Source organism: Lactuca serriola, chromosome 4, assembly GCF_051521515.1.
Source record: "Lactuca serriola cultivar US96UC23 chromosome 4, Lser_US96UC23_V15, whole genome shotgun sequence".
In the NCBI taxonomy this organism is placed as follows: domain Eukaryota; kingdom Viridiplantae; phylum Streptophyta; class Magnoliopsida; order Asterales; family Asteraceae; genus Lactuca; species Lactuca serriola.
Window position 1 is genome coordinate 387465253 of NC_136411.1, and position 72089 is coordinate 387537341.

General features: G+C 39.5%; 1 protein-coding gene across 1 annotated transcript; it reads left to right on the plus strand.

Annotated features, from left to right (window-relative positions):
* Positions 1 to 30261: 30261 nt before the first annotated feature.
* LOC145100798 (transcription factor PRE5-like) lies at positions 30262 to 31235 on the plus strand. The gene is made up of 2 exons (XM_079037928.1): positions 30262 to 30631; positions 30979 to 31235. The coding sequence occupies exons 1-2, from the start codon at positions 30500 to 30502 to the stop codon at positions 31129 to 31131; spliced, it is 285 nt and encodes a 94-aa protein (XP_078894054.1). The 5' UTR covers positions 30262 to 30499; the 3' UTR covers positions 31132 to 31235.
* The last annotated feature ends 40854 nt before the right edge of the window (positions 31236 to 72089 follow it).

Consider the following 72089-nt stretch of genomic DNA (forward strand, 5'->3'; position numbering starts at 1 on the left):
AAGTGATAGTTATTCTCAAACAAATGTCTCGGATCGATGATCATACCTCCTTGTGTCTCAATGCATCGGCTACCACATTGGCCTTCTCGGGGTGGTACAAAATCTCACAATTGGAGTCTTATACCACATCCAACCACCTCTGTAGTTGCATACTTAAATTTGGTTGATCCATCAAATATTCAAACTGTTGTGATTAGTGGAGATAGTACATCGGTCTCCGTACAAATAGTTCATCCAAATCTTGAGGGAAAACACCACAGCCCCCAATTCCAAATCATGTGTGGGCTAATTCGCCTCATGAGGCTTTAGCTGCCTCGAGAAGTAAGTAATCACATGACCTCTCTATATAAGAGCAACTCCCAATCCCGAAATAGAAGCATTGTACTAAACCACAAAATCATCTAAACCCTTGGGTAGCATGAGAATCTGGAACTCGCACAACTTCTGCCTCAGCATCACGAAGGTCAATTGTTGATCCAATCCCCACCAAAAGGTCACATTCTTCTTGGTTAGACCGGTCAGAGGCACCAAAATTTAGGAGAAATATTGAATAAATCACCGATAATACCCTACAAGACCCAAGAAACTCTAAATCTTAGATGTGTTTTTCAGGACGTCCCAACGCATCACAACCTCTATCTTGGCCGGGTCTACCAAGATTCCTTCTTGGATAATAATGTGCCACAAAACTGCACCTCGTGCAACCAAAACTTGCATTTGGAAAATTTGGCTTAAAGTCTCTCCCTCATCAAAGTCTGCAAGAGCTCTCGTAAATGTTGCCCGTGCTGCTCCTTTGTCTTGGAGTAGACCAAAATATCATCAATAAAAACAATTACCGAACGATCCAACATCCGACTGTAGACCGGATTCATGAGATTAATGAATGCCGTTAGGGTATTGGTGAGCCTGAAAGGCATCACCACAAACTTGTAATGATGATAACTAATTCTAAAAGCTGTCTTCTGAGCATCATCATCCCTGACTCTCATCTGATGTTATCCTTACCAAAGATCAATCTTGGAAAACCAAGATGCACCCTAAACTTGGTCAAATAGATTGTCGATCCTTGGAAGTGGGTAACAGATCTTTACCGCTAGCTTGTTTAGTTCCCAATAGTCGATACACATCTTGTGCGAACCATCCTTCTTTTTCCCAAACAGGATCAATGCTCCCCGTGGAGAACTGCTCATACGGATAAAACCCTGGTCTAGCAGCTGCTACAACTACGTAAAAAACTCCTACATCTCAGGCGGTGCTAGGCGATATGGTTCCTTGGCTATCGGAGCCGGACCAGACATTAGATCAATCCGTAACTCAACCTGCCTCTCAGAAGGCACTCCCGACAACTCCTCGGGAAAGACATTCGAAAAATCCTATATAATGGGTACCATGCTCAACTCTGATGTAGCCTTAAAGCGTGTATCTGAAACATAAGCCAGAAACCTAGAACAACACTGCTACAAAAACCTCCTATCCCTCCTAGCTGAACAGAGAGTTGGTCCATGCGAAACTTTCTCACTAGAAATAACCAGTTCTCCCGCCACTTGGGGTTTGAACACTCACCAACTGCCGCTCACAATCAATCACAACCCCATTGCGCCCCAACCAATCCATCCCAATGATCACCTTCAATTACCTCAAAGGAATGTTAACAAATCAATAGGAAACCTCTCACCAAACATGTCCAAGATACACCCTCAGAAGACACTCGAAGCATTCATGGTACGTTCATCCGAAATCTCCACCTCTAGATAGGAACCCAGAGTTCCCGGAGCGTGCCGAAACTTCTTGTTGAGTGCAAGAGACAAGAAGTCTCGGGTAGCCCCCAAATCAAACAAGATATGAGCAGACAAACCATTGACCAAAAAGGTCCCTATACAAGATCATAATTGAAACAAGCATAAATCAAGGAAATAATAAAAGATAAGTCTAGAACACATACCAGTCACAACATCCGGCACTTCATGCGCCTTGTCGGTGGTCAACTGGAAATCCCTACTCTTCACCACAGGGCCCTCCGCCCTGCCATGCCGACCGTCGGTAATCATCAAAGCGGCTGGCTGGCGCCACCACTACTCCTTTAGAAAATCTTGGGGAATTGGCCTTTTTAAGCCCGGTCTGATTGTAATGGAAACAAATCAGGCCCTTCTTGGGGCAATCTCTACTCATGTGGCCCGACTGGCAACAACTGTAACATACCGAGCCTGCTGCTCGACAAGCTCCATTGTGCGACTTGTCGTACTTGGCATAATGACTCCGACCCTGTTGGCCTCTGATATGGGTATCAAAGGTTTTGGTTCTTTTGGCTGGACCTACAGCCAACTGAACCTGCTCTGGCTACCGCTTCTCCCAAAGCTCCAACTCAATATCCCGCTTGTGAGCCTTCTCACTCATGTCATTTAGGGTTTTACACGCCAAGAAACTCATGAACTCCCAAATATCATCCCTCAACATAGCATGATATCTCATCTTCCTCATCTCCTCATCCACAACATACACAGAACCAATAGCGACCACTCCCTAAATTTGGCGGTAATCTCCGCCATAGTCTCCGAAGTCTGGTGAAGGTCCTGAAACTGTAACGCCCGCAAATCCGGGCTAATCAAATTAGAGGCAATAGGAGTCAAAAACGCCTTTTCGACAAAAGATTATTTATAATAAATAATCTTAACCAAGTTGTAGTATATGTCACGAGGTTTCCGTACATATAAAGAACGCTGAAATCTGAGTTATAACGAAAAAGTTATGGCCCATCGAAGTTTTATGGCAAAACCGGCACGACACCGGGAAGCGTAAATAGTGAATTTACGATAGAGCGAGATTTAGCCTTAGCAATCTAAACAAAAGTCGTAGAATATGTTAAACTAAGAACATCGATAAAAAGAACGCCCAAATCTGACTTCGTATGAAGAAGTTATGGTTTTTCGAAGTTTCGGACTAGCAGTGTACAACCCGAAATTCGAATATTTGATCGAGCGGTTTTTAGCCGACACGACCTGAACGAGAATCGAAGATCTCGTTAAGAGTAGCGTAACGAGAAAAAGATGGGCGAAAACGGATGTCGGATGAAGAAGTTATGAGGATTTAACGGACCAATCATGTCCCGGCCCGTTAATAATATAAAATTTAAAATCGAGCCAAAATTAGTCGACGAAGTCTAAACGAAAGTTGTAGAGTACGTTCCCACCTTCGCGTGGATATAAAGAACGTCAAAAACGGAGTTCGTATGAGAAAGTTACGAATTTTTAAAGTTGGAAAGTAAACTTGCGAAACTGATGCATGAAAGGATGACGTGGCCGAACTCCCAGCCGTCGGATGAAATCGCTTCGGATGGTGACACCTGGTGCGAGGGTTACGCCCAGCGTAGCGAGGATACGCCTAGCGTCCGAAGAACGCCCCGCGTCCGAGGCCAAGTACGCCCCGCGTACTTCGGTTCTTATCCGTCCGATGGAGTGCAAGACAGTTGGTCCGAGGCTGGCAATCTTATCCGAGGAGTACGCCCAGCGTACCCTCGGTACGCCCAGCGTAATTCCGAGCTTCGGTCCCTATAAATACCATGCGAATTCTTCCGGATTTTTCACACATTTTCACTTCTCTCTCTAAACTACTTTCTCTCTCTAACCCTTTTGGAGTCCCCTAAGCCCTAGTTAAACCCCTAGCACCCTAGGGAAGCCCCGAGGCTCCCGGAATCCCGAGAAAAAGGAGTTTTTCGGTTTCGAAACGCTGCTCCAATTAAGTCCCGGTTTTCGATAAAATTCGCTGTAAGTGTGCTACGCTTACACAATTTTTTATATAGCTTTCAAATAATTATAGGAATGTTATTAGGTCCTTAAAATAATTATTTGGGCTATTATTATCAGTTATATTGAGCGTTATTAACGCTTAATAATAGTCAGACTAATTAATTTGTTGCGGTTATCGTTAAACTAAACCCTAGTGGTATCGGTACTAGGTTTTATCGAAGGAATATCGTTTCGAGTGTATCGAAGCGCTGTCCGAGTGCTGAGTCACCACCTACTCAGGTGAGTGCATAGTCCCTTTCATCTTACACATAGATATGAAGTATTTTATATAAACTACGTGCTATGTGTGCATATTATCTGAATACTTGCTGTCTATGTTGGATGAACGTTTTATACATGTTTTAAAGGATTTAAACTGTATACGTATTTTATATATACGAATATGTTGGGTATGAGATGGGTAGATGAATGATGAGAGATAGAAGATGACGTGAGTATACATTGGCAGCTACAGACTTAGTGCCTATGGGACAAACACCGGTAGCTATGGAATTAGTACCTTTTAGACGTTGGTAGCTATGGATTTAGTACCTGTAGGAATTGGTAGCTATGGACTTAGTACCTGTTGAACATTGGTAGCTATGGACTTAGTACCTATTAGATAAAGACTGGTAGCTATGGATTTAGTACCCGATGAATAGACTATAGCAGCTATGGAATTAGTGCTTTATGAACGAACATTGGCAGCTATGGATTTAGTGCCAGTCCCATAACCCTAGAAGTAAGGGACTTCGGAATAAACGAATGCAGGATAAATGACTCTTAGGTTAAATCCTTAAAGAGTAAAGAAGATAATGGGGAGGGGTAATTGGGTTGATTGTTTGATTGAACATAATAATTATATTATTGTGGGTTGAAAACCCTATGTACTCACCAGGTTTCCCAACCTAACCCACTCAGTTTATGTATATCACAGGTGACAAAGTGAAGTGACATTACACTGAGAGATTTAAAAGAGATGTAGATCACTAGTGTAAATCATTGTAAGCTCTATTTATGCTTATGTTTCGGTATTAACGATGACATCCCAAACGTTTTAAAATGAAATAAATACGTTTCCTCGAAAATGTTTTAATAACGTATTTACCATGTTTTTCTGGGAACAAATTCCGCAACCTTTTTATTAAATGAAGTACTCTGATTTTTTTAAAGCATAAACAAAATCGGTCCTTTCTGACCGTGATTTTGGGGATGTCACAGTTGGTATCAGAGCATTAGTTTAAGCGAACTAGGAATATGGATTTATTTCTAGACTTAAACTTAGAATGCTAAGCGATGATTGTGAGGTGTGAGCACTAGCTTATTTTAGGAATGATGCCTAAAATGCTTTTATGTGCTAAATACTTGTGCCTGATATGCTGTTAGTTGTTCGGATCTATGGTCTGTTGCCGACCGGATCTGGAAACCTTATGTGTTTAGGATTCTAAACGTACAAATACGATATTAGAACTAGCATGTAAACGTTTTGGAGTGATAAGGATGATTTAAACTTCAATCCTAAGTAAAGGTCTAGATTCACCTCATTAGGTGTATAGATCAAGATGGTAAGAACACGTAGCGGAAACGTGAATGCAAATGGGAACCGAGATCAGCCCCCAGTGGTTCAGCAAATACCTGTTGTAGAAGAAGTTGCGCCTGAGCCAGTCACCATGGCTGGAGTTCAAGCCATGATTCGGGCTATGTTGGCTGAACAAAGGGAAGAAATGAGACGGATGTTGAATAGGGACGAACCTACCGTACATGTTGAACCGACGGAGCCAGTTCCCGAGCAATCCGAGGAAGGGAACTACAGCCGCCAAGTGAGTCAAGTAGGGACTCAAGGTGAGCAAAGGGATGGCCCAGAAGGGAGAAACAACAAGGATGGGCGGATGTACAAGAATTTCTTGGGTGCGAAACCGCCAAGTCTCTCAGGAAGCCCGAAGCCGGTTGAGATTATGGATTGGATCTCTGAGATGGAGATGGTGTTTGAGAGCTGCAGCTGTAATGAGAAACAGAAGACTGTCTTTGTAGTAAGACAGCTGAAAACTGGAGTCTTGAGCTGGTGGAAGCTATTGGCAGATACGATGCCACGAGGAGAAGCCTTAAGGATGTCGTGGGAAGAGTTTTTGGAACAGTTGAAAATGAAGTACTGCTCGGAGGTAGATCTGATAGACCTAAACAACGAGTTTCAGAACCTGAAGAAAGGGAAGATGAGTGTTGATGAGTATGCCACCGCATTTACCGAGAGGATGAAGCTATTTCCCTACTTGGTGCCTACTGAACTCTCCAAGATTGATAGGTTTGCTAACGGACTGCCCACTTACTTTGGCCCAATGGTCAAGATGGCAACTACCTTGAAAGCAGCTGTTAGGGCAGCTAAGAACGTAAAGGCCCAGATAAGAGAAAAAGGTCTAGAAAAAGATAAGGCAGGAGAGAAGCGGAAGTTTGAAGGATCTTCGAGGTCGAACAAGGAAAGAAAATTCTCAAAGCTTGGAGGAGGAGATGGAGGTGAAGCAAGATGGTGTGATAGATGCAAGAAGAAGCATGGTGGGAAGTGCAATGAAGAAGTGACTTGTTACAAGTGTGGGAGGACTGGTCACTATTCCAAAGACTGCACACATGATGATAAAGTATGCAACGAATGTGGAGGCAAGGGGCATATGTCCAGAAACTGCCCAAAGAAAAATAAAGCAGTAAGACCAGAAACGCCACCAAGGCCAAGGGCATTTCACATGATCCTCGACGAAGCAGAAAACCGTGCGAGGAATCAAGGATGAGGACTTCATATCAGAAGATCAAGTTATGTAGTAGCCATAGTATTTTATGATGTAGCCTAGTAGAGACATAGTCTAGGGTGAACTTGAACACCTATGTAATCGTTTCAAGAATTAATATAAAACCTTCGTTTTGTTATCTGATGTGTCGAATGATTGTGTGATTTGCTGCATGGTGACTTGGGAAACTGCGAGACAATACTTGGGACGAGTATGAGTAGGTGTGAATGGTAGTAGAGGCCTATACTACCGGAAGCACATGACTCACACTTGGATCAGGGAAAGTCACAAGGTTACCAAGAAGCTAGTAATTGATTTCGTTTTATTCAAGTGTGTTGTTACCATCGTTTCGGTAATGACTAAGAAGATTGTTGATATTCCGACCCTAGTGGCCATATCGAATCGAGTCCGACTACGATGAGTATGTTGTGTGGTTCAGAGAACCAAGTTTGATGTAGCGTCCGACTTAAACCAAACGATTGAAATCAAAGCGATCAATAGAAATATCGCGCTCGTTGTTAAAGAAGTTGGTAGCTAGAAATTCCTAATGTTAAAGTGTGATTATATCACATTAGAACATGAAGGAAGGCATAGTCTGTTTTAGAATTTAACTCTAAGAGACCTAAGTCTAAGTGTTGCAACATACGATGATAGGTCATTAGAATATGACACATCGATCCATAGGAGTAATAAAAGAAGTCATCTCAAGTTCGTATCCAGTAAGGATCGAGATTTTGACTTGAAGATCATAATTTGGAGTCTAGCCTGAGGAAGAGAGCAGGTGCACGATCGAGTACTACATACAGTCAATAAGTCTTCAAGATAGACTTGAAGGAATGTAGAAGTTATAATTATTACCTAGGATGAAGAGATGACGTATAGAGTCATTATACGACCATGTTTCGTTGATGATTCTGGGACGTAATCATCCTAAGGGGGAGATAATTGTAACGCCCGCAAATCCGGGCTAATCAAATTAGTGGCAATAGGAGTCAAAAACGCCTTTTCGACAAAAGATTATTTATAATAAATAATCTTAACCAAGTTGTAGTATATGTCACGAGGTTTCCGTACATATAAAGAACGCCGAAATGTGAGTTATAACGAATAAGTTATGGCCCATCGAAGTTGTACGGCAAAACCGGCACGACACCGGGAAGCGTAAATAGTGAATTTACGATAGAGCGAGATTTAGCCTTAGCAATCTAAACAAAAGTCGTAGAATATGTTAAACTAAGAACATCGATAAAAAGAACGCCCAAATCTGACTTCGTATGAAGAAGTTATGATTTTTCGAAGTTTCGGACTAGCAATGTACAGCCCGAAATTCAAATATTTGATCGAGCGGTTTTTAGCCGACACGACCTGAACGAGAATCGAAGATCTCGTTAAGAGTAGCGTAACGAGAAAAAGATGGGCGAAAACGGATGTCGGATGAAGAAGTTATGAGGATTTAACGGACCAATCATGTCCCGGCCCGTTAATAATAAAAAATTTAAAATCGAGCCAAAATTAGCCGACGAAGTCTAAACGAAAGTTGTAGAGTACGTTCCCACCTTCGCGTGGATATAAAGAACGTCAAAAACGGAGTTCGTATGAGAAAGTTACGAATTTTTAAAGTTGGAAAGTAAACTTGCGAAACTGATGCATGAAAGGATGACGTGGCCGAACTCCCAGCCGTCGGATGAAATCGCTTCGGATGGTGACACCTGGTGCGAGGGTTACGCCCAGCGTAGCGAGGATACGCCTAGCGTCCGAAGAACGCCCCGTGTCCGAGGCCAAGTACGCCCCGCGTACTTCGGTTCTTATCCGTCCGATGGAGTGCAAGACAGTTGGTCCGAAGCTGGCAATCTTATCCGAGGAGTACGCCCAGCGTACCCTCAGTACGCCCAACGTAATTCCGAGCTTCGGTCCCTATAAATACCATGCGAATTCTTCCGGATTTTTCACACATTTTCACTTCTCTCTCTAAACTACTTTCTCTCTCTAACCCTTTTGGAGTCCCCTAAGCCCTAGTTAAACCCCTAGCACCCTAGGGAAGCCCCGAGGCTCCCGGAGTCCCGAGAAAAAGGAGTTTTTCGGTTTCGAAACGCTGCTCCAATTAAGTCCCGGTTTTCGATAAAATTCGCTGTAAGTGTGCTACGCTTACGCAATTTTTTATATAGCTTTCAAATAATTATAGGAATGTTATTAGGTCCTTAAAATAATTATTTGGGCTATTATTATGAGTTATATTGAGCGTTATTAACGCTTAATAATAGTCAGACTAATTAATTTGTCGCGGTTATCGTTAAACTAAACCCTAGTGGTATCGGTACTAGGTTTTATCGAAGGAATATCGTTTCGAGTGTATCGAAGCGCTGTCCGAGTGCTGAGTCACCACCTACTCAGGTGAGTGCATAGTCCCTTTCATCTTACACATAGATATGAAGTATTTTATATAAACTACGTGCTATGTGTGCATATTATCTGAATACTTGCTGTCTATGTTGGATGAACGTTTTATACATGTTTTAAAGGATTTAAACTGTATACGTATTTTATATATACGAATATGTTGGGTATGAGATGGGTAGATGAATGATGAGAGATAGAAGATGACGTGAGTATACATTGGCAGCTACAGACTTAGTGCCTATGGGACAAACACCGGTAGCTATGGAATTAGTACCTTTTAGACGTTGGTAGCTATGGACTTAGTACCTATTAGATAAAGACTGGTAGCTATGGATTTAGTACCCGATGAATAGACTATAGCAGCTATGGAATTAGTGCTTTATGAACGAACATTGGCAGCTATGGATTTAGTGCCAGTCCCATAACCCTGGAAGTAAGGGACTTCGGAATAAACGAATGCAGGATAAATGACTCTTAGGTTAAATCCTTAAAGAGTAAAGAAGATAATGGGGAGGGGTAATTGGGTTGATTGTTTGATTGAACATAATAATTATATTATTGTGGGTTGAAAACCCTATGTACTCACCAGGTTTCCCAACCTGACCCACTCAGTTTATGTATATCACAGGTGACAAAGTGAAGTGACATTACACTGAGAGATTTAAAAGAGATGTAGATCACTAGTGTAAATCATTGTAAGTTCTGTTTATGCTTATGTTTCGGTATTAACGATGACATCCCAAACGTTTTAAAATGAAATAAATACGTTTCCTCGAAAATGTTTTAATAACGTATTTACCATGTTTTTCTGGGAACAAATTCCGCAACCTTTTTATTAAATGAAGTACTCTGATTTTTATAAAGCATAAACAAAATCGGTCCTTTCTGGCCGTGATTTTGGGGATGTCACAGAAACTCCCTCGACAGTTGTTGTGCCTCTCTGCCTAGTGCAAACTTCCTCTGGAATCTCTAAACAAAGTCCTCCTATGTCATCTCTACTACTCCTGCTCTCCCCACGGCTCAGGTAACCTCCTCCCACCAGTCCCACGCACTGTCCCTCAGCAAGCAGGATGTGAATTCTATCTTTTCCCCTCAGGGAAAAAGCTTGCTCGTTGAGCATTCTCCATGTCAGCGATCCAACATCGACTAGGTATGGGGTCCTTAACCCCAATGAACTCAAGCACTCCACATGCCTTGAATTCCCGAAAAGAGGGAGCTCCAGCCTTGAACTAACTCATGACAATCTCCGCTCAAAATAAGATGAGACGCTCCTCCATGATCTCCATAATCCCCTCGTTGACCATAATGAAAATCACCTGGCTAGCGTCAAGGATGCCACAAGTATCCTCGGGTTTAATAGGCTCATGCAATCTCTCATCAATTGGTTTAGTGCATGAACGTGAACCTCCGCGAGTAGTCACTACCATCCTCAAACTGAAAATACAACATAAAAACAATCAATCAAGATATTTGAAGGGACTCCTGGACACTAGCCTCCTTAGAGATTCCAGACCAGCCCTTGCCTCAGGTACAAGTCCTACGTTTCCAATAGTATGGGCCCAATACTACCTTCCACATATACATGTACCATCCCCAAGGCCAATCTGATTCCCCTAAGTTACCCCAATACAACCATAATAACCTATGCTACACAACATACACATTATATACTCTTATAGATAACCCTCAACTTCTACACTTGCAGTACTAAGTACCACAATCAACACCACTGGTTGCCCTATGCATGAAAGTTGTACACAAAATAGAATCACATAGACTGTCGAATGAAGATTCTACCCTAAATCCACAGCAACACATGAAATAGAAAATGATGCCAAACCAATCTTTCTAGGGCTATGTATTCCTAAGCATATAAAACTTTGAAAGCATAAAAATAGCAAATAACAAAGCCGATATCAATTCCAAGTAATATATAGCATCCATTCTATTGAGCTACTAGGCATCACCCATTCATGCAATTCTATCATATGATTCCTGAAGATATCCTCAACCCTAGTCTAACATGCAATTCACATATTAGGCATACTCATCATAACACATAGGTATGGTAACTTTAAGAAACACTTACTTGAGCTCGGCTGATTGCACGCATCACATTTCCTGCTTTCTTTAAAGAATCTTTTTGAATGTTTTCAGTTCTTTTTATTTTAAAAATATTATCATTTCCTCAGTTTGTGTTCTGACACACCCGGAGGTGTGCCCAAATCCCTCAAACCAAATCTCTGATACCAACCTGTAACAACCCAAAAACCACGATCAAAATTTTCATTTTTAATCAATCACAAAAGTTACAATTGTCACATTGTTCCAAAACCATTCAATAATAATTATTTTCAAATCATCAGAGTATAATGGCATAACACGGAAAAGTAATTAGGGGTGAATGATGCGCCATCAATCTGGGCCTTTCCCTATAGTACCGGAAGTACCTGAAACCACAAATATAAACCATACACAAAAGCTTAGTGAGTTTCCCAATCGTATCACATACTAAAAGAACACATGTAAGTGACATGGGTACCCCCATGGTCTTTTCCACACAATGTCGGGGACCAAATCCTGGTCTTATATATGAGTGCCATATACTACCTCCATGGTCTTTCCTTGCGATGCCAAGGGCCAAATCCCTGTCTTACACTCAAGTATCATGGGCTACCTCCATGGTCTTCCATTCCATTATCATAAAAGTCCACAACATTCTACAAAATAAGAAATGGTCCGATATTGGTGCCTTCGACACATGACCCTGGTGCGAAGACTCACCTCAACTACTAAAATCCCAAACCAACACTTAGGTTGTTATGCTGGATAAACTGCCATGCTAACTAAAAAATAAGGTCCCAAAACAATTGGCTCAAAATCCATACTAAGGCTTACAACATAAGAATAATGTCCAAAGTCGGATGGGCTAAACTAGAACTAAAGCCCAATAAAATCCTAGGCCCCAACCAAGGATCAACTAAGGCCCATAATGCGTCCAACAACTAGAGTCGCCCATCAAAAAAACTTTCAAGGCCCAAACCCATCAAACAAGCCCATCAATTTGCCCTAAAGAAAAAATTCAACTGATCTAGGCCTTATGCACAGTGTACAAGGTTGAAGCGAGAATCGCAACTAACAGAGACAGTACGTGTGACGTATAGGAAGTACGCACGACATACGCAACCCACATGCAAGACATGAAAAAAGTGACATAATCACTTAAGACTAAACGATTAAAACTCATATCTGGAACTTTTATGACCATTAAGGCCATAAAGTTGCAAACTTTATGCCTTTGGGTGGACACAAAGAGCCCAAACTCTAAAACCTAGCTTATCACATCCAAACCTAGATTCTAGCACATGAATGGGGACACAACAAGGTTCAAGCTTGTACCTTTATGATATAAAACGACTAGAAACATTTGAAAATACAATATGGAGGCTTAGGAGTAGCACATACTCACCAAGATTAAACTTTAGGGACAAAAAGGAGGAAACTTGACTCAAAATGGAACTTAAAGAAACACAACCAAAGTTGGAGCTTTATATCTTCTAGTGGTGCAAAATGAAGAGGAGATGCTAGATCCAAACTGTTGAGGGCAAAACTTCCTTCTTGAGCAATCTTCTTCACAACCAAAAGCACACACTATCACACAAAAAGCTCCAAAAATGTCAAAATGCACTAGGGTTTGCTAAGAGGGTCGAGAAAGGGAATGGGGGCTTGTAACACCGTGAAAATTTACAACCAATTTCAACTTTTCAAAAACAACGCATATTCATGAAGTTATTACAAAAAGGTTTTCAGTTCCTTTACTATCAGAGTATCCCAGAAACATCAACATAAAACTGAGGAGCTGTACGATCACGCCTTCGCCTTGCTAAGGTCTCCTGAAGTGCCTGGAACAATACACTGAAACTGTAAGTCCGAAAGCTTAGTGTGTTACCCCCAAAATACCAACCACAATACCACACACATATCATATCACATCATAAACAGAACAGCCATGCATATCGAGTCTACAGTGTGACTGGTCCGCCTGCGCCAGGCCTTCAGTCCACCCGGTTCACTCTCTCCGAGTCTACAGTATGACTGGTCTGCCCGCACCAGGCCTTCAGTCCACCTGGTCCACTCTCTGAGTAGACAGTATGACTGGTCCGCCAGCACCGGGCCTTCAGTCCACCAGGTCCACTCTCTGAGTCTACAGTATGACTGGTCCGCCCGCACCGGGCTTTCAGTCTGTCTAGTCCACTCTCCAAGCTTCGGCACGTTTGGTCCGCCCTCTTGGGGCCTTCAGCCTATCCGGACCGCTCGCCGGGCCTTCGGTTTAACCGGTCCGCCTGGGGTATGTTGGCCTACAGCACAAAGCCGAACCCGCCTCAACCCAACCCCAGTCCAACAACCATGTGCACATAAACATATAATCATATAACATCTCACTACTAATCAAACCGATCCAACATATCACATAACATACCAACATCCTAACCAGGATAGCGACCTAACCGGTCACTAGCATAGCATCATCCTATATACCAGGATACCGACCTTAACCAGGTCTCTACCATATACCATCCTAACTACCAAGATGCAGACATAGCAATGCAATAACATAACAACAACTACCAAGATTTCCTTCCGATAAAGGGTCGGCCTTGGCGCCTTAGACCCTATTGATATAGTGAGGATAACTCACCTGCAACTGCCGACTTGAAGAAATAAGATCACGCTGCTCCGACCACCAGCACGAACTCCACCACTGAACATTACCAATTAACCAAATTCAATAAACACCAATAATTACCAAAATACCCTTGGAAGTCAAACTGGTCAACCCTTGGTCCAAGTCAAAGTCCTCAGTCAAAGTAAACCTTCCTGGTTGGTTGACCCTACTCACCGAGTAGACCCGTTGACTCGTCGAGTTCCTATGCTCAGAAACTCCCATGCCACGACTCAACTCGCCGAGTCGCCCCAAGACTCGTCGAGTCCAACAAGCTCTGAGTTCCTTCTTGCTCAACTTACCGAGTCATCCCTCGACTCACCGATTCACAGCTCATCCAGAAAAGGTTAGGATACCACGACCAGACTCGCCGAGTCCAAGCACAGACTCGCCGAGTTGTTCTTCCAACTCGCCGAGTCCATGCACATATTTGTACAACTCATCGAGCACACCCATGTGACTCGCCGAGTCTCTTCAGTTCTCATTCCATATATAGGCTTTTCAAGCTATGTAGGGACTCTAATCCATAGATCCACTCTTCTACAGCCTAACCCTCACATAAAGTTGCAAACTTTACGTGAAAGCAAGAAGATATAAGCCCAAAACACTTCTAGGGCTAGGGTTAAAGACAAAGGGCTTCACCAATAACTCTTAGATAGGACCTTTATGACCTGTTGGGCCATCACAAGTCTAGATCTGAAAAATCCTGTATAATGGGTACCATGCTCAACTCTGACGTAGCCTTAATGCGTGTATCTGAAACATAAGCCAGAAACCTAGAACAACACTGCTACAAAAACCTCCTATCCCTCCTAGCTGAACAGAGAGTTGGTCCATGCGAAGCTTTCTCACTAGAAATAACCAGTTCTCCCGCCACTTGGGGTTTGAACTCTCACCAACTGCCGCTCACAATCAATCACAACCCCATTAGGCCCCAACCAATCCATCCCAATGATCACCTTCAATTACCTCAAAGGAATGTTACCAAATCAATAGGAAACCTCTCAGCAAACATGTCCAAGATACACCCTCAGAAGACACTCGAAGCATTCATGGTACGTTCATCCGAAATCTCCACCTCTAGATAGGAACCTAGAGTTCCCGGAGCGTGCCGAAACTTCTTGTTGAGTGCAAGAGACAAGAAGTCTCGAGTAGCCCCCAAATCAAACAAGATATGAGCAGACAAACCATTGACCAAAAAGGTCCCTATACAAGATCATAATTGAAACAAGCATAAATCAAGGAAATAATAAAAGATAAGTCTAGAAGACATACCAGTCACAACATCCGACACTTCATGCGCCTTATCGGTGGTCAACTGGAAATCCCTACTCTTCACCACAGGGCCCTCCGCCCTGCCATGCCGGCCGTCGGTAATCATCAAAGCGGCTGGCTGGCGCCACCACTACTCCTTTAGAAAATCTTGGGGAATTGGCCTTTTTAAGCCCGGTCTGATTGTAATGGAAACAAATCAGGCCCTTCTTGGGGCAATCTCTACTCATGTGGCCCGACTGGCAACAACTGTAACATACCGACCCTGCTGCTCGACAAGCTCCATTGTGCGACTTGTCGTACTTGGCATAATGACTCCGACCCTGTTGGCCTCTGATATGGGTATCAAAGGTTTTGGTCCTTTTGGCTGGACCTACAACCAACTGAACCTGCTCTGGCTACCGCTTCTCCCAATGCTCCAACTCAATATCCCGCTTGTGAGCCTTCTCACTCATGTCATTTAGGGTTTTACACGCCAAGAAACTCATGAACTCCCAAATATCATCCCTCAACATAGCATGATATCTCATCTTCCTCATCTCCTCATCCACAACATACTCAGAACCAATAGCGACCACTCCCTAAATTTGGCGGTAATCTCCGCCATAGTCTCCGAAGTCTGGTGAAGGTCCTGAAACTCCCTCGACAGTTGTTGTGCCTCTATGCCTAGTGCAAACTTCCTCTGGAATCTCTAAACAAAGTCCTCCTATGTCATCTCTATTACTCATGCTCTCCCCACGGCTCAGGTAACCTCTTCCCACCAGTCCCACGCACTGTCCCTCAGCAAGCAGGATGTGAATTCTATCTTTTCCCCTCAGGGAAAAAGCTTGCTCGTTGAGCATTCTCCATGTCAGTGATCCAACATCGACTAGGTATGGGGTCCTTAACCCCAGTGAACTCAAGCACTCCACATGCCTTGAATTCCCGAAAAGAGGGAGCTCCAGCCTTGAACTGACTCGTGACAATCTCCGCTCAAAATAAGATGAGACGCTCTTCCATGATCTCCATAATCCCCTCGTTGACCATAATGAAAATCACCTGGCTAGCGTCATGGATGCCACAAATATCCTCGGTTGTAATAGGCTCATGCAATCTCTCATCAATTGGTTCAGTGCATGAACGTGAACCTCCGCAAGTAGTCACTACCATCCTCAAACTGAAAATACAACATAAAAACAATCAATCAAGATATTTGAAGGGAATCGTTGACACTAGCCTCCTTAGAGATTCCAAACCAGCCCTTGCCTCAGGTACAAGTCCTACGTTTCCAATAGTATGGGCCCAATACTACGTTCCACATATACATGTACCATCCCCAAGGCCAATCTGATTCCCCTAAGTTACCCCAATACAACCATAATAACCTATGCTACACAAAATACACATTATATACTCTTATAGATAACCCTCAACTTCTACACTTGCAGTACTAAGTGCCACAATCAACACCACTGGTTGATCTATGCATGAAAGTTGTACACAAAATAGAATCACATAGACTGTCGAATGAAGATTCTACCCTAAATCCACAGCAACACATGAAATAGAAAATGATGCCAAACCAATCATTCTAGGGCTATGTATTCCTAAGCATATAAAACTTTGAAAGCATAAAAATAGCAAATAACAAAGCCGATATCAATTCCAAGTAATATATAGCATCCATTCTATTGAGCTACTAGGCATCACCCATTCATGCAATTCTATCATATGATTCCTGAAGATATCCTCAACCCTAGTCTAACATGCAATTCACATATTAGGCATACTAATCATAACACATAGGTATGGTAACTTTAAGAAACACTTACTTGAGCTCGGCTGATTGCACGCATCACATTTCCTGCTTTCTTTAAAGAATCTTTTTGAATGTTTTCAGTTCTTTTTATTTTAAAAATATTATCATTTCCTCAGTTTGTGTTCTGACACACCCGGAGGTGTGCCCAAATCCCTCAAACCAAATCTCTGATACCAACCTGTAACAACCCAAAAACCACGATCAAAATTTTCATTTTTAATCAATCACAAAAGTTACAATTGTCACATTGTTCCAAAACCATTCAATAATAATTATTTTCAAATCATCAGAGTATAATGGCATAACACGGAAAAGTAATTAGGGGTGAATGATGCGCCATCAATCCGGGCCTTTCCCTATAGTACCGGAAGTACCTGAAACCACAAATATAAACCATACACAAAAGCTTAGTGAGTTTCCCAATCGTATCACATACTAAAAGAACACATGTAAGTGACACGGGTACCCCCATGGTCTTTTCCACACAATGTCGGGGACCAAATCCTGGTCTTATATATGAGTGCCATATACTACCTCCATGGTCATTCCTTGCGATGCCGAGGGCCAAATCCCTGTCTTACACTCAAGTATCATGGGCTACCTCCATGGTCTTCCATTCCATTATCATAAAAGTCCACAACATTCTACAAAATAAGAAATGGTCCGATATTGGTGCCTTCGACACATGAACCTGGTGCGAAGAGTCACCTCAACTACTAAAATCCCAAACCAACACTTAGGCTGTTATGCTGGATAAACTGCCATGCTAACTAAAAAATAAGGTCCCAAAATAATTGGCTCAAAGTCCATACTAAGGCTTACAACATAAGAATAATGTCCAAAGTTGGATGGGCTAAACTAGAACTAAAGCCCAATAAAATCCTAGGCCCCAACCAAGGATCAACTAAGGCCCATAATGCGTCCAACAACTAGAGTCGACCATCAGAAAAACTTTCAAGGCCCAAACCCATCAAACAAGCCCATCAATTTGCCCCAAAGAAAAAATTCAACTGATCTAGGCCTTATGCACAGTGTACAAGGTTGAAGCGAGAATCGCAACTAACAGAGACAGTACATGTGACGTATAGGAAGTACGCACGACATACGCAACCCACATGCAAGACATGAAAAAAGTGACTTAATCACTTAAGACTAAACGCTTAAAACTCATATCTGGAACTTTTATGACCATTAAGGCCATAAAGTTGCAAACTTTATGCCTTTGGGTGGACACAAAGAGCCCAAACTCTAAAACCTAGCTTATCACATCCAAACCTAGATTCTAGCACATAAATGGGGACACAACAAGGTTCAAGCTTGTACCTTTATGATATAAAACGACTAGAAACATTTGAAAATACAATATGGAGGCTTAGGAGTAGCACATACTCACCAAGATTAAACTTTAGGGACAAAAAGGAGGAAACTTGACTTAAAATGGAACTTAAAGAAACACAACCAAAGTTGGAGCTTTATATCTTCTAGTGGTGCAAAATGAAGAGGAGATGCTAGGTCCAAACTGTTGAGGGCAAAACGTCCTTCTTGAGCAATCTTCTTCACAACCAAAAGCACACACTATCACAAAAAAAGCTCCAAAAATGTCAAAATGCACTAGGGTTTGCTAAGAGGGTCGAGAAAGGGAATGGGGGCTTGTAACACCGTGAAAATTTACAACCAATTTCAACTTTTCAAAAACAACGCATATTCATTAAGTTATTACAAAAAGGTTTTCAGTTCATTTACTATCAGAGTATCCCAGAAACATCAACATAAAACTGAGGAGCTGTACGATCACGCCTTCGCCTTGCTAAGGTCTCCTGAAGTGCCTGGAACAATACACTGAAACTGTAAGTCCGAAAGCTTAGTGAGTTACCCACAAAATACCAACCACAATACCACACACATATCATATCACATCATAAACAGAACAGCCATGCATATCGAGTCTACAGTGTGACTAGTCCGCCTGCGCCAGGCCTTCAGTCCACCCGGTTCACTCTCTCCGAGTCTACAGTATGACTGGTCTGCCCGCACCAGGCCTTCAGTCCACCTGGTCCACTCTCTGAGTAGACAGTATGACTGGTCCGCCAGCACCGGGCCTTCAGTCCACCAGGTCCACTCTCTGAGTCTACAGTATGACTGGTCCGCCCGCACCGGGCTTTCAGTCTGTCTAGTCCACTCTCCAAGCTTCGGCACGTTTGGTCCGCCCTCTTGGGGCCTTCAGCCTATCCGGACCGCTCGCCGAGCCTTCGGTTTAACCGGTCCGCCTGGTGTATGTTGGCCTATAGCACAAAGCCGAACCCGCCTCAACCCAACCCCAGTCCAACAACTATGTGCACATAAACATATAATCATATAACATCTCACTACTAATCAAACCGATCCAACATATCACATAACATAGGAACATCCTAACCAGGATAGCGACCTAACCGGTCACTAGCATAGCATCATCCTATATACCAGGATACCGACCTTAACCAGGTCTCTACCATATACCATCCTAACTATCAAGATGCAGACATAGCAATGCAATAACATAACAACAACTACCCGGATTTCCATCCGATAAAGGGTCGGCCTTGGCGCCTTAGACCCTATTGATATAGTGAGGATAACTCACCTGCAACTGCCGACTTGAAGAAATAAGATCACGATGCTCCGACCACCAGCACGAACTCCACCACTGAACATTACCAATTAACCAAATTCAATAAACACCAATAATTACCAAAATACCCTTGGAAGTCAAACTGGTCAACCCTTGGTCCAAGTCAAAGTCCTCAGTCAAAGTAAACCTTCCTGGTTGACCCTACTCACCGAGTCAACCCGTTGACTCGTTGAGTTCCTATGCTCAGAAACTGCCATCCCACGACTCAACTCGCCGAGTCGCCCCAAGACTCGTCGAGTCCAACAAGCTCTGAGTTCCTTCCTGCTCAACTTACCGAGTCATCCCTCGACTCACCGATTCACAGCTCATCCAAAAAAGGTTAGGATACCATGACCAGACTCGCCGAGTCCAAGCACAGACTCGCCGAGTTGTTCTTCCAACTCGCGGAGTCCATGCACATATTCGTACAACTCATCGAGCACACCCATGTGACTCGTCGAGTCTCTTCAGTTCTCATTCCATACAGAGGCTTTTCAAGCTATGTAGGGACTCTAATCCATAGATCCACTCTTCCAAAGCCTAACCCTCACATAAAGTTGCAAACTTTACGTGAAAGCAAGAAGATATAAGCCCAAAACACTTCTAGGGCTAGGGTTAAAGACAAAGGGCTTCACCAATAACTCTTAGATAGGACCTTTATGACCTGTTGGGCCATCACAAGTCTAGATCTGAAAAATCCTGTATAATAGGTACCATGCTCAACTCTGACGTAGCCTTAGTGCGTGTATCTGAAACATAAGCCAGAAACCTAGAACAACACTGCTACAAAAACCTCCTATCCCTCCTAGCTGAACAGAGAGTTGGTCCATGCGAAGCTTTCTCACTAGAAATAACCAGTTCTCCCGCCACTTGGGGTTTGAACTCTCACCAACTGCCGCTCACAATCAATCACAACCCCATTAGGCCCCAACCAATCCATCCCAATGATCACCTTCAATTACCTCAAAGGAATGTTACCAAATCAATAGGAAACCTCTCACCAAACATGTCCAAGATACACCCTCAGAAGACACTCGAAGCATTCATGGTACGTTCATCCAAAATCTCCACCTCTAGATAGGAACCTAGAGTTCCCGGAGCGTGCCGAAACTTCTTGTTGAGTGCAAGAGACAAGAAGTCTCGGGTAGCCCCCAAATCAAACAAGATATGAGCAGACAAACCATTGACCAAAAAGGTCCCTATACAAGATCATAATTGAAACAAGCATAAATCAAGGAAATAATAAAAGATAAGTCTAGAAAAGATACCAGTCACAACATCTGGCACTTCATGCGCCTTATCGGTGGTCAACTGGAAATCCCTACTCTTCACCACAGGGCCCTCCGCCCTGCCATGCCGGCCGTCGGTAATCATCAAAGCGGCTGGCTGGCGCCACCACTACTCCTTTAGAAAATCTTGGGGAATTGGCCTTTTTAAGCCCGATCTGATTGTAATGGAAACAAATCAGGCCCTTCTTGGGGCAATCTCTACTCATGTGGCCCGACTGGCAACAACTGTAACATACCGAGCCTGCTTCTCGACAAGCTCCATTGTGCGACTTGTCGTACTTGGCATAATGACTCCGACCCTGTTGGCCTCTGATATGGGTATCAAAGGTTTTGGTCCTTTTGGCTGGACCTACAACCAACTGAACTTGCTCTGGCTACCGCTTCTGCCAAAGCTCCAACTCAATATCCCGCTTGTGAGCCTTCTCACTCATGTCATTTAGGGTTTTACACGCCAAGAAACTCATGAACTCCCAAATATCATCCCTCAACATAGCATGATATCTCATCTTCCTCATCTCCTCATCCACAACATACTTAGAACCAATAGCGACCACTCCCTAAATTTGGCGGTAATCTCCGCGATAGTCTCCGAAGTCTGGTGAAGGTCCTGAAACTCCCTCGACAGTTGTTGTGCCTCTATGCCTAGTGCAAACTTCCTCTGGAATCTCTAAACAAAGTCCTCCTATGTCATCTCTACTACTCCTGCTCTCCCCACGGCTCAGGTAACCTCCTCCCACCAGTCCCACGCCCTGTCCCTCAGCAAGCAGGATGTGAATTCTATCTTTTCCCCTCAGGGAAAAAGCTTGCTCGTTGAGCATACTCCATGTCAGCGATCCAACATCGACTAGGTATGGGGTCCTTAACCCCAATGAACTCAAGCACTCCACATGCCTTGAATTCCCGAAAAGAGGGAGCTCCAGCCTTGAACTGACTCGTGACAATCTCCGCTCAAAATAAGATGAGACGCTCCTCCATGATCTCCATAATCCCCTCATTGACCATAATGAAAATCACCTGGCTAGCGTCAAGGATGCCACAAGTATCCTCGGTTGTAATAGGCTCATGCAATCTCTCATCAATTGGTTCAGTGCATGAACGTGAACCTCCGCGAGTAGTCACTACCATCCTCAAACTGAAAATACAACATAAAAACAATCAATCAAGATATTTGAAGGGACTCCTTGACACTAGCCTCCTTAGAGATTCCAGACCAGCCCTTGCCTCAGGTACAAGTCCTACGTTTCCAATAGTATGGGCCCAATACTACCTTCCACATATACATGTACCATCCCCAAGGCCAATCTGATTCCCCTAAGTTACCCCAATACAACCATAATAACCTATGCTACACAACATACACATTATATACTCTTATAGATAACCCTCAACTTCTACACTTGCAGTACTAAGTACCACAATCAACACCACTGGTTGCCCTATACATGAAAGTTGTACACAAAATAGAATCACATAGACTGTCGAATGAAGATTCTACCCTAAATCCACAACAACACATGAAATAGAAAATGATGCCAAACCAATCATTCTAGGGCTATGTATTCCTAAGCATATAAAACTTTGAAAGAATAAAAATAGCAAATAACAAAGCCGATATCAATTCCAAGTAATATATAGCATCCATTCTATTGAGCTACTAGGCATCACCCATTCATGCAATTCTATCATATGATTCCTGAAGATATCCTCAACCCTAGTCTAACATGCAATTCACATATTAGGCATACTAATCATAACACATAGGTATGGTAACTTTAAGAAACACTTACTTGAGCTCGGCTGATTGCACGCATCACATTTCCTGCTTTCTTTAAAGAATCTTTTTCAATGTTTTCAGTTCTTTTTATTTTAAAAATATTATCATTTCCTCAGTTTGTGTTCTGACACACCCGGAGGTGTGCCCAAATCCCTCAAACCAAATCTCTGATACCAACCTGTAACAACCCAAAAACCACGATCAAAATTTTCATTTTTAATCGATCACAAAAGTTACAATTGTCACATTGTTCCAAAACCATTCAATAATAATTATTTTCAAATCATCAGAGTATAATGGCATAACACGGAAAAGTAATTAGGGGTGAATGATGCGCCATCAATCCGGGCCTTTCCCTATAGTACCGGAAGTACCTGAAACCACAAATATAAACCATACACAAAAGCTTAGTGAGTTTCCCAATCGTATCACATACTAAAAGAACACATGTAAGTGACATGGGTACCCCCATGGTCTTTTCCACACAATGTCGGGGACCAAATCCTGGTCTTATATATGAGTGCCATATACTACCTCCATGGTCTTTCCTTGCGATGCCGAGGGCCAAATCCCTGTCTTACACTCAAGTATCATGGGCTACCTCCATGGTCTTCCATTCCATTATCATAAAAGTCGACAACATTCTACAAAATAAGAATTGGTCCGATATTGGTGCCTTCGACACATGACCCTGCTGCGAAGACTCACCTCAACTACTAAAATCCCAAACCAACACTTAGGTTGTTATGCTGGATAAACTACCATGCTAACTAAAAAATAAGGTCCCAAAACAATTGGCTCAAAATCCATACTAAGGCTTACAACATAAGAATAATGTCCAAAGTCGGATGGGCTAAACTAGAACTAAAGCCCAATAAAATCCTAGGCCCTAACCAAGGATCAACTAAGGCCCATAATGCGTCCAACAACTAGAGTCGCCCATCAAAAAAACTTTCAAGGCCCAAACCCATCAAACAAGCCCATCAATTTGCCCCAAAGAAAAAATTCAACTGATCTAGGCCTTATACACAGTGTACAAGGTTGAAGCGAGAATCGCAACTAACAGAGACAGTACGTGTGACGTATAGGAAGTACGCACGACATACGCAACCCACATGCAAGACATGAAAAAAGTGACATAATCACTTAAGACTAAACGATTAAAACTCATATCTGGAACTTTTATGACCATTAAGGCCATAAAGTTGCAAACTTTATGCCTTTGGGTGGACACAAAGAGCCCAAACTCTAAAACCTAGCTTATCACATCCAAACCTAGATTCTAGCACATGAATGGGGACACAACAAGGTTCAAGCTTGTACCTTTATGATATAAAACGACTAGAAACATTTGAAAATACAATATGGAGGCTTAGGAGTAGCACATACTCACCAAGATTAAACTTTAGGGACAAAAAGGAGGAAACTTGACTCAAAATGGAACTTAAAGAAACACAACCAAAGTTGGAGCTTTATATCTTCTAGTGGTGCAAAATGAAGAGGAGATGCTAGATCCAAACTGTTGAGGGCAAAACTTCCTTCTTGAGCAATCTTCTTCACAACCAAAAGCACACACTATCACACAAAAAGCTCCAAAAATGTCAAAATGCACTAGGGTTTGCTAAGAGGGTCGAGAAAGGGAATGGGGGCTTGTAACACCGTGAAAATTTACAACCAATTTCAACTTTTCAAAAACAACGCAGATTCATGAAGTTATTACAAAAAGCTTTTCAGTTCCTTTACTATCAGAGTATCCCAGAAACATCAACATAAAACTGAGGAGCTGTACGATCACGCCTTCGCCTTGCTAAGGTCTCCTGAAGTGCCTGGAACAATACACTGAAACTGTAAGTCCGAAAGCTTAGTGTGTTACCCCCAAAATACCAACCACAATACCACACACATATCATATCACATCATAAACAGAACAGCCATGCATATCGAGTCTACAGTGTGACTGGTCCGCCTGCGCCAGGCCTTCAGTCCACCCGGTTCACTCTCTCCGAGTCTACAGTATGACTGGTCTGCCCGCACCGGGCCTTCAGTCCACCTGGTCCATTCTCTGAGTAGACAGTATGACTGGTCCGCCAGCACCGGGCCTTCAGTCCACCAGGTCCACTCTCTGAGTCTACAGTATGACTGGTCCGCCCGCACCGGGCTTTCAGTCTGTCTAGTCCACTCTCCAAGCTTCGGCACGTTTGGTCCGCCCTCTTGGGGCCTTCAGCCTATCCGGACCGCTCGCCGGGCCTTCGGTTTAACCGGTCCGCCTGGGGTATGTTGGCCTACAGCACAAAGCCGAACCCGCCTCAACCCAACCCCAGTCCAACAACCATGTGCACATAAACATATAATCATATAACATCTCACTACTAATCAAACCGATCCAACATATCACATAACATAGCAACATCCTAACCAGGATAGCGACCTAACCGGTCACTAGCATAGCATCATCCTATATACCAGGATACCGACCTTAACCAGGTCTCTACCATATACCATCCTAACTACCAAGATGCAGACATAGCAATGCAATAACATAACAACAACTACCAAGATTTCCTTCCGATAAAGGGTCGGCCTTGGCGCCTTAGACCCTATTGATATAGTGAGGATAACTCACCTGCAACTGCTGACTTGAAGAAATAAGATCACGCTGCTCCGACCACCAGCACGAACTCCACCACTGAACATTACCAATTAACCAAATTCAATAAACACCAATAATTACCAAAATACCCTTGGAAGTCAAACTGGTCAACCCTTGGTCCAAGTCAAAGTCCTCAGTCAAAGTAAACCTTCCTGGTTGACCCTACTCGCCGAGTCAACCCGTTGACTCGTCGAGTTCCTATGCTCAGAGTCGCCCCAAGACTCGTCGAGTCCAACAAGCTCTGAGTCCCTTCCTGCTCAACTCACCGAGTCATCCCTCGACTCACCGATTCACAGCTCATCCAGAAAAGGTTAGGATACCACGACCAGACTCGCCGAGTCCAAGCACAGACTCGCTGAGTTGTTCTTCCAACTCACCGAGTCCATGCACATATTCATACAACTCGTCGAGCACACCCATGTGACTCACCGAGTCTCTTCGGTTCTCATTCCATACAGAGGCTTTTCAAGCCATGTAGGGACTCTAATCCATAGATCCACTCTTCTACAGCCTAACCCTCACATAAAGTTGCAAACTTTACGTGAAAGCAAGAAGATATAAGCCCAAAACACTTCTAGGGCTAGGGTTAAAGACAAAGGGCTTCACCACTAACTCTTAGATAGGAACTTTATGACCTTTTGGGCCATCACAAGTCTAGATCTGAAGTAGCAACTTCAGATCTAAGCCTCAAACTCGAGATAGCTCCCAAACAAGCTAATGAATCCCAAATCAACCACCATTCATGAGTCAATAATGAAATAGCTTAAGGAGGAGGTTCCTTACCCCTGAAATATGCCCAAACAGAAGTAGATTCCAGATCTACCCAAGCCCCTTGATGATGGCCTCCAAATCCCCAAGCTTCTTACACCAAATTTCTCTTCCAAGCTCTAATTCTTCATCAATGGAGTCACACACACGAGATGAGGGTTTCTGGATCTCAAATGGGTAGCAAAGAGGCTGAAGGTGGCTTATAATGTGCTTTATATAGGGCACAATCATCGGATTAGGGTTTTCTCCCTTCAGCACCAACTCGCAGAGTCCAGCTGCCGTCTCGCCGAATTAATCACTTAACACATGACCAGAACCGCGACTCGACTCGCCGAGTCTATCCATTGACTCGCCGAGTCGACCTTGCTTATTTACACTAAGAACCCTGAACTTGCACTTCTGAACTCGGGGTGTTACAAGGCTGAGGTGGGGGGGGGGGGGTCTTTGAGGTTTAAATAGTACAAAAACCCTATTATGTCTGAGCCACGTACACCCTGCATACATGCATACAGGAGTACGCACAGCGTACTCACACGGAGGCCATTACGCTAAGCGTAGAAGGGTGTATGCCCCGCGTACACAACTCATACCAAAATTTCAAGATTTTAACTTCATAGGCCTAATGAGCAACCAAAACAAACTCAAGGGTTCAAAAGCAAAGTTGATAAATCTTAGATGTTACAAAAAAAAAAAAAGAAAGAAAAATTAAGAACTTAAGGAATTATCATGGTTTTGAGGATCAAAGTGATCACTAATCCATATAGGAAGTAGAGAGAGATTTTTTTTAATAAGCATAGCAGTCACACAAACTTTCTAATTAGGGCTAAAGAGGTACAATGACAAGTTGAATTAAAAATTACTTGTGTGTCAAACCCAAAACATCATTAGTAGTTCCACAAGTCCGAAAACTTAGACATGCTCATGGAGCACCGCAGACTTGCACATCGAACACAACATATATTGGTGCATCGAGCACAACTAATATTATGTCGAGCGTCATTGCTAACTTTCATTAATAGAAACGAGGGTAAAAGGAATATCAATCTCCACAAATCAAATCAACATTCAATTCTAACAATATGTTATCGATATATGAGATTTTTTTTGGAAACGACAAATATATTAAAATAGGTTACCCTCCCCTAGCAAGGAACTAGAAGAGGGACCAGAAAAAAAAAACAGGATACAAGTGAGTACAAAAATTACAATCCAGAAAATGGAGAGATCAACCACTCCTCCCAACTACAAATACCATTATTACCCCTATGCTTTAACCAAGAAAAGACCATAGACTTAATGCATTCTGTTCCATTATGAACTAAAGTACCCTCCATTTGAAATAATATTTTGTTCCTAAATCTCCATAAGTTCCAAAGCAAGCCATAACAAATGACAACAAACCTTTTCCTTTTCACTTGACTGTTCCCCCAGGTGCTAGCGAAATGAATCAGATCGCTGATGGTTTTTAATGAGGCTTGTTCAGTCGTTACACCACAACAACTCTAAATGCAGTTCATTATCCGGGTAGCGAACGGATAATCAATCAGCACGTGGTCCGCACATTCTAGCCTTCTAATTCATGAACTACATAATGTTGAGTTCACCATAATACCCCTCCGCTCCAAGGCTACAGCTGATGGGATTCGACTTTGCGCAACTCTCCATATAAAACATAACATCTTAATCGGTACCGCTTTACTCCATACAATCACAAGAGCAACGGGGATAGTAACTTGCAGCTTATTGATAAGTTGCCTAATAGAACAAACGGATCACATGCCATCCGACGAGAGTTTACATCTCCAATGATCCATTCCCAATTCTAATCGAATGTCAGAAGCTTCACTACTGAGAGCATTTACATCAGATTCAAGCCCCCGATCAGTAGGTCTAGACTTCCACGTCCAAGTTTGATTCAAGCCACCAATTCTGTCAGATAAAGTGCACCTTTTCTTTGCTTCCAATTCGAATAAGGCAACGTATTTTGTTTTTAAACTACCAGAGCCTAACCAATTATCATACCAAAATAGAGTTTTGTTCCCTGAAGCAATTTTGACATTAAAAATATCATGGACCTCCAGTCCATGATCACACCAAACCTTTTTGGTGCCAGCAATATTGTTCCAAACTCCGATGTACCTTTGTCTGGATAAATACTCGAACGGTTTATTCGATAAGTTATGGATACCATATATTACCCTAGCCCACGGAGAATGAGTTTCGTTATTCAGCCTCCACCACCATTTCACAAGTAGACAAATGTTTAAGGCTTGTATGGAGCCAACTCCCAGCCCCCCGCCTTCTTTGGCTGCAAGCACTTTTTCCCAGCTTACCCAGTGAATTTTCTTTCTTTCATCATAACCGCCCCATAGAAATGTATGCCTTATCTTTTCCAATTGTTCTAATACACCCAATGGAGCTCTGAATAAGGATAAATAGTAGGTAGGGAGATTGCCAAGGATTGACTTTATTAAGGTAAGCCTACCACCAAACGATAAGGTTTTAGCCGTCCATAAGGAGAGTTTAGAATGAAATTTCTTGATTATAGGCTTCCAATATTTTATTAGATTCATATTGGCGCCGACCGGAACTCCGAGATAATCAAATTGATGATCCCCCGATACACACCCAAGTAGGTTATCCCAATTCGCTGTTTCAGACGGGTTAATACCAATACCAAATACCTTCGACTTATGAAAATTTACTTTGAGTCCCGAAGAGATATGAAAACACCTTAGAATACGTGCAAGATTCTTGAGGTTTGTCCTTGACCACTCCCCAATGAACAATGCGTCATCCACGTAAAATAGGTGAGATAGAATAGGCCCATTACCCGGGATTTGAACACCATTAAAGAGCCCCTTATCACAAGCGGATTTGAGAGCCACACCCAATCCTTCCATAGCGATAATGAACAGATATGGGGAGAGTGGATCACCTTGGTGAACTGCCCTAGATATAGGGAATTTTCTTGTTGGAGACCCGTTAATGATTACCGACGCCCTCGAAGAATTCAGGCAGCCACGAATCCACATCCTCCATTTGTTTCCAAAGCCCATATGTTCAAGAATTGAATCAAGATATTGCCAATTCACTGAGTCGAATGCCTTATCAAAGTCGACTTTAAAGAGAAGGATCTTTTTATGGGCTATCTTTGCCCATGAACACACCTCGTTAATCATGAGGGGACCATCAAGTATGCATCGACCATCCACATAAGCAGACTGTATGTCACCTATTAGTTCCCCAATAACCGACTTCATCCGATTGGAGAGTAACTTGCTTATTATCTTGCTCAAACAACCAATTAGACTAATAGGACGGAAGTCATTCAGGGAAAGAGGGTCTTTGATTTTAGGGGCAAGAGTGATGAATGAAGAGTTGCAACCCCAGGCAAGCTAGCCAAACTCTTCGAAATGCATCACAAACTTCATCACATCATTCTTGATCATGTCCCAGAACTTTTTAAAGAACTTGATGGTGAAACCATCAGGTCCAGGAGCTTTTTCACTTCCACAATCCCAAACGGCGACTTTAACCTCTTCTAGAGTAAAAGAGGACTCGATTCTAATGGCATCCATCATTGAAATTGTTCTAAACATCGGGTTAATAAGTTTGGGTCTATACACATGAGCATCCGAGAATTTATCTTGAAAAAATCTGAACACTTCATCCTTGATCTCCTCAACCCCTGTCATCCAACGCCCATTAATCATGAGACTATGAATAAGACTTCTTCTATTTTTACTGTTAATGTACCTGTGAAAGAACTTACTGTTTTCATCACCATCAATGGTCCATTTGATGCGAGCTTTCTGTTTTAGGTCAAGTACCTTAAAACGTTCCCACTCTGTTATCTTTTTGATCCCATCGTTCCAAATGCCCATTTCCTCTTAAGAGAGAGGTCTGGATTCCGCAAGTTTTTCTATATCTTTAACCTTAGTTAAAGTGTTATTCACCTCTTGCCTTTCTTTTTGATCCACTTCCTCCCTCCACTGCTTAATTATCTCTTTTAAGAATCTGAATTTGGCAGGCAAGTATGTGTCAGGAGTCCCATACCCCGTAAATCGATTCCATGTGTCAGTTACAACTTGTTCAAAGCCATCTCTAAGGAGCCACAAATTAAAGAACTTAAATGCGATCGGCCCAAAATCAGACGTACTAGATGTTAGGGTGATGGGACAATGATCCAATAGCTCACGAGGATGAGCAGTAAAGAACTGAGAGGAAATAAACAGAGAACTAACAAATCTGGGCTCCCACTAGTTGTAATGTAAACAGACGGCTCGACAAATAAATAGAGAACTAGTTATTTAAATAATGAATTAATTAATAAGTTTATATGAAGAAGGGATCATTTAAATAATGGACAGCTTACTTTTTCGAAAGCAATTGTCTTCTTCATATTCAACATCGTTGGGCATGCTTCACACACATCATATCGTACTCTTTCTCTTTCTTAGTGTAAATTGTTGCATCACTGACCTTCTGTCGAAAAATACTGCGTTATTGACGTGAAACTGATACTATTTTGCCTAAACATTGTATTTATACATCATTGCCACCTCTCTCAAAACACCTCTTTTTCTTTCTCACCTACTTGTCTTTCAAATACAAATTTTATGGTAATGTCGAGCAGAAGGTCAAGGCAATCGTCAACCGGAGCTTCCAAGATCACCGATGATGAGATCATGCAACTTCTCTCAAAGTTGCAGCAACTTCTTCCCGAGATAACAAATCGGCGTTCCAACAAGGTAAGCGTTCTCACTTAATTGATGAATTGGTTGTTCATAACGCCAATGGCCGATTAGAAAACTGATTGTCTATAAATTATGTTTAGGGTTTCTCCTATAGTTATGTTACAAAAACAACTCGAAACGACTGTGGATACTGTATCTTTGACTGTTCCTAGAATTATTTTAATTTATACAACTGTGCATGTGAAAGTCGATCCAAATCAGAAGTCTTTTCTCGAGTCACATGATCTACAGAATATGACTATACCACAGTACATTCACGTACTCTTCTAACCAAAGTTCAAAGTTTGTTGGCGTGTGTAGTGTGTGTATTTTCAGTAAATATATGGCATTTAAAAATACAGGCGTCGGCTTCGAAGGTGCTACAAGAGACTTGCAGCTATGTGAGAAGCTTGCATAGGGAAGTTGACGATCTTAGCGACCGATTGTCGCAGCTATTGTCCACCATTGAAGCCGGCAGCCCCGAAGCTTCAATTATCGAAAGTTTAATGATTTGATTTGAATGGACTTTTTTCTAATTAGATGAAATAATATTGTATTTCAGTTAATTAATAATCTGATTGATTTCTGGGGGTCGAAATACCCTTGTGGGGATTATTTATGTATACCGTTTGGAATTATATATGTATACCGTTTGTACTTACAAATTATAGACTTTTATATATAGGTTTTATATAATCAGTTTGAATTTTGTAATTTTATCTTTTCGTTCATTTTAAATCAGGCAAGATGTTATTTAGTCAACTTAAAAGCATGAGAACTCATATTAAAAAAATGAAACTTTTTATCTTCCATTCTTTTAAAACAATTTCAGTAAAATATACTATTAAATGTTTTTTTTCGTTAATAGAAATTATTTTTTGCTATTGTAGAAAGATAGTAATAAAATATTTATGATAGACAGGTAGAGGTGCCATTCTTTCATAACTAATATTTCTAAAAAAGTGGATATGCCCTACAAGAATGGAAGTTTTATGTACAACCAAATATCTAATATATATTTAATTTATAATGCTTAAATTTAATAAATAAATTAAGGGCCCCTCTTGTGTTGCTGTGAGTTTATCCTAAAAATTAATTTAAATGAATAAAAGGAGATGGGACATGAGGATTTCACTGCACAATAAATTTTCAATCCAAGTTCACCATATGCTGTTTTATTTATTTATTTGACGGCATATATATGTAGTTGGTAATTCAATTTCTAATTAAGTTAACTTACTACCGATTTTTCGATTCTCAGAATTAGTTGTCTCTCTCTTGGTCAATAAATAACGGTATTTAGAGCAAGATATGAGTTTGGTTGGATTGCATTTGAATAAAACTCTGCTTTTTTTTTTTTTTTTTTTTTTTTTTTTTTTTTTTTCTCTTCAACATCAAAGCTTTATTAAAAAATGGTTAATGACATTAAAATGCCCTATAAATTAAATTGAGTTCAGACTAAATTTTAATTCTAACTTATTTTTAGAAAAAAAAAACTTTGTATTTTATTTTTTACGATTTGATTGTTTTAACATATATATTTATCTATAATTTTTTTAGGTTGTTAAAATTTTACAATTTTTTGGAACAACCAAAGGTTCTTATTTTTTTTAAAAGAAAATCTCAGTTTTCTCTGTGAAAAAGACCCATATATTTGACAACTTTTTTGTTTTCAACAGTGTTTTTTAATTTTGTTGTTTTGAATTGTAATTCTAATGTTTTTCGTGTTAATACTATTTATATATACTATTTTTATACCTTTCAACTTTCAAATCAGAGAAAATATTTGATTATTTTTTCACTAACAAAAATAAAGATGGAATGTCATATTCTTTTTGGCAAATGTTTAAAGAAGGCTGTAGCAGGTGAACAACACTCTTTGTTTTCAAAACAAATCAAATATTTCTTTCAAATATTATTGTGAAAAACTATAAAAGCATAATAAGTATAAACAGCAAGAAAAACATGGAATTTACGAGTCAAAACAAAAAAATGATTTAAAAGCAAATGTTTGTCAAATATGAGGGTTTTTTTTTTGAAAAAAACTAAGGGTTTTTCACTAGAAAATGTTTAAAACTGAAAGATTATAGGTAATGTAACACTCGTTTTCAGGATGGATCGTTGGAGGGTTTTGAATGATCAAAGGTAAGGGTTAGGGAAACATAGGTGTGTCACGACATGGTGAATGAAGCACCACGATGTGGCATGCCAAATGCATGAAACACGTGTCTGTATCGCCGCCACGACATTGGAGCGGCTGCAACCCAAGCCCATGATTTTTTGGGTTTCTTCCATATTTAAGCCCTAAACTCAAGGGTTAGGGCATCATCTTTAGCCTTCTACCCCTAAACATCAAACCCTAGCCTCCAAGCATCAAGCATCCTTGAGAGCCTATTTTTCTTGATTTGGAGGTTATTCATTGGATTTTGGTGGAGCTTAAGGAAGATGGAAGTTCACATTTATACAATGAAGCAAGGAGTTGGTTTAGATACATCGATCTCTTCTGATTAATGAGCTATTTGTGATATAAAGTTCATATATTGGTATTTCTTCTTCTAGATTCATGTCTAGGGTCATTTTAGGTGGTTTTAGGTTCCTTCCATAGATGTTCTTGGAGTTTGAACAACTCCAGAGCATGTTATGATCCTTTTGTGGTCTTTAAGCTTCTAGTAATTTAGAAAACAATCATCGTTAGAGTTACTGTAACGTCTCGAAAATTCACAGTAAAATTTTCATTTTTAAAACAATAAACCATACAAACGAGTTGTTCCAAAATCGATCAAAATGAATATATTATTTAAACATTTGAGTATATTGAATATTGAGAATGTAGAAAACTCTGGTGGATGTGGTGCAGTCGCGCCCGACGCTTCCCTTCTGTACCGGAAGTACCTGAAACCATAAAACGTAAAATTTTATGCACAAAGCTTAATGAGTTTCCCAAAATACCTCATACCAAACATACATAACAGTAAAAAGATAATTGGGACTATTCCACCTTTTTCGGTATCTTACAACCGGTACTAGGTCTAATTCACCATCTTCTGTATCTTCAACCAGTATCGGGTCTATTTCACCCCCTTCGGTATCTTTGAACCGGTATTGGGTCTATTTCATCCCGTTCAATATTTTTTAACTAGTACTGGGTCTATTTCACCCCTTTCGGTATCTTTCAACCGGTACTGAGTCTATTTCACTCCCTTCGGTATCTTTCAACCGGTACTAGGTCTCTTTCCCCTTATATTTAAGCATATGGTCATATCAGCAAAAGTTACAAAGACAACAAACACGTACAGACATAACAGTAAGTCTCACAAAAACAACTATGATCCTACAAACATAATTCATTGGGTCGACATTGGTGCCTTCGACCCACAAGTAACATATAGGAAAACTCACCACCCAATCTGAAAGATCGCTGAACAAGACATTGCTCCGACTATCAGCTCTACCGGTCACCTATTCATTGGAACATGACCAAACTTAACTTATAATCAATACACCCAAAATACCCCTAGGTCAAACTTAGTAAAAAACAGGCCGATGTCAAAAAGTCTAAAAAGTCAACTAAGTTAACTTAGCGGAGTACGCTCAGCGTACTCAACTTGTACACTTAGCGTACTCAAGCCTTGACCAGAAACGGAGTGTTGACCTCGTACGGCATGCATACCATATGGTACACCCGGCGTACGTTGAACCATTATTTCCTTCCATTAAGAGCTTAATCACTAAAGCTCTTCCATCCAAAGCCCATATCTAGTCCTCAAATGATGTCCTTAACCATAAAGTTTCCAAATTTATGGTCTTGCATAGTTATTAAGTGCTCAATACCAAAAACCCTACCTTCTTAACTCTTAAAGACATCCTAACTCATGAATGGAAGGAAAATAAGGTCCAAGATTACATTTTTATGATTCCTAATAACTCTATAATGGATAAAGTTTCGAACTTTATCCATTAGAATGGTCCAAATAACCAAGATCTAGTCTTTAAGTCTCCAAGGGACCAAAAGTCCATTTTTTCAACTTAGTCCATTAAGTCTAAGTCTCCAACCTTCAAATCTAAATTTATATGAAGTTTAGAAGGATAATGTTTGCAATTTTATCCATAACAAGGTCACAAACTTTCAAGATCAAAACTTTATGCACTAAAGTGACCACAAGCTCATAACTCCTAAACAAGCTAAATCTAACAAATGCATCATTAAGATTCAAGCTCTATACCTAAAGAAGAAAGATCAAGGTGAAGAAAGTATGGATCTAAAAGCTCCAATGCAACCAATACTTCTCAAATGAGCTCCTTCTTCTCTAAGATTCACCAAGCACAATCCAAAGCACTTAAAAACACCTTCATTTTAATCACAATGCTCAAACTAGGGTTAGGGTTTCAATGGAAGATGTTGGAAAGGTGGAGGCTGAGAGTGGAATGGGTTTGGGGAAGTCAAAAAGCTTAAATAAGGCTCAAACCACGAAAATAGGGGTTGGGCACTGATCGTATACACCCAACGTACTCTTGGTACGCCCATCGTACTCAAGAATACCCTAGTACGCCTAACGTACTTCCCTATATGCCCAACATACGCGGTTTAACCCAAAACCATCCTCACTTCAAACGTTCAGAACTTCTTCATTTCAACTCCGATTTCGACGATCTTCATATCTACGAAAGGGTATTGAGGAGCTTTACCCTATCTAATTACTTTTAACTTAAAACACATCGAACTAAACCCATTAATTCATAAAAGAATTCTGAAATACCACTTTTCCTATTATACTCGTAGGCTACAAAGCACAAACCAAACTATTGGATCACATAATTTACATTGCACACATCCAAATGGGTCTAAACCTCTCCTTCTCAAAGGCCCGAAGCCTTATGATAATTCATCTTTGGGTCACATCCCCGAACTATGGAACAACTCGAATCTGGGTGTTACTATTGGATTAGGTGTCTAAGCCCATAATTATAACCAGTATGTACTTGACCCGATAATAGCATGGTCCTTTTGGGTTGCCTTCACTAGAGAAATTTGATAGGATGGACTTTTGATAAAAAGGTTTTTCTGATTTATTAATATATTATAAGTATAATATATTAATTGAGAAATAATATTATTTAATAAGTATTGACCAAGAATTAATTTGTAATTAATTTAGTGATCAAAAGAGACTAATTAAATATATGAGGATTGATTAAGTAAATCAATGATTCTTATAGTGTGGGCCAATGATCCATGGTTGATTAGGATGGGCTAACCAATATGATAGTCCATACAGGTTTAACCCATGGAGCCTAAAAAATATGAAGGGTCATTGTGCATTAGGGTTTGCATGGATGAAACCCTAGCCTTTGTTACACTATAAAAGCAACCCCTAGCTCTAAAATAGGTTGCCCGTTCATTCTAAGAGAGTGATAACCAATTTTGAACTAACTACCCTACTTTCTCAAGCCTCCTTCTGCATTTGTTGTTTGTGACACATTATAGGCATCACACTTGAGGTGCTAAAGCTAGTTCTTTTCCTTTTCAGATGTCTATCCCAAACAGTGCTTCAGGCTCTAACCCTTCTAGCTCATTTTCCCTCATGAACTTGGTTGGGAGAACTATCTTCGATGGGTCAAAATTTAACGATTGGATTAGAAACATTTGTATGGCCCTTCGCTACGAGGACAAAGAATATGTCCTTGATAAAGAGTTGAAGGAGATTGTTGAACAAACTGCTACTCCCGAGAAAATCGAGGAATACAGGGTTCATGAGAGGGATGCAACAAAGGTGTCGTGCATTATGAATGCTACCATGATTGATGAGCTTCAAAAGTCCTATGAGGACTTCTGGCCCTATGAAATGCACCAAGATTTGATGGAAAGGTACCATTACAGTGCTTGGTAAGAAAGGTATGAGATCATTGCCTCCATGATCACAACCAAAATGAAGGATGGAGAGTCTATCACGACCTACTTGCAAAAGATGCAGATATATGTGGACCGCTTGCTGAAGTTGAATATGAACTTCGATGAAGAGTTGGCTATTGACATCATCCTACATTCGTTGCGTCCTTGTTATGATCAGTTTAGAATGACTTATCATATGAACAAAGAGGAATTCACTCTGAGCAAGCGTCAAGGCCTACTATGAATTGCATAAAGCAATTTGAAAGGCAAGGTTGTTGTACCTACTCCTACTATTGTTTCCCCTGTTCTGGAAATTGGACATGGCAAAGGGAAGAAGAGGAAGGCTCCTTCTAAGAGCCGCAAGGGAAAGTCTCTTGATGGATCCTCTTCCAGTGGGACCAAAACTGGTTCTGCTAATCCCTCTACCAATCCAAAGGAAGCATAGTGCTTCCATTGTCATGAAAAAGGGCACTGGAAATGAAGCTGCCCCAAATACTTGCGGGATGTTAAGGATAGGAAGATAAAGCCCACCTTCGCAGGGACAAAAAAGAAGTAGGGATGTGGAGCACAGAAAGGTAAACTTAATCATGGGAAATAGGAAAATGTCGTATGTCACCAAGATTGGAGTTTATTCTTTATTGCTTAGTAGCGGGTTGAATTTAGATTTGAATAATTGTTGTTACTCGTCTGATATGGTGAGAAATATTATTTCATCTCGCAGTTTGTATAAACAAGGTTTTACCTTTTCTTTTAATAATGAAATTGGTAGTATTAATGCTTATTATAATGGTACATTTTATTTTGAAGCATTACCTTGCAATGTTATATACGAAACTATGATGGTTGTAGCTAACCTAGGAAATAATGTGTTGAATATTGAATCATCTAAATTTTTGGACAAGGCATGCTTGTGGCATTGTCGTCTTGGACATGTCAACAAGAAGCGCATAGCCCAAATCCAAAAGGATAGACTCTTGGAGTCATGCGACTTGAAGTCGGATGACACTTGCGAATCTTGTTAGCTTGGAAAGATGACCAAGTCACCCCTCACTGGTACTTGTGAAAGGGGTGAAGGTCTGTTTGATCTCACACACATTGATATGTGTGGACCGTTCAAAACTGCTACAAGGGATGCTAACCGCTTCTATGTGACTTTTACTAATGATTACAACAGATGTGGCTACATCTACTTAATCAAGCATAAGTTAGAAACATTCAAAAAGTTCAAGGAGTTTAAGCAGGAAGTGGAGAATCAACTGGGCAGGAAGATAAAGATGCTCCGATCCGATCGGGGTGGTGAGTATCTTAGTATCGAGTTTCACGACTATCTTAAAGATTGTGGAATTGTTTCACAGATGACTCTACCTAGGACACCGTAGTTAAATGGTGTGGCTGAGAGGCGCAATTGAAACTTTTTGGACATGGTTCATTCCATGATGAGTCGAGCTTCGTTACGTATCTCATTCTAGGGGTATGCCTTAGAGACTGCCGCTCATATCCTTAATCTAGTCCCAACTAAGAAGGTTACCAAAACACCTCACAAGATGTGGACAGGGAAGGTTCCCTTGTTAGATCACAACAAGGTTTGGGGTTGCGAGGCTTTCGTAAGACGAGAGACTCACGACAAGCTCGAACCTCGCAATGAGCGATGTATTTTCATTGGCTACCCACAGAAGTCCTTTGGGTATCTCTTCTATAGATCGAGTGACAATGTTGTCTTCGTTGCGAGGAGAGCATTCTTTCGCGAGAGAAACTCATATGCCAAGAGTACACCGGGAGGCAAATTGACCTTGAAGAGCTCAAGAGTTAAGTGACGAAGGAACCTCAATCACTAGTTCTCAACCCGAGGAGGAAACTCCTGTTGAACCGATTGACGAATCCGTACCTCTTAGACATTCCAGTAGAGTTAGTGTTCCACCTTTGTTATATGGTTTTCATATAACAACTGAAGGTGATACATTTATTAGTGATAGTACATTGATAAATCTGGATGAACCTAACAACTACAAGGATGCCATAGTAGGCCCCGAGATTGCAAAATGGAAAGAGGATATGGACAGTGAGATTCAGTCCATGTATGACAATCATGTTTAAAACTTGGTTGACAATGTACCAGGTCCCAAGACAGTCGAGTGAAAATGAATCTTCAAGAAGAAGACCGAAATGGATGTGAAAGTACACACATATGAGGCGCGACTAGTTGCGAAGGGCTTCACTCAAACTCAGGGACTTGACTATGATGAGACATTCTCACCAGCAGCAAAGATTAAATCTATAAGGGTTATGTTAGCCATAGCTGCATTTCATGACTACGAAATATGGAAAATGGATGTCAAAACCGCTTTCCTGAATGGAAAGTTGGCTGAAGATGTTTACATGTGTCAGCCAGAGGGTTTTGTCAATACAAAGTACCCTAATAGAGTGCGTAAGCTTGAGAAATCCATTTATGGATTGAAACAAACATCTCGCAGATGGAATCATTGTTTTGATGAAAAAGTCAACAGGGTTGGTTTTTTGAGAAGCGAAGATGAGTCCTGCATATATGTCAAAGCTAGTGGGAGTATAGTTAGCTTTCTAGTATTGTATGTAGATGACATACTTCTCATAGGAAACAACATTCAAACCTTGCAGGAAATTAAGTCCTGCTTTAGGAAGTGCTTCACTATGAAGGACCTCTGAGAAGCTGCTTATATTCTAGGGATAAGGGCATTGAGAAATTGGAGTAAAATATTAATAAGACTTAGTCAAAGTACCTACTTGGACAAGGTGTTGAAACGTTTCAACATCGAGAATTCAAACAAAAGAGAATTGCCTATTCAGAGCAATACCAAACTGAGTATGACTCAGACTCTAAGTACTGATGCCGAAATGGTAGAAATGAGTCGAGTACCATATGCTTCCGCCGTTGGCTTGATCATGTATGTTATGGCATGTACTCTCCCTGATGTGGCTTTTGCTTTAAGCATGGTTAGTCGATATCAAGGTAATCCTGCTAAAGCTCGCTGGATAGCAGTAAAGAACATTCTTATGTACCTACGAAGGACTAAGGATTGGGTCGTTACCCTCGGTAGAAGTGACGACTTGAGAGTGACAAGGTATAGTAACGCCAGTTTTTAGATCGACCAAGATAATTTCCGCTCTCATTCGGGTTGGGTATTTACCCTGAATGAAGGAGAAGTGACTTGGAAAGGTTCCAAGTAGGAGAACGTATCTAACTCAATGTGTAAATCAGAGTACATAGCAGTGAGCGAAGCATCGAAGGAGGCAATATGGATAGATAACTTCATTGGAGACGTTGGAGTTGTACCTGCCATAAAGGAGCCTATTGAGATTTTCTATGATAATGAAGGTGAGGTCGCCTTAACCAAGGATCCGAGGGATCATGATCAAGGAATATCGACAAAAAATACCACTTCATCAGATATCGGGTAGAAGAGGGACTCCTCGTAGTGAAGATGATATCGTCAGAGGAGAACCCAACTGATCCCCTTTCGATGGGACCGAGCAGGGTTATGCACTTGCAACATGTTAGGAATATTGGTATGAAGGATGATATTAGTTTTAGTGATTAGATAGATATTTATAAACTTGTAATCGATAAAGTGTAATTGACATTTGATGATTAAATAAAGTAGGTTTATTTATTAGTTATGTTACTATCTTGCATCAGTTGTTTACTTCTGTTTCATTTTGCATGTTTGGACTTCCAGAATAATAATCTATTCAAACTATCCACACTCGATCATACTTTGGAAGTAGGTACTAAGGCAAGACTGTCATGAATTGGCTTGTAGATTGACAAAGGTGTTTAGACATAGCAAAAGTTTATTGCAACATTCAAGAGTACTCCTGAAATAAGATTTGAGTATTGGATTAAACCCGCACTCACATGAATCACTTTATGGAATTCATACAGAGTGATTGTGAAATGATAATGTCGTATAGTCTTTAAACCGAGATATATAAGTTGTTGTTTACGAGTTGGTTGTGCATTGGTAATGCGTAAACGCATCAGTAATTTGATGTTATAAAACACGTTGTTGTGTATGATTTAATGAGTAAATAGTACAAGCATATAAGTCAAAGTTTATTTGTTCCTTTTATCAGAAGAAGATTAAAAGCGATATCTTGGGCCCCTTGATGATTTTGTGTTGACTTATGGGTCGAGCCCAGTCAGGATTGAATTGATGTGTTCAATTACATTCTATGTCAAACTAATCAGAAATCGGGAAACAAACAGTTGGACAATGAGTATAACTCCATTACATGTCTTTGTCCACATGATATCTTGAAGAACAGAGGACTGTATGATCCCTTATCTAAAGGACGTGCCATTGACTAGGTCAGAGTTCGACAACGGTTATTTGAGAGCTACGATTGCTAATCGGATTTTGAAGTTACATTGGCAGTTATAGTTATTAGACTTACTCAAGTGGGAGACTATTGGATTAGGTGTCTAAGACCATAACTATAATTAGGATGTACTTGACCCGATATTAGCATGGTCCTTTTGGGTTGCCTTCACATTGGTAAATAGACAGGATGATTGTTAAGGAGAGAGAGGTTGATTTACTGTTAAGAATATTATACTGGGCCATAAATATGTTTTATTAATATATTATAAGAATAATATATTAATTAGAAATCATATTATTAATTAGTATTTAATCATAAATTAATTTCGAATAAATTTTGGGATTAAAGGAACTGATTAAAAGTACATGGGTTGTTTTGTAATTATTTGATAGTTAAGGCTTTGGGCCGTTGGACCACCTTATTTAGCAAGGGCCGAAAATCCTAGAAGGATCTAGGAGTTTTCGTACAAGGATAAAGGGTAGGACGTCCATGGACTTGCTTCGGCCCTAAAGTAAGGAATTAGGGTTTCCACCATGAAACCCGAGCTAGCCTCATGTATAAGTACATCCCTAGGCATTAGATTTTCGGCCAACCTTCAAGAAACCCTAGGAGTGCCGATTTTTTGAGAAAGCCACCCTCTCTCCTTTCTCTCATATTGATCCTTTCACCTAGTGTGTTTGTGAGTCATTAGAGGTACTACAGTTGTGGTACTTGTTCTCAAGAGCTAAGGAAATTCAAGGAACTAGTTGTTATTACTATCTAGCAACAAAGATATGTATTCTAATCTTTTTTTATGTATTTTGAAATTTTAGATGCACGCTAGGGTTTTCTTTTGTGTTTATTTGTTGTATGTCTAATAGTGAAAACATAGATCCTAATTAGGGTTGTATGCACACATAGGATTGTTTGTATAAAACCCATCAGGGATTTAGGGTTAGGCTTCGAGTAAGAAAAACAGTAGTCAATGGAGGGGGTGTTGGATTCTAGCCCCTCCTCCAACATTCAAACTTAATTTCATTTTTTACACTTTTACTCCCTCCATCCCCATTCTTTTTCAAATTAAGTCTATAATTTACTCTATAGCCCCCTGATTCCAAAAATCCTTTCAACACAAGTCCAAAATTTACAAAACAGCCCCCCAACATCCAAAACTCTATTCATAAGTAGCTTGGAAGTTACACTTGAACCCCCGATTTCCAGAATTTATAACATTTAACTCCTTATGCTAGTACTCTAATACTTTATTACGGATTTAGGGCCAACATAAAAATATACAAAAAAAACATCTCGTAGTGTTCAACCCGAGGAGGAAACTCCTGTTGAACCGATTGACGAATCCGTACCTCTAAGACATTCCAGTAGAGTTAGTGTTCCACCTGTGTTATATGGTTTTCATATAACAACTGAAGGTGATACGTTTATTAGTGATAGTACATTGATAAATCTAGATGAACCTAACAACTACAAGGATGCCATAGTAGGCCTCGGGTTTGCGAAATGGAAAGAGGCTATGGACAGTAAGATTCAGTCCATGTATGAGAATCATATTTGGAACTTGGTTGACAATGTACCAGGTCGCAAGACAGTCGAGTGCAAATGAATCTTCAAGAAGAAGACCGAAATGGATGGGAAAGTACACACATATGAGGTGCGACTGGTTGTGAAGGGCTTCACTCAAACTCAGGGACTTGACTATGATGAGACATTCTCACCAGCAGCAAAGATTAAATATATAAGGGTTATGTTAGCCATAGCTGCATTTCATGACTATGAAATATGGCAAATGGATGTCAAAAACGCTTTCCTTAATGGAAAGTTGGCTGAAGATGTTTACATGTGTCATCCAAAGGGTTTTTTCAATACAAAGTACCCTAATAGAGTGCGTAAGCTTGAGAAATCCATTTATGGATTGAAACAAACATCTCGCAGATGGAATCTTTGTTTTGATGAAAAAGTCAACGAATTTGGTTTTTTGAGAAGCGAAGATGAGTCCTGCGTATATGTCAAAGCTAGTGGGAGTATAGTTAGCTTTCTGGTATTGTATGTAGATGACATACTTCTCATAGGAAATGACATTCAAACCTTGCAGGAAATTAAGTCCTGGCTTGGGAAGTGTTTCGCGATGAAGGACCTTGGAGAAGCTGCCTTTATTCTAGGGATAAGGATATTGAGAGACAGGAGTAAAAGACTAATAGGAGTTAGTTTAAGTACCTATTTGGACGAGGTGTTAAAGAGTTTCAACATGGAGAACTCCAAGAAAAGTGACTTACCTATCCAAAGCAATACCAAATTGAGTAAGACTCAGAGTCCGAGTACAGAGATTGAGATAGTATAGATGAGTCGAATACCATATACTTCAGCAGTTGGCTCGATTATGTACGATACGACTTGTACTCGCCTTGATGTGGCCTTTGCTTTGAGCATTGTGACAACCCGAAATTTCCATTCTGTACAAACCATATCAAGCCAATAGAAGTAGATCAATTACAGTGAAAACTCAGATTTCGAGTATAAGTTTGGCAGTTTTCAGGATTTTACACTTAAGGAGATATTAGGAGAATGGATGCACTAGGGTTTTGTGCAACGCTGTTATTCCAATACTCTAGGATATTAGAGTTCATTCCGAGAATAGAAATATTTTCTGCCAAAAATCCCAGGACTATATATAGAAAATTGAACCAAATTGGTTCATTTGTTGGATTCCATTTAGAGAAAAGTCAAAATTCTCTCTCACGGATCTTCGGGTTTTTATCCCAAATTGTGAGTACTTCGATCTAGTTATGTTATATAGCTTAGATTGTGTTTAGAAACACCAATTACATATCAAATCTGTGAGATTCAGGAGTTTACCGCCCAAAAACGTTCTTGGAGAGTAAACTCCGATAAGTGGCTTAAATGCTACCCAGTGCTTTCCCCGTGATTTGTAACTACCTTAGACTCATATGCTAGTGTGTATATGACTAGAAAACATCAAAATCGGATTAATACCCCAAGATTTGGGAGTTTACCGCCCAAGAACACTTGGGGAGTAAACTCCATTTTAAGGTCCTTAAGGGTTCCAATGACCCTCAAAGCTTTAGAACTCGAACTAGAAGCCTTCAGTTCATATTTAGGACACCAAAAGCTATTAGAATCATCGATGAATGTGAGTTCACGGCCAAGGAGCTTCTTGGGCCGTGAACTCCATGTTAAGTGCCCAAAATGCCTTCATTTAGCCAAGAGACTAGCCTAGCACATTACCTTGATGTGTCTAAGACCCAAAGCAATCAAAATACCAACACCTAGGGGTGTTCACGGCCGTAAACACATGGCCAATTGGTTCATGGGCCAAAAACTCTAAATAGGGGTGTTTTGATGCCACAAACACTTCCTAAGGCTTAGGCTTAAATTAGGACAAGTACCCTAAAGTGTTTATAGCCTAGAAAACATAAGGAATAACTAGTATTGAGGAGTTTACGGCCAAGATAAGTTCTTGGGCCGTAAACACCTATAAAGGGGTCAAATGACACCCTAACTCCTTCCTTATGCCTAGAACCCAACATAGAACATAACCTTGAAATGTTTGAGACTTGAAAACACCATAAAAACCCTCCCAAGGGAGTTTACGGCCGTAAACTCCAAGGGAATATGGTCTCTGGGCCGTAAACTCCCCAAAGGAGTTAATATGGCACCCAAACACTTGTTATAGCCTTGAAACAATTCACCACATGAGTGGTATAATTGGTAGACACCATTTAGGGACTTGGTTGAGAGTTTACGGCCAGGAGCTTACTGCCCTGGGCTGTAAACTCCAAAGAACATGGTCATTAGACCTTAAACTCCCATTTTAGGTATTGCACTCCTTTGTTGCAACCCATTAGCCTCCTAGCACTTGACCAAAAGTGTTTTCCTCGCGTTTAAATGTTTATACTTGTATAATTAGTGTTTTTAATCGCTAATTATTTATATGCGTATGTCTTCATATGTAATTAGGATCATTGTGTGTCTAAAGTCTTCACTTGACACCGAGCACTTGCCCGATCCTTCCTGATGATAACAGTCTGTTCAATTCCAGTCACTTACTGCAGGTGAGTTCATACCCCTTAACTAATGTTTTAAACTATTTTTAAATGTTTTATGGGGGGGGGGGGATACAAGTAGAATCATGCTAGTTATTATATCAATCACATGTGATTAATAAGTAGAATTATGCCAGTTATTATATCAATCACATGTGATTAATATACAACATTCAAATGATTTGGCTACTCATTAGCCGTTTTACCAAACAGTTTCCTTCAAATGATTTTTTTATAAACATTTTATATGTTTTAAACTCCTTATTACACTGTATATTTTACTCTGTATATCACATTTCAAACTTATTTACAATTGTGTTTCCAACAAATGTTTCTTTATACTAAACTGTTTTATCAAACCCATGCCTTCAAATTGTTTTATAGATTGACATCAAGTCGGTCTTTTCTTAGAAAATATTTATGTTCAAAGGTTTTACAAATCTTATTTTATGCTTTTAAATTATAAATTGCATGCCTCTATATGTATAGTTATATAAGAAATATTTAAAAGACTTAGGAAGGCTATCCACCCTATTTCCTTTTCGCGCTTGAGATGTGGTCTGGTGGGATATCGGGTACTCGTCCGAAGGTCGTTTAAATATTAGTTATATATCATGTGTACATATATAGTCATAAAAGGTCCTTCCAGTTCATCCCATGCCCTTGGGTAGCAAGGGTATACATCCATGTCCATACGTACCGGTGAGATTACTAGTAAACTACCATATGGGTAGTTTAGGAAGATACTAGAACTATTACTAGAATGCAATATCATACAATGAGTCAGTTCATTCATGAGTCAATACTTTCTAGAACATTACAGTACATTACTATACTTGCTAGTTAGAGAGCACGTACATTACAGCTAGGACAGTTCGTTACATTACACTTACATTAATACGCTAATAAAATTGTGATCCACTGTATGGGTGCATGCCTTAATTGTCATGACCCGGGTTGTAGCCAGAGTCTCTTGAAGGGAGAGCGTGAATTTGTGTATAGATCTATACTGGATTGGCTATCCTACACCTTTCTGCTAGCTACAGCGGGACCTGCAGGTCTGCGGGTGCCAAACGTCATACCTTATTTTCGACTATACGTTGTCGATGTTATCAGTCTATAGTATGGTGCAACTTATCACATGTTGCCTTAATAAAAATCCGGTTTAAGGTAATTAGTACATCAGTAGTTCTTATAGCGCTACGATTTAGTACTACATTAATTTTCCCTGTACACATATTTAGTGATCTTTTCACTTAAACTATAAATGTAAAAACTATATTTTGATAATCATAGTTACACTTGGGAAAATTACACACTTTTACAAGACACGAACATATAGAACAGTTAAGTCCTGGTAGAAGACTACATTGAGAACAGTTAGGTCTTGGTATAAGACACCCTTATATAATAGTAGGAATCATAGGGATTTCTAGAGTTTTTCAAACGTTTACAGTTGTTTTACAAACATTTTCATACTTACAGTTCATATATATTTTCAATACTTACAATTCATCTACTTAAAAATTCTTACATACAAATTAAGACACTAAATACTTATGATCTCACCAGCTTCAAAGCTCATACTCGCTTTCAAAATTACTTGTATCCTCAGGTCATCATAGACGGGTACCGATGCAAGGAGAAAGGAAGATGGAGCTTGTTCAAGACTCATCTTTCATTTTGATTTATGCTTTAGTGTTTATCAAAATTTGATAGAACATACGTGTATAATAATTCTATTATTAATGCAATGGATGATGTTGTTGCTTGTTTACTACTTTTCATTGTTGTGATATTGTACATGACGTCCTCCGCCCTAGAACGTTTCCGCCGTTCTTGGTTTTGGGGTGTGACAAGCATGGTCAGCAGATATCAAGGGAATCCTGGTAAAGATCATTGGACTGCAGTAAATAACATTCTTAAGTTCCTACGAATGACTAAGGACTGAGTTCTTACCCTCGTTGGGAGTGATGACTTGAGAGTGACAGGGTATTGTAACTGTGATTTTCAGACCGAAAAAGATAATTTGCGCTCTCAGTCGGGCTGGGTGTTTACCCTAAATGGAAGAGCAGTAACATGGAAGATTTCCAAGCAGGAGACTGTAGCTGATTTAACGTGTGAATCAGGGTACATAGCAGCGAGCGAAGCATCGAAAGAGGCGATATGGTTGAAAATTTTCATTAGAGACCTTGGAGTTTTACCATCGATAAAGGAGCCAATGGAGATTTTCCGTAAAAATGAAGGGGTGGTTACCTTAACCAAGTAACCGAGAGATCATGGTAGATCCAAGCATATCGACCGAGAGTACCACTTCATAAGACATCAAGTAGAAGGACACCTCGTTGTGAAGAGGATATCGTGAGAGGACAACCCAACAGATCCCCTTACGAAGGGACTGAGTAGGGTTAAGCACTTGCAGCATGAAAGGAGCATTGAGCTAATGGACGATATTAGTTTTATTGATTCGATAAATATTTACAAGCTTGTAATAGCTAAACTGTAATTGACATTTGATGATTGAATAAAAGGAGTTTTATTTATAAGTAAAGTTACTATCTTATGTCAATTATTTACTATTGTTTCACTTTTGCATGTTTTGACTTCCAGAATAATAAGATTATTCAAACTATCCACATTCGATCATACTTTGGAAGTAGGTTATGAGGTTAGACTATCATGACATGGCTTGTAGATTGTCTAAGGTGTTAGACATAGCAAAATTATGCTACAACGTTCATGAGTGCTCTTGAAATAGTATTTGAGTATTGGATTAAACCCACACTCACATGAATCACTTCATGGAATTTCTCATGAGTGATTGTGAGATGATAATATCATATAATCTTCAAACCAAGATATATGAGTTGTTGACTATGAGTTGGTTGTGCATTGATGATATGGAAACGCATCAGTAACTTGATGCTATAAAACATATCGTTGTGCATGATTTAACGAGTAGTTAGTACAAACATATAATCCGAAGTTTATCTGTTCCTTTTATCCTAAGAGGATTAAAACCAATATCTTGGTCCCCTCGATGATTTTGTTTTTGACTTATGTGTCGGGCCCGTTCAAGACTAAATTGATGTGTTCAATTATGTTCTATGTCAAACAAATCGTAAATCGGGAAATAAACTACAGGACAATTAGTATGACTATGTTCCATGTATTTGTGCACATGATATCTTGAAGAATAGAGGAATATATGATCCCTTATCTAAAGGACGCTTCACTGACTAGGTCAGAGTTCGACAGCTGCTTTTGAGAGCTACGATTGCTAATCGGATTTTGAAGTTACATTGGCATTTATAGTTATTAGACTTATCCAAGTGGGAGATTGTTCGATTAGGTGTCTCAGCCCATAATTATAACTGGTATGTAATTGACCCGATAGTAGCATGCTCCTTTTGGGTTGCCTTCTCCAGAGCAATTTGATAGGATGGACTTTTGAGAAAAACGTTATTACTGATTTATTAATATATTATAAGTATAATATATTAATTGAGAAATCATATTATTTTATTAGTATTGATCAAGAATTATTTTGGAATTAATTTAGTAATCAAAAGAGATTAATTAAATATGTGGGGACTGATTAAGTAAATCAATGATTCTTATAGTGTGGGCTAATGATCCATGGTTGATTAGGATGGGTTAAACCAATATGATAGTCCATGGAGGTTTAACCCATGGAGCCTAAGAAATATGAAGGGTCATGGTGCATTAGGGTTTGCATGGATGAAACCCTAGCCTTTGTTAGACTATAAAAGCAACCCCTAGCCCTAAAATCGGTTTCCCATTCATCCTAAGAGAGTGATATCCGATTTTGAGCTAACTAGCCTACTCTCTCAAGCCTCATTTTGCATTTGGTGTTTGTGACAAATTAGAGGCATCACACTTGAAGTGCTAAAGCTTTCTAAGGCCAAGAACTACAAACTACATTAAGAGGTATTCATCTAACTTGGTTTTTATGTTGTATATCCTCTATTGTACGCTAGTTAGGATGTTTGCTTTGGAAAATTGAAATTTCATGTATAATTAGAGAAAACATAGATCCAAAGCATCTTGGGTTGTATATGCACCATAGGAGTGTTATAGTGCTTAAAACCCAAAAGTTACAACTCTCTCCTACTTAAACTAGATTTCGTCATCAAAATCACTCTAATCTACCTTCCAAAAAATCAAACAGTTCATCCAATTCATCTCGAACACTGCTTCGACAAAAAGTTGACTCATACTCACAGCGACCTTCCAATGCTACCATTGAAGCCCAATCATAGGAGTACTCAAACGCCCTGATGGAGAACGAATTATTGATCCACTAATTTATTCAATATAGAAAAACTAGAACTTCATTTCTATGAGTTTGAAACCCCTAAAACTTTACCTAACCTCCTCACAGGCAGAAACATTCTAAAACATAGTCAATAGATCCTGTCTCTACAATCTGAACTGAAGACATCCTTCCGATCCTAAATTGTTCAACCGATACCCTTACCAGGCAGAATCTTTGACCATACCTTACTGTTGAAAATATCGTTCATAAAAGAAAACGCGACTCCCAACCCATTGTGTCATCCAAGAACATGACTCACATTCTGAAATCCAAAGACTCGCACATTAATATATTCGAAATCTTTTGATTCCATGATGATCTCCCATTGAACTGAGATTTAATGTCTGCAAACAACCACGAAGACTAACAGTCTCACAGTTGATCTTACCACAAAGCTCCTACTAAGAGTCTTGCTGATAAGGGATACCCTAGCCTAACCATCACACGGATACGAACCACTGACCATAGAGTCATCGTACTCTAAAAGTAATATAGTACCTTGCTCGAGCCAATTTCCACCAGATTACCCACTATCTTAAAACCCTACCGGCCTCGCCCATAGGTCTCACCCAACCTGCACAATCCAACATGCCTTTCTTACCGGTCTCCCCCAAACGATTGCTCATAGGCCTAACCTTGCCATAGATCCAATGATCTTCATACCAAAACTAGAGAGATCCTCTTACAATAATGTTCATCTCAACATAGACATGTATTGAACCTTTATTAACCCAACGACCACTCCTACAATGGCCTACCTCATTCCGGTGAATGTTGCAACTACATAGGTGACTTATAACTTCCCTATTAACCAATCATCCTTATGTTTGCTATGGCTACCCTGTAATCTTACAACACTCCCATATCAACCATGAGCTCGACTCATGGTCTTGCTCTCCATCTACCATACCAATCCACAGTCAAACATGGATCAAACCACATTGACTACATCATAATCATGTGTTCGGTTCATGATTTGAACCCCAAATCCCTCATTAGAAAAGAACAGGCATATAGGTTCTATCACAACCCTCAACCTGGATCCAACCGCATATATGCTATGCATCACTACGAATGCTCCAACCAATCGTTGAGAGTTTCTGGAGCACCAAGCTTGTGCAAGCTCTATCCAGATTGTCACTCAAACTAGCTTCCCTCTGTTGAAACGTGTCACATTTTCTCAACCAAAATTTTCAATTTTTATTTTTAAGGTAAAACTTCTCAATTTAAAAATCCATTATTAAGAAAACCGTTTATTGTAATTAGCATTTATTAAAACTAGAGTATCATAGAAATGCTAAATCCTCAATGCTGCTGATGAGTGGTACAGTCCCGCCTTCATTTTCCTATAGCCACTGATGATACCTAAAACAATAAACTACTGGGTAACCAGAAAGCATAATGAGTTTCCTTCAAAATACTCCATACGACTTATCATACAAGCATGCATAACATTAATTCTTCAGGCCTTCGGCTTGATTGGACCGCTTTGCAAGCCTTCAGTCTATCATGACCAAAAATACTGGGGTTTGTTGGCTTACCACCTCAACTCAACCACTCCTCTCGAGCCTCTTTGCCTATGGCTAGCAGTTGGCTTGCACCGGGTATCTTGGCCTACAACAGAAAGCATGACCACCTTAATCCACAAAAAACACACATGTCGATATATAAACAATCAGGATCAATTGGGCACATAATACAGGCAACCATCAATCATACAACTCACTATCGCTCATAGTCCTCATACAACATACAATCCTACTACCATCTAACCTCCATAGAATGCATAACTAGAACTAACCAAAGGTAAAATAGCCACTTTAATAGATGATCCTACTCTAGATCCACAACCAAAAAAGGAACATGCAAGACAGCCTAGACCAATAGTTCTTAGGCTATCCTACATGACCACATACAGTTCCTAAGTGATGTTGTGTAATCGAGTATGAAATTCACAATCAAAGTATTATGAGATTGATGAACACAATATGTAAATATAATATGTAATGCTCGATCATGCTTTCAGAAGATTATAGAGTACATAGACAATTACAATGAAGTTCTTATCTAACTCTAATACTGATCACCAATTTATAGGTAACAGAAAGCATACAAAACATATAAGGGCGATAACATGAAAAGCGTTGAAACTAAAGCACCCTTATAATAAAGTTACAAACTAACGAAACTATCCTTTAGGCCTTCAACACCTCACAAAAAACTTCGACATGAGCATTCTCCCCCTTTGTGAGAAGTGTCGAAACTATGTCATCAACATTTAGATAGCTTGATGCATTGAACTTTGATTCTCAGCATACCAATTCATCACTTTCTTCAGTTCAGCCTTATTTCCTTCATTGTTCTTCTTACAGTGATTCATACGAACCATCAAGGTCATATATTGTGCAATAGTATATCTTTCAACATCGCATGCTTGGAATAAAAACTTTTTCTTCCTCTCCTTCTTGCTTTTACCAACAAAAATAATTCCAAGAGGCTTCAGACAAATTTCTCCATCATCATAAGGCTGTAAACCAGATTTACTCTTGAACAATAATTAAGGTACAACAATCTCTTTACCTATAGTCAAAGCTAAAAAGTCATAATAATTATCAATAAATAGCTTGATATGAGCAAGACCCAGCTGATATTCTTCTTTGCCTGTACCTTGAAGTTTCGTTTCATTTTTGACCTTAAGAATCTTCGCAACAGAGATTAAGTCATTCAGATTCATAAGATGAAAGTCGATTATAGTAAATTTGAAGTTGGTATTGTTTTCTCTGACCACATGATATCAATAATTTTGAAGTACACCCTCGAATAGAACATATTTAGAGATACTCCAAACTCGAACAATCTTTATAAGCAACCAAATTTCTTCTTCCTCTTTCCTAAGTACTGCATGAAATTGAAGTTTTAACTTCTTGAGCTCTTCCTTATCTTCGAACTTGTCAACAATCTGATATTATGAAGTAATAAACATCATCTTGTTGATGGGAAAGTCCACCCGATTTATATCTGAATTCTCAATTGCATAACTCTTCTTTGGTTTCTTCTCAAAATTAAACATCCGTCCATGTACTACCATAGCTTCAATGTTCTCATAGCTATGTAGTTTCCTTGGATGAACTTTGTGTAAAGTTGGAGGATCGTTTTGATGAAGCCTGAGAGTGCTTTGAACATGACATTCTTTTTCCATTTCAGCTTCAACAACTTCTTTTCTTTCTTCCTTCGACAATTCAATAACAACACCTTTTCGTTTGCCATTCTCTGCTTCAGTAGGTGTTGGCTTCGAAGACGAACTAGAACCACCAACAAAAATCCCTTTTGCTAGAGGTCTTCTTGTTGTAGTTGTCAAAATAATTGGATCGGTCTTCTTTGGCAAAGTTGTAGGAATTTGAGTAGTCAGAACTTTTCCTACAACTTTCGCATCACCACTTGCCTTTCCAGATACTCCTTCACCTTTGCTTACACCAATAACTTTTCTTTCTCCCCCTTGCACCCCTGTAACTACAGGCGGCGAATCCGTTGGTAGTAAGTTCAAGAGTTTCGAAAGCGGAGCCAGTTCAGAATATGTGAATGGTCAACTCAAGCAATCGAAGCTTCTGAGTTAAAAACTCAGGAGTAAACAGTGATGAAGAACTAAACTTCAAAATCATGGCCTTCAATTCAACCAACAAAGAATCAATTTTCCCAAAATTCATTAACTCAGACTCAGCTTGTGCATCTATATTTGGAAGCATGGAATTATAGCATTGAGCAATTTTTGTTACAATTTTAGCAATGATATCTACTTTCTCAAGAACAGAAGAGTAGTTATTGGTCAATTCTTGTATCTCCTTTGCAACATCTGATCTTAATTCTTTAATCTTTCGATTGACATCTTCTTGAATAGTCTTCACGTCCTGAACAAATAGAACATGTCGTTGCTTGGCAACTGCTTTCAAATCCTTCTATTCGCCATTAAAGGTCTCAGATTGAGCCTTGACCCTTAACTCGTTGTTCTTGTCAGACTGAACAATTTTATTAAGAAGACGAAACTCTTGAGCTTTTAGCATAAAATACACTTCGATACCAGATACCGAATGTTTACCCCCTGCATCAGCTTGTAGTTGGAGTAAAGAGTTGAGCTTTCGGTCTAAGATCTTGAACTGCTTCCCAGACATAAGCATATTTTCCGGAATAGTCTCCTCTTAAGGATCAAACTCAATATCAACAAAGGAACTTATGAACCCTCCATCATCTGTTTCATCGTCATGAACTCATTTGGGTGCTTCAGTGGACTGAGATGGGAATAAGGATGTAATGGGATGTTGCAAAATGGTGTCGAAAGTAGGTGAATGTGTGGTTGTAGGTAATGTAGTAGGAATTGTAGTATGAAATGGTGGTAAGGAAACAGTTGGATCAACACCCGAAGTTTCGAAAGTAGAGGAGACAATAATAGACGAAGTACCTTGGGCTGCATTTGTCGATAATCCATCACCCTTATTGATATTTACATCTGTATCATATATTTTTGCAGTGATGCCTGAATTTTGAACCTCCTCATGAAATGTTTCGGCATTTGAAACCTCGGGTGGTATGACAGTTGTATGCTTAGGAGTAGAAATCTTCGGTTGTTCACCTTGATTGATGGTTGTGTCCATTATAGAAGTTTTCAAATTGCCATCAGGATTTCCAGTCTCCTCGAGATTTGACTTAACTGGAGAATCCCTCATAGGTGAAGAATTGCACGTCTGATCATTGTTCAATGGAGTTTCAGGTACAACGTCATCATCCATTGAGTCTTCTTGCAAGATGAGTTTCCTTCGCTTCTTCTATTTCTTGGAGATTTTACTGGCCATATCCTCTACTTGCCTTTTCTTTGTTTGTGGAGAAACTTGTATGGGTATTTCATGAATTACAACACCCTTTCGACTAATTTGTGGCTTTCTGACTAAAGATGGTGAAAAACTTCTAGACCTTTCAGGAGAATGGCGAGTTTTGTGAGCCATTTTCTTGAATCTTTTTAAAACCCCAATCTTCGAAGGTACCACATCCTTCGAAGAATTAAAGGTTTCAGTGACTACCATCTTGGTGCTTTTCTTCAAATGCTTTTTTAACAGGAATCTTCGTTGGAGATTTTGCCACTATTGCAACCGGACTAACTTTCGAAGGACTTGGTTGAGCTTCCTTCTTAGATCCTCTTTGCTTCATTGAAGGACCTTCAGTTGTCTTCGGTAGTAAAACCCCAGTTTTAACAGACATATTAATCTTTAGTAGATAATTCACCAAAATAGGATTCGATGGATCTACCTTTTTTAACATCGAATTTAGAATGCGAGCTACAGTTAGAAAGATATCAACATTATCTTCAACTGTCTTGGGAAATTGATACAAAGCAAGCACACCAGTTTCTTCGCTTTCAGGCACTTGAATACCCTATTTGTCATAAACAAACTGAAAAATACGACTCCAGTACCTAGCACATGAAATTACATCATTGGCATTAGTATTCCCAATACTTTGAACAAATTCGTCCCACAGTTGAGTAGCATAATCTACTTGTAGGTCATAATAGATGCCAGCCACCATCACGTATACTCCCAAATGAGCTTTATCTAACCCCGCACTTCGACCTGTCAAGCATCGAAGATAGATTCCAAAGAGAAAGTTCCAAATACACGGCAACCCTGATTTGTTGAATTCACTAATCTTGGTGAGTGTAGGTTGATAACCCATCTCATTGAACATATGTATCACCTGTTCATTCCTAACATTGTAAAACGATTCAGAATTGGGAATATTCAAGATTTGGGCAAATAAATTCTTTGACAATCTAAACTTCATGTGATTCATCAATTGGAACTTAACAATCATCATTGTTTTGATGTATGTAGCTGTAGAACCAGCCAAAGATAACCAAGAAAGAGGAACAATAAAAGAATTGAACATGGCAGTAGATAAAGACATAAACTCTTGAGAACAACGATGAACATCTATAACTCCTATGGATAAACACTTTCATCGCCTTAAACTTGATAATTTGTGCATCTTCATTACAGGTTGAGACGAGACATCGTCAATGGTTTGCGATTGATGAACAACCATTGTTAGTGTTTTGGAAAGAACTTAGAAGAACAGAGAGTATAATATCACAAATCGTCTGAGAATATTTTTGTTATCGTAAACTTGAAATAAAATCCCCAATTCCATTTTTATATGTAATCACAATTTGAATGCCAAATGATTGTCAATAATAGCATGCCACGTGTTCCTTGAAAGTTGTACCTGTAGCCGTATAGCACGCCATGTCAGGAAAAAGTGATGAGTACTTTTCCCTAGAAAATTGCATAGTAGCCAAACCGTCACATCAAATGTCGTTTCGAAAGTACCCTGTGAATAAGTGTCAAAACCTTCCGCATGGACGTAGGTCTCTTTCACTTTTGGGTTTAAAAGTGAAGTCATGTATCAGACTTGCGAAATCATCAGCCTGAGTTGGTATTACTCAGAACCTCAAGGATTTCCTGAGTGCAATGTGTGCCAAAGAAAAAGATAAGAAAAAAATTAAATTTTTTTTGATTCATGTGATGTCGAAAATAAAATTTTGACACAAAGGCAGTTAGATCCCACGCAAAGATAGCTTCGCTAATTATCAAGAGAGATAATCAACAGCTTGTGCGGTTTCTCGTGAATTATAACCGAATACTTGTTAAGTATTATCGAAGGGCATCTTTTATATAGCTTCATGGGTGGGTAAAAATTTCGTTACATGTCACATCAAAACATAAGTGTGAGAAATTACAACCAAAATTACGTATTAGACCAGTGTAGCCAGGGACAAGTATGCTTAGGAAAAAAATTTATCAAGTAGCAAGGAATTAGAGAAGATACTCACACTAAATTCATATTCCATCAATCAAAATTATTACTGGATCTTGTTAGGTAAAAACGTCGTGGGTTTCGAACACTTTATCAAGACCACTCAAAGGAAAGAATATGATTTGGAGTATTGAAAATTGGTACAGAAACAAATGTTTCGTTATATTCTGGAACAAAGTTCCCCGTCAATTCGTTATAGGTTTCAAAATTTTGGGTTTCACTTTTATCACGGTTTCATGAATCCAGATCATTAACACAGAGTTTGTACATTCATATAACCTAGTTGGTTTATACCAGATATATCTTGGGTATACACCATTATGTGTGATCATGAAAGAACTTTGAGATGAAAAAAAAGTTTTAAGTATCGAAAATACCTCTGCTATATATATGGACAAACCAGTTAACTCTTAACTCCAATGAGAAGAGTAAGGTAGCTCAAAAACGAATGTGAATATAGCCTGATTGGGAAAGAATTCTTAGAATGAGAAAACCATTAAGGCTTTGAAACACATTGAGTTAGAGAGGCTTTGGTCGATATGCTGCAGCATGCTTCTAAGGACATCTTAACTCGTACAAAGTTTTGAAAGTTTACCTTTCCCAAAAGCAGCAAGCATGAGGCTTGAAAAATCTCCGCTAGAAACTACATAAGAAAAAGTTACACAAACAAAAATAATTTTCGATTTTTTATTTTTGAATGAAAAATTACAACAAATAAGAAAATCTTTTTAGTATTTTTTGAATTTTGAAAATGAAAGACAAAAAATGAAAAATCTTTTTGTTTTAAAACCAATGTGCATGATGTCGAAAGCGAAGCATGTCGAAGCGTTGATTATGAACAGTAACCGCTGAATCATGAATAGTAGCCGCTGAATCAACATCTTTCGTCCTCTTTTTCAATCTATCAAAATTAGTCCTGGAAGTAAATTCGCATCGATCATTCCCAAACCATTCAGAATTCTCACAAAAGATTTTTCATCTAAAGGTTTTGTAAGGATATCAGTAAGCTGATCAGTGGTCTTTACAAAATGAACTTCTATGTTTCCATCTTTAACGTTATCTTTTATAAAATGATAATGAAGAGCTATGTTTTTAGTTTTCGAATGTTGCACAAGATTATGGCAAATGCAAATGGCAGTTTGCGAGTCACAATACAATGAAATATTCTTCATCTTGATTGCATAATCACGCAATTGACTTTGTATCCATATGATTTGTGAAGTGCAAGCTGCAGTAGCAACATATTCTGCTTCTGCTGTGGAAATCGAAACACATGTTTGCTTTTTCGATTTCCAAATTACAGGCTTCCCATCCAATAGTTGACATCCGCCACTTGTGCTTTTGTGATCAAAATTATAACCTCCCAAATTAGCATCTGAGAATGGTTATATGAAAAATCCTACCTTCGAAGGATACCATAATCCTAACGAAGTTGTTCCTTTGACATAACAAAATATAATCTTTACTGCAGCTAGATGAGGTTCCCTGGGATTTGATAGGTACATAGCACAATTGCACACAGAAAATACAATATCAGGTCGACTTGTCGTGAGGTAAAGTAACAAACCTATCATGCTTTGATACATTGTGAGATCAACAACTGGTTTATCCAACGAAGCATTAAGCCGTGTTCAAACTGCCATTGGTACTCTCAGCTTTGTGCTATTCGTCATCCCAAACTTTTCAAACAGATTTCTTGTATACTTCTCTTGATTGATAAATATTACTTCTCTACTTCGATGATTATTTAATCCCAGAAAATTGTTTATTTTCCCCATCATACTCATTTCAATTTGGCTTTTCATCATATTTTCGAATTCTATTGACAAAAAGGGTCAGTCAAGCCAAAAATAATATCATCGACATAAATTTGAACAAGCATAAGATGATTCCCAACTTTCTTTCGAAAGAGTGTGGGATCAACTGATCCTTGTTTAAATTTTGATTGCTTTAAGAAATTGGTAATAGTTGCATAACATGCTCTTGGTGCTTGTTTTAACCCATAAAAAGATTTGTCTAAGATATAACAATGATTAGGGTTTTTTTCGTTAATAAATTTTGTTGTTAAGATTTTCCAAAATCCGGGTAAAAACTATCAATAACAGAATTCGACATTGACCCGTTGCGTCAAAAACAGCTTAAGATGCGAAACACTCCCCCATTTGCAAAATTGGGCATAAAGTGTAAGTTCGCACCAACTGTAGGGACCATAAATGAATATTCTTCAATTTCTCAACTTTGTAACTCCATTTTCGAAATTAGGTATTTTTTGCCAAAATTTCAAAACTACAGGCGCTAAAAGAAAACCTCTGCCATTCTTCACAACTTTTGTCACCATTTCGAAATTAGATCAATTTTCCCATTTTTCGAAAAGATTAGGAACCAATTTCGAAACTTATGGTTATCTTCCCCAATTCATTTGTTCCAGATTTCTTTTGATGTTTTGCATCTTCGTACATAATTGTAGCTAACTGGAGGAAGAGCTCCACGAAGTTCTCTCAAACATCTTTTCTCGTTTTTCTGCAGTCTTGCAGTTTGATCAAAAACATCAGGATAAGTTGCAGAAGTACCAACACTTTGAACAGAAGAAGGAAGATGAACATCATCAATAATGCAGTTCCAAAGTTCTTCATCAATTCCGTTTAAGTAATCTTCCATACGATCCGCCCATTGATTGTAGTAATCTGGTATTAGCATCGGAATTTTCGTTGAAGAATCAAGCAGATGAGAATAAGACGTCATCATGTTCATGTTGAAATTCGATATGGATGTACGGACTAAATTTCAGAAAAGCTTCAAGAATTTGAAAATTTACGGATGAATTTGACAGAAAATACAAATCGATCACTCGATGAAACAAACTAATCACAGAATCAGATCACATTTGAAGATCTATGAAGATTTTCAGACTCAAAAGTGCAGAAACTTTCAAATCTAGGACGAGAATCAAAATACTTTTGACACGAATGAAAACCAGATCATTACATAATGACTCCTACTTTGATACCAATTGATGTTGTTGTGTAATCGAGTATGAATTACAGAATCAAAGTATTATGAGATTGATGAACACAAGATGTAAATATAATATATACAGCTCGATTATGCTTTCAAAAGAATATAGAGTACATAGACAATTACAATGAAGTTCTTATCTAACTCTAATACTAATCACCTATTTATAGGGAACAAAAAGCATACAAAAATATAAGGGTGATAAAATGAAAAGCTTCGACACTATAGCACCCTTATAATAAGGTTACAAACCAACGAAACTATCCTTTAGGCCTTCGACACCTCAGAACAAACTTCAACATCAACACTAAGGTCACTCCATAGATGATGACCAGTAAGCACATATAATATACATTTCTACATATTATTATATAAAAGCGACATACTCCATACTAGGAGACAGATCTAACAGATCACTACATCATAGCAGCATACTCGATACCCGAACACAGATCTAACATATCACTACAACATAGAAACATACTAAATATCAACAATCCAAGGAATGCATGGTCATATATACTCAGAGGTGAGATAGTCACCCGAACAGGTGGTCCTATTGTAAAACCACAGAAAAAACAAGGAACATTTAAGAGAGCTTAGATCAAGAGTCCTCAGTGTATCCTATATGACTATATATAGTCCTTAAGACATCCCTCTACTAACAGATAACTGAAATTAGTGCGTCGGCGATGGTCCGTTTCGAATTCAAATCTGACCAACAATTCCCACAACAATAACCACACGGAAAACACATGCACACCACACTATACACACACAGCCACCTCACACGGTGGTTGGTGGTGGTAGGAAAAGGCAGCAAGGGTGGCAACCATAATGGTTGGATGCTATGGTGGTTCTTTTGGTTTTCAGGCCATGCAAGACGCACCCACACTCAGTTCACGACATAAAGCTTTCACACACACACACACGAACATGAGTTACAACACTAAACACACACCCAAACTCAGCCACCTTCGTGGTGGAGTGCGGCAGTTAGAGCAATGGCTGTAACACATGACAACCACTCGGAGCGGCATAGTGGCAACGACGTAGTAACAGAAAAAGATGAAGAAGAGAATGGTGCACGATTTATAACCAGGAACATCAGAAATGACAGCCACAATCTTTGCTTCTTCTAATCGCGTACTGTCACGGCGTCCAAATGACAACCTTCCTCTTGAACGGCAGTGGAAGCAGCGACGAGGATGCTCGGCTTGGTGGTTCACGATTGCGACATTGGAGGTAGCGATGGATGAAGATATAAGGGTGGCGGCTAAAGAAGGGATTAAGGGTTAAGGTTTGAATAACAAAAACAAGAGGCAAGGGAGTGGGTGTCAGGTTTGAGCCCCGCCTACACCATGTAAACTTAATTCATTTTTTGCACTTTTAGTCCTTCCATCTCCATTCTTTTTAAAATTAATTCTATAATTTACTATATAGCCCCCTGATTACAAAAATCAATTCATAACTAGTCCAAAAATCTATTCATAACTAGTCCCTCCATCTCCAAACAGCCCCAAACATCTAAAAATCTTCTCATAACTAGTCCAAAAGTTACACTTTAACCCCCAATTCCTTGCGCTAATACTCTACTAATTTATTGTGGATTTAGGGCCAACATAAAAATATAAAAATACATCTCAGAGTTTTAGGGCTTATTATTTACTTATTTTTTTTATTTATTTACTTATTTTATTTTATTTTATTTATTTTATTTTAAATGGAATGTTACAATTCTCCCCCACTTAAATTAGATTTCATCCTTGAAATTAGCTCTTGCTTCTACTTCATGATGCTCGCGCCCACAACAACTAAGATGATGGAACATCCGCGGAATTAATCGGTCCTAGAGCTTTTCAGCAAAATGCCGACATGCACCCTGTACAGAAAGGAATCATCACAATGAAAACTAAATGATTACATACTGAACTAGTCCACACTCTTACTTGGCTCTGACATCCCAAATAAGCTATCCATTATCAATACGCAGGCTTACCCCCGATTAGACGACAAAAGACAAGCAAACCCTCAACTTGAGCTCCTAACACCCTAGGCTCTAAGCATAAGCGCACCCTACATATGGTATCACAACTAAGACTAACATGAATCGAAGGGAAATCCAACAGATGAAGATGATCTTGTCGCGAAACCAGAAGATTTAACGGTTACGAAGAAGTCTGGTACATAGAGAAATCTGATTGAGAACCAAAACTTAACACAGAGTCTTCATGTGGCGTGGTTCCACTCTCCCCCACTTGATATATGCTAGAGTCTGACAACTTGTAAATCCTTAGATACCCAGACCAAATTGAACTCCAACACTTGATCCCAACTACCAATATCAACATACACATAAGAATCTGAACCCACACCACATTAACGAATTCCAACTGGCATAAAATCAAGGACAAAGATAATTATTCCATTCAAAATAAGAATTCAATTTAAAGGGGATAAACAAGATAATTAAATTAAACTGGTCATCCAAAAATTACAACTAAAGTTTGAATCATAAACAGAAATTACAGATGAATACCAATGCTACCACAATTGGCAAATAGAAAAACTGTCAACTCAACTTTCGGTCCTTGGGGCCCTAGCGGTTCCATGACGACCGTTGGATAACTGCCAAGCTAAGGGTGTAGGAGCTAGCACCTCACTAACAAAATGGGTATGAGCCGTGATTTGGCCTTTTCTTACCGCAATGAAAACAAACTCGCATACTACGCTAGCAATCTCTTCCAAAATGACCTTCCTTGCCTCATTTACGACAAACAAAAGATATGCGCGTCCGTCCAACTGATCCTAAACTTTGGCTGGCCGACTTGAACCACTTCGCTATAGGTTGGGACTCATCCAGAGCCTGTCACTGCTCCCTTGCTTGGGTCTCTATCTGAATCTCTCGCATTCCCATGGAATCTTGAAGCTCAACGAGGGAACCATAACATAGGTGGACACGATCTGTCGAATATCCATCTTGAACATGTTCAAATACTGAGTCATCTGAGCCTACTCTGAAGCAGCGAACTCAAGACTGAACAAATCCCTATTAGTGAACATCTTGGTGATCTTTGTCACCGACTCGGTCATCTGTCTCAGATCCAAGTACTTGTGGTCCAGTCTCTCCCTCTCTACCAGGGGAACATACCTTGAATGGAACATCTCTATGAACTTCTACCAAGTCATCGCGACCCTCTGCTCAGGAGTATAAGAACTAGTCACCAGTCTCCACTAATCCCTTGCCCCCAACCAGAGAAGGTTCAGGGCGCACTTAACCTTCTGTTCATCCGGACAAGAACACGTAAATAAACAACCCTCCACATCAAATAACCATATCATTGTCACAATCAGGTCTGAGAATCCATCAAAATCTAGGGGCTTCGTGTTGTCGAAGTCCCGTTACTAGAAAGCTCTCTTTCCTCGAGCCCTAATGTCAGCAACAGTTGTGGTGGCTGCAGCAACAACAACCTCAAAAAGTGTAAACGCCAGACTGAAAATAAACTAGGGACATATAAGATAAAGAGGATATAACACTTGGGAGACCAATTCCCAAAAAACACTAGAGGTTGTGAGATCCCTACTACACGAACGGATCCTGTGCTTCCAGTAGTATGAGATCATACTACTTTACACACCTACCCGTATTTGTCATAGAGGTTTTTCACAACAACCCTAACAATACTCACTAGAATACGCATACACTCAATCCTCACTTCCTAGAGGAAGGATAAACATTATGCAACTAGTCGTTTGACCCCACACAACTCATTGATGAAACTTTCACCAACCATGCCACACTAGTGTATGCTAATCATACATAACACTGGACCCTATAGACAAATGAATACCTAGTTCTACCTTAAGCGCTTCATTAAAGAAGAACAAGAAATAAGGCTAATATAAAATTTTATTTATGTATAATTTTGATGCATACACTAAGTAACTACAACAATGATATCAATTCCATATAAGGAAAACCCTAGGCTACCATGAATCATATAATCAGGCAATTCTATCATGCAATTCCTGAAGATCCCTAGCCTATCACTAAAATGCTTTTTAAACAAATCATATATCACCAAATATAACAAGTATGGGTATTTTGGGGACCACTTTCCTGTTCAGGATCTAGTTGACTGTACATACCACATCTTCCTGAAAAATCGAATTTAAGTTAAGGTCCACATTCGCAATCCGAAGCCAACAATCAAACAAGAACATGAGAAGAGACAAAGCCCATGTCCTTAACCCAACTCTTTTATTATAATTTCTTTTTCAAAAACATTTTGCAAAAATTCTCAGATCCTAGTTTGAGATTGGATTCACACAGGTGTTCTTCCAATTCGATCAAACCAAGACTTTGATACCGACTTGAAACATCCCATTTTCTCAACACAAATTTTCAAATCTTATTTTTTAAGGTAAAAATTCCTAATTTAAAATCCACTATTAAGGAAACCATTTCTTCGAGTTTAAGTTTATTAAAATCAGAGTATTATAGTAAATGTTGATGAGTGTGTATAGTCCTGCCTTCACTTTCCATAGCCACTGATGATACCTGAAACAATAAACAACTCGGTAAGCCTAAATCTTCGTGACTTTCCACCAAAATGCCCCATACGGATGAACATACAAGTATGCATAACGACCACTCTCTAGGCCTTTAGTCTATTTGGGCTACAATACCAGGGTTTTTTGGCCAACCGCCTCCACCCAACCGTTCCAACTGAGCCTCCATGCTTATGGCTTACATTCAGCCCGCACCAGATATCTTGGCCTACAACACAAAGCGGGACCGCCTCCATCTAAACCACATACACATGTCAAAATGTAAACAATCAGGATGAAGTAGGCACATAATAGAGGCAAAAAACAATCATACAACTCACTACCTCCTACTCGTCCTCTCACAACATAGAGTCTTGCTACCAGCTAACCTCCATAGAATGTATAACCAAAACATTCAATAGGTGAGATAGCCACCCGAATAGATGATCCTACTCTAGAGCCACAACCCAACAAGGAACATGTAAGAGAGCCTAGACCAAGAGTTCTCAGGCTATCCTACATGACCACATGCAGTGCCTAAGGGCACTCCAAAAATGATGACCAACAAGCATAAATAACATACAGTTCTATAGATTGTTACAACAATGCAATATACTCCATACCATGAGACATATCTAACAAATCACTACAACATAGGAGCATACTTGATACCAGAACACAAATCTAACAGATCACTACAACATAGTAGCATACTAAATATCAACAATCCAAGGAATGCATGCACGTATATACTCAAAGGTGAGATAGTCACCCGAACAGGTGATCCTACTCTAGAACTAGAACCAGCAAGCATTTGGTAACAGAGCTTTGATCAAGAGTCCTCAATCTATCTTACATGGCTATATATAGTCCTTAAGGCATCCCTCTACTAACAGATAACCAAAACTAGTGGGCTAGTATGGGTGCCTTTGACCTACGGATACAATGAGGTGAAACTCACCTCGATATGCGTGTATGTAACCACCATAGTAATGTATAACTCTACCAGCTTCAACTCAGCTCCAATTACCTACATGAAGATACTTGAGTAAATCACTATCAAATGTGATAGTTACTTGCAATAATAACTATTTCACACGAAATAACAATTAGGGTTCCACATAAAATGACGATTAGGGTTAAGTAGAACATTTAACCCATTACGGAAATAATCACCCAAGGGTAGGACTAATTAAGGTTAGACTTAATCATTCTTAGGTATAATGATGATCCAACCAATAACCCAAATACATGCGTGATCATTGTCCAAAATAGAACTCCCCGATTCTAGGATTTTGCACATAAATTCATAACTAGGGTTAGTGTTCCACACTTAAACCCTTAAGGACTTAATTCTTTCAATCCAATATTGCATTAAGTTAATTGTAAAGCATTATTGAGTATTACTTAAAGTTCAATTAACAGTTTTTACATGGGTCCCGAAAAAACTCCAAAACTATGGTTTTTCTTGATATTAGGATTTTTTAAACCCTAATTAGTGTTTCCAAACCCAAGCATGTGAAACTCAACCTAAAGTTAGATTTTTATGTAATTTATTTTTTAATAAGTCGGGCACCACCCAATGCCATCTCAGGTAGTGGTGGTCGTCAGCAGTCTATGGTGGCAGCCGCTCACACACGGTGGTGGAGGCGGATTCGAGAAAAAATATGACCAAAAATTCCCACTACAACAACCACACGTAAAATGCATAGACACCACATTACATGCATGTTTCCACCTCACATGGTGGTTAGTAGTAGCAGAAAAAGGATGCAAGGGTTGCAGCACCACGGTTGGATGCTATGGTGGTTCTTTTCGTTTTCCGGCCAACCAAAACACACCCACACTCACTTCACGACTTGAAGCTGCAACACACATACACCAACACAAGTTCCAACACTAAACATGCACGGAAACTCAGACACCCCCGTGGTGACGTGCAGCAGTAGGAACAATGACAACAACACGCGATAGCCGCTTGGAGCGGCGACTAGGGAAACAAAGTTGTAACAAAAGGAGAAGGAGTAGAGAAAGGTGCATGATGTCTAACCGAGAACAGGAGAAACAAAATCCATGTGCTTTGCTTCTTCCAATTGCCCATTATCACGGATTTCAAACGGCAACCTTTGTCTTCAACGGCAGTGGAAGCAGCGACGGTGGTGCTCAACTTGGTGGTTCACCATTGCGACAGTGGAGGTGGCGGAGGCTGGAGGTATAATGGTGGCGAATGAAGAAGGGATTTTTGGATTAGGTGTCTAAGCCATAACTATAATTGGGGTGTACTTTACCCGATAGTAGCATGGTCCTTTTGGGTTGCCTTCACACTGGTGACTAGACAAGATGACTGTTAAGGAGAAAGATTGATTTATTGTTAAGAATAATAAATTAGGGCATAAATATGATTTATTAAGATACTAAGAATAATATATTAATTAGAAATCATATTATTAATTAGCATTTAATTAGAAATTAATTTGGAATTAATTTTGGGATTAAAGGACCTGATTAAAAGTACAGGGGTTGTTTTGTAATTATTTGATAGTTGAGGCTTTGGCCCATTGGACCAGCTTATTTAGAAAGGGACAAAAATCCTAGAAGGATCTAGTAGTTTTCGTCCAACGATAATGGGTAGGAGGTCCATGGACTTGCTTAGGCCCTCAGCTAAGGAATTAGGGTTTCCAACCTGAACCCCTAGCTAGCCTCGAGTATAAGTAGACCTCCTATGCATTAGATTTTCATCCAACCTTCAAGAAACCCTAGGAGTGTCGATTTCTAGAGCAAGCCACCCTCTCTCCTTTCTCTCATATTCATCTTTTCACCTAGTGTGTTTGTGAGCCATTAGAGGTACTACAGTTGTGGTACATGTTCTCAAGAGCTAAGGAAATTCAAGGAACTAGTTGTTATTACTATATAGCAACAAAGGTATATGTTCTAATCTTTTGTTTGTATATTTTGAAATTTTAGATGCATGCTAGGGTTTTCTTTTGTGTGCATTTGTTGTATTTCTAGTAGTGAAAACATAGATCCAAATTTGGGTTATATGCACACATAAGATTGTTTGTATAAATCCCGTCAGTGGTATTAATGTCGTTGGTTGTTGTTATAAATTGCATTTGATACAAAATTATGTATTTGAAAAATCATGGTTTTTGGAAATAAACCCTAGGGCTTGGATTTTCGAAATTAGGTTTTCAAAACCCTAGTTTTCGAAATTTGTTAGGGTTTCTTAAACCCTTTCATTTGGACTCATATTTTCGATTTTAGGGTTGGTTAACCCTAGGGTTTTCGAAAATACCTTCCACCCCAAGATTAGATTTCAAAATTTTAGGATCAGGATAATTTAATCTTTGGTAATTATCTTATTAATTGCTTAAGTGGATAATTAAAGATTTTGAAATAACCCTTCCCAAATTTTCGAAATCTAGGGGATAAAGGGATTAGTTTAAATTAATTGTTTAATTTAATGGATAATCCTTTAAGATTTAATAATTTTAATTAATTGTTTAATTTTGGATAACTATTAAATCAAAGTTTTAATATTTAAGATTTTGAAATTAAAAGGTATTAATTTTCGAAAATTTTAAATTTGATTAAAAACCCTAGTATTTTGAAATGTTTAAAATACACCCTTATACTATTATAATATTAAAGTCTTAATAAGTATATATATGTATAAGGTGAATCATTTGTACCGTTAGTAGGCCTCATTCACAAAGTCGATATATAAGGGGGGTATAAGGAAACTGCCTATAAAATGGCAATGGGTGTCCACTCTCACCCACTGCTTCCTTGATCGGTGGAGGGTCATTAGTTCAACGGGTAGGATAGGACAAACGAATTCCTCATTAATAAGTATAATGATCTTATAAAGTGACTTAATGTTTTCATAAATTCTCAATCTTACTTACTTTAGGAAAAATGTGAAAATGATGCTATTCAATGGAATTTCACTTTGCACATTTCCAAGTCGTTAGTGGAACATGTGTGGCTAACCGACACACTAATTTTGGACTAACAAGGGTGGCAAAGGGTAGATAGAGAATTATCATAGATCAATGGAGCATGTGTCGCTAACCAGCACATTGATTAGGTGGTAAACAACATCGAGAGTACCACATATATTTGCATGGTTATTTAGACCTTGTTTGTGATCCTCGTTATCCCGATCACATGCCATTGAAAAGTTCACTAAATCTCAAAAGAATCTAGGAATTTCAGTTCATTTAAAACTTAATATTCTTTTCCATTTTTCATGGTGGAAATTGGTAAATCATCATTTACCTACCTTCAAATATTTTGCAATTGGATTACGGCGTCCCTCTTCCAAATTGTGAAATATTGTGTTGGGTCATAGCCATAATATTTCATTTGGGTGTTATATTAAGGAATCTCATCTAATCGGAAAAAAAAATCTCTCTTCTTTTTCTAATGTCTGCTTCAAAGAACACTTCTGGCTCAAACACTTCTGGATCCTTGTCCCTCATGAACTTATGTGGGAGGGTGATCTTCGATGGATCCAATTTTAACGATTGGATTCGTAACATTCGCATGGTCACTCGCTATAAGGACAAGGAGTATGTCCTCGACAAGGCGCTAAAGGAGATTAATGAAGAAAATGCTACTCCTGAGGAAATCACCGAGTATAAGGCGCATAAAAAGGATACGACAAAGGTGTCATGTATCATGCTTGCCACTATGATTATTGAACTCCAAAAGTCCTACGAGGACCACTATCCTTTCAAAATGTACCAAGACTTAATGGAAAGGTACCATCAAAGTGCTCGATAGGAAAGATATGAAATCATTGCCTCCATGATAACGAAAAAGATGAAGGAGGGAGAGTCCATCACAGCCCATTTGCAAAAGATGCAAAGGTTTGTGGACCGCTTGCTGAAGTTAAATGTCAACTTCGATGAAGAGTTGGCTATTGGAATTATCCTACACCCTTTGCCTCCTTGTTATGATCAGTTCAGAATGACTTATCATATGAACAAGGAGGAAGTCACTCTAAGCAAGCTTTTAGGCCTACTAAGAACTGTTGAGAGTAGTTCAAAAGGCAAGTTTGTTGCACCTACTCCTACCGCTGCTACCCTTGTCTGGGAAATTGTACAAGGGTAAGGAAAGAAGAGGAAGGCTCTCTCTATGAGCCATAAGGGAAAGCACCATGATGGATCCTCTTCTAGTGGGACCAAAGGTAGTTCTGCTTCTCCTTCTTCAAATACAAAGGATGCAGAGTGCTTCCACTATCACGATAAAGGGTATTGGAAACAAAGTTTCCCTAAATACTTGCAGGACATCAAGGATGGGAAGATAAAGCCCACCTTCACATGTATTTACACTATTCAATCTAAAAGCTCATCACATGCTATTTCTTGGGTCCTTGATACAGGATGCGGTTTTCACATATGTTCTGGTTTCCAAGGTCTAAGAAGAAGTAGGGATGTGGAGGACGGGAAGATGAACTCGATCATGGGGAATAGGAAAGTGGCGCATGTCACCAAGATTGGAGTTTATTCTTTATTGTTAGTAGTGGGTTAGGGTTAGATTTGAATGCTAGTTGCTACTTGTCGGAAATGGCAAGAAACATTATTTCTTTTCATGGTTTGTACAGACAAGGTTTTAAATTTTCATTTAATAATGAACTTGGTTCTATAAATTCTTTCTATAATGGTAATTTTTATTTTGAACCATTGCCTTGTAATGGAGTATATGAAATTGTGAATGTTGTAGATAACTTAGGAAATAATGTGTTGCATATTCATTCGTCAAATGGTTTGGAAAAAGCATGCTTGTGGCATTTTTGTCTTGGATATGTAAACAAGAAATGCATAGCCCAACTCCAAAAGGATGGAGTGTTGGAGCTATTTGACCTTAGGTCCGATAACACGTGCGAGTCTTGTTTACTTGTAAAGATGACAAATTCACCCTTCGCTGACACTTGTGAATAGGGTGAGGGATTATTGGATCTCATACACACCGATGTGTGTGGTCCCTTTAGATCCACCACAAGGGATGCAAACCGCTTCTATGCGACTTTTACCGATGATTATAGCAGATATGGGTATATCTACTTAATCAAGCCTAAGTCAGAAACTTTTGGAAAGTTCAAAGAGTTTAAGCAAGAAGTGAGAATCAATTGAGCAGGAAGATAAAGATGCTCCGATTAGATCGAGGTGGTGAGTACCTTAGTATCGAGTTCCATGACTATCTTAAGAAATGTAGAATTGTTTCACAATTGATGCTGCCTAGGACACTGCAGCTAAATAGTGTAGCTGAGAGGCGCAATAGAACCTTGTTGGACACGGTTCGTTCCATGATGAGTCGAGCTTCGTTAGCTATCTCATTTTGAGGGTATGATTTAGAGACTGCTTCCCATATCCTTAATCTAGTCCCAACTAAGAAGGTTGCCAAAACACGTGATGAAATGTAGACATGGAAGGTTCCCTCGTTAGCACATATCAAGGTTTGGGTTTATGAGGCTTTTGTAAGACGAGAGACTCATGACAAGCGTGAGCCTCGTAGTGAGCGTTGTATTTTCATCGACTACCCACAGAAGTCCTTTGGATATCTCTTCTATAGACTGAGGGAAAATTTTGTCTTCGTTGCGAGTCCTTACCTCTGAGACGTTTCAGTAGAGTTAGCGTTCCACTTGAGTTTTATGGTTTCCATATTACTACTGAAGGTGATATATTAGTGATAGTACACTAATAAATTTGGATGAACCTAACAACTACAACGCAGCCATTGCGGGCCAATGTACCAGGTCGTAATACGGTCGGATGCAAATGCATCTTCCAGAAGTACACCGACACGGATGGGAAAGTACACACTTATAAGGCGCGGTTGGTTGCAAAGGGCTTTACTTAAACTCCTGGAGTTGAATATGACGATACCTTCACACCAGTAGCGAAGATCAAGTCTATAAGGTATAATCTAGACATAGGTGCATTTAATGATTATGAAATATGGCATGTGGATGTCAAAACCGCTTTCCGTAATGGGAAGTTGGCTGAAGATGTTTACATGAGTCAGTCATAGGGTTTTGTCGATGCGTACCCTAATAAAGTTTGTAAGATTGAAAAATCCATGTATGGATTAAAACAAACATCTCGCAGATGGAATCTTTGTTTTGATGACAAAGTCAAAGAGTTTAGTTTTTTGAGATGCAAGGATGAGTCTTTCGTATATGTCAAAGCTAGTGGGAGTAGAGTTAGCATTCTCGTATTGTATGTGGATGACATATTGTTCATAGGAAACGACGTCCCAACCTTGCAGGAGGTTAAGTCCTGGCTTGGGAAGTGCTTCGCTATGAAAGACCTCTGAGAAGCTTCTTATATTCTAGGGATAAGGAAATTGAGAAATTGGAGTAAAATATTAATAAGACTTAGTCAAAGTACCTACATGGACAAGGTGTTGAAACGTTTCAACATCGAGAATTCAAAGAAAAGAGAATTGCCTATTCAAAGCAATACTAAACTGAGTATGAATCAGAGTCTGAGTACTGATGCCGAAATGGTAGAAATGAGTCGAGTACCATATGCTTCCGCCGTTGGCTTGATCATGTATGCTATGGCATGTACTCGCATTGATGTGGCTTTTGCTTTAAGCATGGTTAGTCGATATCAAGGTAATCCTGCTAGAGCTCACTGGATAGCAGTAAAGAACATTCTTATGTACCTACAAAGGATTAAGGATTGGGTCCTTACCCTCGGTAGAAGCTATGACTTGAGAGTGACAGGGTATATTAACGCCAGTTTTTAGATCGACCAAGATAATTTCCGCTCTCAGTCGGGTTGGGTATTTACCCTGAATGAAGGATCAGTGACTTGGAAAGGTTCCAAGCAGGAGACCGTAGCTGATTCAAAGTGTAAATCAGAGTACATAGCAGTAAGCAGCGTCGAAGGAGGCAATATGGATAAATAACTTCATTGGAGACGTTGGAGTTGTACCTGCCATAAAGGAGCCTTTGGATATTTTCTATGATAATGAGGGTGAGGTCGCCTTAACCAAGGATTCGTGGGCTCATGATCCAGGCATATCGACAAAAAATACCACTTCATCAGACATCGGGTAGAAGAGGGACTCCTCGTAGTGAAGAGGATATCGTCAGAGGAGAACCCAACATATCCCCTTTCGAAGGGACTGAGTAAGGTTAAGCACTTGCAACATGTTAGGAATATTGGTCTGAAGGACGATATTAGTTTTAGTGATTAGATAGCTATTTATAAACTTGTAATCGATAAAGTGTAATTGACATTTGATGATTAAATAAAGGAGGTGTATTTATTAGTAATGTTACTATCTTGCATCAGTTGTTTACTAGTGTTTCATTTTGCATGTTTAGACTTCCAGAATAATAATCTATTCACACTATCCACACTCGATCATACTTTGGAAGTAGGT

What these genes read in the sequence shown, in the direction of transcription:
- LOC145100798 (XM_079037928.1), top strand. Translation starts at nt 30,500, where the DNA reads ATGGTAATGTCGAGCAGAAGGTCAAGGCAATCGTCAACCGGAGCTTCC. An exon ending in CAAATCGGCGTTCCAACAAG is followed by an intron (nt 30,632 to 30,978) that starts GTAAGCGTTCTC and finishes TTAAAAATACAG; the next exon opens with GCGTCGGCTTCGAAGGTGCT.